The following is a 71,292-nucleotide window of genomic DNA, read 5'->3' as shown; positions in this document are numbered from 1 at the left end:
CTGACAACCCCTTGACAGGTAAGTCTACAACTAAACTAGTGCAAGCACATGCAAGAACAGATATTTGCAATGATTTTTCCATACTCCAGCTGCACTTCAATGGAACCAGATATGGGCAGAATTATCCATGTGCCATGTCGCTCTTCTGTATTTACATGGAGCTTGGCATGCTGCACGATTTTCCTCTCTTTGAATACCTCAGGACAAAAAGTTTGGTTTGAAGAGGAGGTTTTTGATAAATATTTGGGTGACATTCCTTAAACTTCATAAGCTTTTTATGACAAGCCTGCCCACCAGGGCTCACCTTGGTTCAGTTCACTGCTGGGACTCAGTGACTGATGTTACACAGATTTTCCACCTGCAGTTAATCTGACACAATTCTGTAGATGCACCCTCAGAACACAGAGCTACAGTGGATTAAACAAGAAGTAAATGGCATTTGTGTGTGTGTCAACTGCATTTGGTGTGACTTTAAGCCAGGCCAAACATGGTTTTAACAAGAACACAGGCTCCCCCAGGCAAACAGATCTCTTGCATTAGCACATCTGGTCATCTGGATCTTTCGAAGTAAAGATAATAATTTATTTAAAGGATCTTTATCCATTGTTAATGACAGTGCTTGTGCAAGTGGCTTGACTGGTAAGAACTGAGGCAGAAGGCTTCTGGGAACAGATGAAGGGTGAGCCAGAAGAAGGTGAAAAAGCAAAATGATCAGTGAGAGTGTATAGTTAAAAATAAAAGGTGTAAATCTAAAAACTATTGAAAACTTTATGTAACTACTGAAATATTTGACATGAAAGCTTAGGCTGGGAATTAAAGGTTTCCTTCCTTTTTCCAGCAACATTTAGTAGGAGGCTGATGACAGCTCAGAACTTCAGCAAGACAGTATCAGAAACAGAAATAATCTCCACTCCTGAAGTCTTTAAACATTTGTGATAGAAAGTACCTGCTTTATTTGCCTGACTATAATATAACTTTTTCACTTTCACAGTTGATATCTTCCACAGTTACATAATGCTTTGAACAGCTTTTAGGTTTACACTGTGTATTTTTAACTTCACATTCTCACTCCTGAGCAGACACCTTACTCGGGGGATGAACCAAACTGCAGCTCTGCAGCGATGCCAACAAACATCAGCCCAGTGAAGCAGCTCGTCTCACAGAGCCATGATTCAGCCACATCCCCAACAGCCTCATGGTTAAAGCACCCACCCAAGCAGCTGGAGGTCCAGAACAATCCAAATCTAAATTTCCTTTTTGTCATACAAACACTTACTGTGCCCTATTTGCCAGCTTCTGCACAGCCTAACCCTAACCTGGACATCCCAGGGTCTGTGGGATGCACCTGGATGAGGCAGGGATGCCATGGGGCAGTGGCTTTGGCACAGTCCAGCTTTAGTGCTATCTTCCTGATTTGATTCTGTAACTTGGCATTAAACTATATTAGCTGCAAAGTGGAGATGCAGGTCTTTCCCACACTGAGTGCTCTGAACACTGGGCTTCCAAAACATGCCTGGTTTTTGCACCCTTTTGTCCCAGAGAATTCTTAGAGCTTTCTCTTGTTCCTGCATTTGACATCAGATGAAATTTTTGCAGGGCTCTAAGTTTGAGGGCAAGAGCAGAAGGCTCTGAGCCAAACCCTGGTTCTGCCGTGGTCCAGCCCAGCCAGGGCTGTGGAAAGTGCCCTGAGCAGAGTGGCTCTGGCCACACACAGAAACCAGAGAAGGCCATCTACAAACCTAAACACAAAAAAGTACTCACTAAGTGAATTTAAACACCTCCTCCAGCAGCAGCCACTGACCGGGATTTGTGTATTTTTGTTACAGCCAAATCCTACACTGGGTACTTATGGATAATAGTGTTGGAAATGAGCTCAGGATGGGAAGAGACAGTTTCCAGAAGGAAAAATCTCTGTGGTCAGGCTGCTTCAAGGCATGAGGCCACTTGGACAGTGAGCTATGTCTCCCAGACTCTTCCTTATGGAAAACTGGGTGAAGGAGCAGCTAAGGCTCTCCACCTTAACCCCACACTTAAGGTGAAGGTACTGAGATACTCAATTCCAAGTCTATTATCTGAGAGCCTTTACATGTGGAAAGATAAAAACTTAAATGTGCTATTTAGCATTTTATTTTACTGATATGTTAAAAAAAAAAGGCACCTTTTGCCTACATTTAAACTGTAAATTAAAACTTTTTTATCTTTACTTGGCAGGGAATGCTGTTAGTTGAATGACAGTTTAAAAAAGGTTTCCAGTTTGAATTTTGCTTAGTTCTGCAGGCTGGGTACGATTGGAATTACAGTATTATGTTGTGTTATGACACAACTTGATGATGACTTGCTTGGAAGTGTTAGCAACATAACTAGTTCACTATAAAAATGCAAACCTGATTCTATTTACTTCATTACTCAAAAATAAAGGGAGAAGTTTCATTAGAATTTAACTATACATAAGTCTGCTAAAACCTTTTCAAAGTACACAGAGAGTTTAATTCTCTTTCCAAAATGACTAAGAGCTCCTACAGAAGAGCCCTCTTATGACTACCTAGGAAGAACATTACATCCATAGTGGAAAAGAACATCACTTCTTAAAGAGGTAATTCATCATGCCACCTGCTACCATGTCCCCATGCTTCATAACTTATTTTTATTGACCAAGGACAATGCAGGGAAAGAAAAATGCAGTAGAGATGTATTAAACATTTAAAAAGTCTAATAAAATAGAAAAAAATCTTCCCATTAAACAGTTATTGATAACTTCTCCTCTTGGAGGACAGCATGATGCAGGGAACACCATTACTTTACTCCAGGGATAATGCAGAAGGCAGCCATCTGATGCTGTAAGTCAGACCCTCCTCAAGCACTTGCTGAGGAAATAGATGGGCCTGTTTGCTAGAGAGTGAAATCACTGACTGAACTTTCTTTTCCCTCTCTCTGGCGGAAGTTGCCAGCACACCCAAGGGAAGGTCTGGTGCCAGCTCTAAGGGGGCACTTCTGGATGCCTGCTTGGGTAATCCTGCCTTGGCTGCAGCAATGGTACGAGAGGCATCTGGAGACAGGGCAGCAGAGAGGCCAACAAACAGCAAGGCTTTCTGCATGTTTTATAGAGCTGCCAGGCTTCTCACACAATGAATCATGTCCAGGTACAGGTGTGTCTGAGGGCCAAAATCCCAACAGCAGGTGTGAGAAGAGGGATTTACAAGCCATCAGAAGGTCATGATGCCCAGACTCGTGGCTAAGCAGTGGGACTGGCCCAAAGATGCCTGTGCAAGTGTTCAGGTTCCTGTCCAGCCTCACTGGAACCAACACTGCCCTTTCTGCTATGTGTTCCCAGCTGGCCCCTGAGGCCCCTTGGCCAGCTGCCTTCCCACCCTCTGTGCAGAGCATTTGCCACAGCTGAGCCTCTCTTGATCCAGGGCCACAAAGTCTCCTACGGCTTCTCGAGTCCAATGTTGGATTTCTGAGCCTTTCCACAGGCTCCCTTGTAAGGCTGTCTCTAAGTATGGCCTTTATATCTTGCCATACTGCTGCAAAGAATAATATTGGTTATAATTTGGCTTTACACTTACCAGATTATCTGACCTTTTAGAAATAGACTTTTTATATAAGTACAGCCAGCAGTTTAAAAAATATCAGCGTAGTCTGGTGACTCAAGTGGTTGGTTCAAAGCACACTGGGCAGAGCCAGTCTCTCTGTACCACATTGTGGCTTTGCCATCTTATTATTGCCTCATTTGGGTCTCTCATCCAGGCCTGATTTCCAAGGCTAGATTGAGAAGATCATTTTTAGTCTCAGTCTTACAGCACTAAATAATATTGACATGGAGTTGACTGAGTTAAAATCAAAAATATGACAGTGGTTCTTGTTCCTTGGTGATCTATATATCTGTGGAGGATTATGATGGCCATTGCTTCCAACTAAGTACAACTCAAAAAAGTACAACCTTACAGATATGCCATGAGTATTTCCTTGCTTCTTTAATGGTGATTAGAGGGAACATAATTTAATTGATGTAACAGTGGTTTAATGGAATTATGTAATCTCAGTAGATACATAGCTTGAATAAAACACTTTAGGATTCTTCTTTTATTGTGTATTTCCTCATCCCTTTGTTATCATTCCACTGAAGAGTAAATATAATTATCAAATTTATGCCTAATGCCACTGGGTATAAATCTAAATAAGTGCTTTCAACTCCACCCAAGTATAAAGAACAAAAAGGGGAAAAAACCCGAATCAGTATTGCCTCAGTTTTGCCAGTATAGAAGTCTTTCAACTTGTACTGCTAAAATTAAACTAGTTGTGAAATAGCATAAACTTATATATATATATACCTATATATATAATATATATTTATCCTATTTCACAACTATATATATAATATATATATTTTATATATATATATATACATATATATATTTTTATATATATACACACATATATATATATATATATATATATAGCTAAAATTAAACTTAGTTGTGAAAAAGCATGCCTGGAAGGTAAGCATTGGAGCTACACTGCAAACCCCTTTAAATGTTTCATTAACTACAAGAACTTTAATAATACTCTAATAGATATATAAAAATACTTTTTTCCCTCAAAAATAATAAATATAAAAATACATACTGCAATCAGGTAATGAAGATTTGAATATATGTAATTCAGGACAACCTAAAGTGCTCTGGCTCGTTGTTTTCTCAAGTTTTAAAAGAATCAATTATTTCAAAAATGCATGTATCATCTTCCCTGGCAAACATGGAGCTAAAAAATCTTTGAAAATAAAGAACCTCCTCGGGAAAGGAAGTTCTCAGAAGTGTTTTTACCTAGAGCAGGACAGGTTGCTCTGTCCTTTGATTCCTGGAGAAGATGCTCCCAGTGCCCTGCCCTGCATCACCCTGCTGCATGATGAGCGTGCTAGCCTGCCCTGGGACCTCAGAGCTGGCTACACACCCGGGCTTCTCCACCCTTACTACTTAGAACATGTTATTGCTAATGCTCCAGTTCCTGACAAATAGCTCCTGTAGTAACAGGAATTGCGCATTTAATAGGCTGTGGGTTTTTCTGTCTTAACAACTTGTAAATCTGCCTCCTCCTCCTCCCCCGTCAATAAACTCTCTCTCCCCGAGACACAAAGTAGTGACCAGAACAAGTGCGTGGCTAGCTCACTGAAAGGCTCATGCAGTGACACCTCTGTGCTCCTGGGGAGGCATTCGCTTCCTCCGAAACGAAGTAAATGAAAACCGGGCATGAACGGTGCGCCAGCCTGGTGATGAAGGCGACCCTGCAGGCGTCCTTCTCCCTTCTGAAGAAACACCTTGCTGGGGTGAGTAGAAGAGGTGAAAGAGAAGAGAACTGTAATTTCCTTTATTCCAAACCCGAGTTGCAGAGAGTTTAACCCCAGACAGCCGCGCCAGGAGCGGCAGGTGTTCCCTGCCTGTCCATCCCGGCACCTGGGCTGCGCCCGCAGCGGGTTTTAGGGTGCCCAGGTTCAGGGTTCTGCCGTCCCCGAGGGTTCCCCGCCGCCGGCTGCCCCGGCCTCTCCCGTACCCCCCACAACAGCTTCGGTGCCACCGGCGGCGCGGGAGCCCCGAGGGAGTCCCGGGGAGCGGGGCCGGGCCGGGGAGCGCGGCCGCCGCCTCAGGAGAGGGCGTGCGGGACGGGCGGCAGTTCCCGCCGCAGCGGCTGCCCCGGCCCGGCCCGGCCCCGCTCCCCGAGGATCCTCCGGAGCTCCTCCGGAGCTCCCCCGGGGCTCTCCTGAGGCTCCCCCGGGGCGCTCCCGGAGCTGCCCCGCGCCCTCAGCCCCGGGCCCGGCGGAGGCGCCTGCGCGCTGCGGCCGCTCGGTGCCGGCCCCGCTGGCGCCGCCCGCAGCTCCCGCGGCTCCTCTGCCTATTTTAGTCACAGCCGCGGCTCCGTGCCCGCCGCGGGACGCGGGGCCGCCGGCGGCGACGGGCGGCAGCCCCAGCCCGTCCCGTCCGGGCTGCCCGGAAACTTTCCCGGAGCGCGGGGCAGGTAAGCGGTGAGGGCAGGGCGGGGGCCGAGCCGGACCGAGCCGGGGCGGGCAGAAGCCTCGGCGCTGCCTCCGCCCGCCCCCCGCCGGCGCTGTCCAGCCCGGCAGCGCTCGGAGCGCCGCCCGCGCTGCCCGGGGCCAGCGGGGCCGAGCGGGGCCGGGGGCGCCTCAGGCACCGCCGCGCTCCGGGACGGCCGCGCCGGGGCAGGGGCGGCGGCGAGGCGGCGATGCCGGGAGGGCTGCCCGCCCGCCCCGGGATTCGAGCAGGGTTACCAGGGGTCGCTGTCCCGGGAGGGAAGCCCTCCCTCCCTGCGTGCCCGGCGCGGGTAACCGGAGCTCCCGAGCCAGCCCTGGCTGAAGTTGGAGAGCTCTGTCCCCTCTGGAGAGGAGCGGGCTCGCTGCCCAGCGCTGCTCCTGGCCGGGGCTCGCTCTGCAGTGGGACCCTCCGCTGTGTGTCCCATGTCAGGGTTTGTCCCGTAGGACAGCGGGGTTTCTGATTCTGCCCGGGTGCTGCCGCTCGTTGACAGAAGAGCTGGCTCGGGAGTATCTACTTGTCACAAAACCACCTCGGGATCCGGGGAATTTTTCCTGCGGCTGGGGGTTTGCCTCGTAGCCTGGCGTTATTTGAGTCTTCTCCCTCTCCATCAACTAATGGTAAGAGCAGATGAACCCTGAAATCGCATTTGCAGTTGCTCCTTTCCGAAGATAGAACGAGCGACACAAAGCACTTCCCCAAACTACAGTTTCTTTTTGCCAAACATATTCTTCCAAACTCTAATATTTTATCACATATTCTTCATCTGTTCTATAAATCTTTGTGTACCTTTAGACTGTCAATCACTTTATGGGCAAATATTTTATGTAGCAGATCTATTGTAATACTGAATCACGGACTACCTGATAGTGTTACAGAGATGTCATTGATGAAACCTGGGTTCCAGAGCTAGGGCTTCTTGCTAACTTTGTTGTTTGATGGGAATATGATTGTACACATACAAGTTTAAATGTCTTCATTGACCACAGCAAAACAAGTGATTGTTTCCACTTCTGCAGAACTGGTCCTGTTCAGGCTTTCCACAAAATTCTGTGTGGTGCCAAATAATAAAGTGGCTTAAAATGTCAAGGTTTAAAGAAATGTCTTGCCTGCAAAATAGTAAGTACAGTGCAAGTCCTCTAGTGAAACAAGAAAATGGTAACTGTGGCCAGTTGTGGTTCTTGACAAAAACTTTGCCTTCACAGACATCTTAAAGCTCTTATGACACAAGTTGAAAACAGATAGTTTATTAAGGATTCAAGAAAAGTATTAACTGAAGGTACATTTGATCTTTTTATTAAGGGTGTGGGTTCTTCAGAGTGGAGATTTTATTTTGTCCTTTGAGTGTGTTCCCCTACTTTGCAAAGAAGAGCTCTGGTCAGAGTCTCCAGATGATGACAGACAACCTGTGTTTGTGTGTTTGGGCTCATGGCACATCCCTGTAAGCCAGCTGTACGTGCAGGTATGGGGTGGTGAGCCAAGCTCTTCTTTGGGAAATGAAGTCCATGTCAGGTGGTTGGTTTAATGGGAATACATTCCCAGTGAAAGGCACTCCTGCACCACACAAACTCATCTGAGCGGAATTCTGCAGAGTTCAGCTGCAGTTCATTAACCCACTTTTAAAGCACTTGTGAAATGTGCCTTGTGGCTGCTTTTCCACTATTAATTTAAAAGTTGAACTGGAGAGAAGCTTGAACTTGTACTTTCTTTTGTGTCTGTTTTCTGAAACACCAGAAGACAGACAACCTCAATTGTTTTTTGGTAATGCCATTCAATATTCAAGAGCCTTGCTCAAATTTATTCAAGTGCTGGTGATCTTAAAAAAAAAGTCTGATTGCCAATCTGTATTGTAGGAGCAAAAGGGCTTAAAAAACGAGAGAGGGAATTCTACTTCTTAATTTGGTGGGAGTACCACATCTACTTATGGTTCATTAATTCTGATTCAAATTGAAAGAAAGATATATTTTATTTTTCATTTCAGACACTGTCTAGGTTATAAAATAGACAGCATCTTCAACATTGGCTTGCAACCACAGAGAGTTGCATTGTGTATTTTACAGTGATAAATGAGGAATTGTTGAAATACTGGAAGTTGTGTATAGTTAGCTGATCTTTAAATAATTAAAGCTTAAATAATACCAGTTTCACTGTATGCAGTGCTCCTAATGAGCCTCAGACTGTTCTTTCTCTATTATTGTGGGGTTTCTTCTTGTCTCAAGGCCTCCCTCTGCCTAGCTTTTTTCCACTTCCTAGAATGAATGAGTGGTAGGAATTTAAGCAAATTGTAGGCAGAATCAGGCTTTCCCAGCTGCACCCAAACAAGCTCAGTGAGTGGAAAGTCCCATAAACATCTCCTGTTGAAGAGCTGTGCTTTGGAGACAGCAGCTCTGCATCTGCTGCACCAGGGAGATGCAAACAGGCCCAGCTTGGTGAGGAGGACGAGCAGTCACTGTCCTGGTGTCATTTGGTGGGGTGTGTGTGTGGAGTGCTGACCTCAGTGCAGTGGTGGCATTGGGGTGTCTCCACCCCTGTGCCTTTGATTTAGCCCTTGGGAAAAACAATTGCCAACCTTTATGTGAAGAAATTCAACTCAAGAAAGTTTAAGTAGAATAACAGTTAGTTTGTCATGGGGTGAAAAATAGATTTTGAGGTTTTTAGAATGGAGCTTCCCAGGATGGAGGAATTTGGGTGTGCCTTGTCCTTTTTCCTTCTTCTTCCTAGCCTCCATCTTCTGGGTGATGTTGGCATTTTTAGATTGGTTTAGAGTAGAAACTCACTGTCTAACATAGGTGATAGGTATTGGGAAGTTATGGTAAATAATGTAGACGTAGTTTTTAGTATAAAAAGATAACACGGCCTCTGAGGCAGACAGTGTGCCTCAAGCCAACCTGCCAGACAGACCTCAGTGGTCAGAGAAAGAATGTTATAGATGAGAAATAATAAACTGTGGAGGCGAAGGGAGACGACCCATCCTTTGATCAGCATCGAACTCCAATTTATTGATCCAACATGCACATTTTATAACCTGTTAATTAAGTTCATACATATTGCAAAACCCGAGCTCATCATTGGCTACAGATTACACACCAACCCCTCCTTTTGTTTTCAATACCTGTGGTTTGTTATTGAAACCAAGACTTGTTTTTCTCATCCCGTTATGAAAGTTCTCAAGGCCTCCATGTTTGTCACTTTGCTTTCCCATACTATCCAACGACAAGGTATTTACTTGTTATTAAAAAACAAGCCTGAGAACTCTGCTGTTTACAGAAACGTGCCTGAGAATTTTGTTGTTTACAGGAACAGGCTTGAGAATTTGCTGCTTACAGCTGCCTTTTACTTTTCAATCAGCTGTATATGATTATGGCATGTCTGAACAAAACTCTATAAGCCATGTCTGAGCAAAATTCTCCAACAATAAACAACCTTGAGAACGAGAACAGAAGAATCCTGACTCCTCCATTGGCTGCTGGGCTGGGAAAAAGAGTCTTGTACATATCTCAGTCGCTCTGAGAGTGATTTGTACATATCTCAGAGGCATGTACGTATCTCAGAGTCCCTCTGAGCAGCAGAGATTCTGAGACCTGGGAAGTCCTGCTTGGCTGTGGTCGTGTCTCAGAGCTGCCCTGAAGGCAGTGAAGCACCACTGGTGGCTGCACATGCCCCAGCTGCCTGTTTTGCAGCTCTGAGCATTCCCAGAAGGAAGGATTACTGTCTGGGGGGTATCACATCACATGGATGATCTCATGTGGCAGGTCCAGTTTGGGAACTGCAGCCCAGGCAGGCTGGAAGGGCTGGGCAGAGTGTGGTCTGACTGCTCTTCCTAAGGCCTGAGACACTTCACCTTCCATGTGACAGCCTCTGTCAGAGCCTGATCCTGTGGGTGAGGCAGCAATGTGACATGAATGGGACACGGGATGCCTGCCCCAACCAAGGGAGTGCCAATCCATCTTCTCTCCTCCCTTGAGCCTGCTCCCAGTGACTCATTTTGACTCCTGTGGGTGGGTCACTTGCTGCCCTTCTTGTTGCAGCTGTGGTGCTGTGCAGGAGGGACACAGAACTGCTCTGCAGTCCCTCTTCACTCTGCCATCAGTGTTGGGAAGCACGCAAGTTTGACAAGAAAGTCTCACAGAGATGTATGCTTGGCAGAAAGATTTTTGAATGTAGAATCTGAAGAAGGAATAGAAATGAAAGCAAGTTTTGATATAGAAGAAAAGAATTGCTGAGCCAGTCTTACTGGATAACCAAGGAGGGAATGGTTATGTTAGTTAGAAGGGGTTTTTTGTGACTTAGAGCAAAGGATAAACCCACCTCAAACAGAATAATTTTTTGCCAAGCAGAAAGCACAGGCAAACAAGCCTGCCGATGCTGCAAGTAGAAAACAGGTTTCAAAATTTTCCACTGCAATAAAACTGAAAAACAACTTCTAGCTTAAACTACAATGTACTAACTTTTAGTGATCGGAGAATAGAAACATGAATATGGCAATTATAGCACTTATGATAGGCTATAGATAAAAGGTACAGGATAGATTGGTTCTTCTGTATTAAGATGCTCAGCAAAGAAAAGTATATAATGCATTGTAACCAAAAGGGTCTCCAGGCCTGCCTGCAGCTGGAGCTGACAGCTGTACCACAGGCTCTGTCACCCATGACCCTGGACTTGGATGGAATAAACTGCATTTTGAAGAGCCACCTGGAGTCCCACATCTCTCTTTCAGACTCTTACTCGTGAGGACACTCACCCAGGGAGTGGGATCCTGAGGCTTGGTTGCTCAGGTTGCAGACAGGCTCCAAGGTAAAGCATTCACATCCCTTTCTTTGAAAACCATTCACAGGAAGGGATGCTGGCTCCACACAGATGAAGATTTCATCTATAATGTCTACAGGAGGAATAATTTCAGAGATATATCTGTCTTCAGTGTTTTCTGTTGTCTAAAGTAGCTCTTAGTTGGTATCTGAGATAGGCTTCTGGATTTCTCTGGGATGGCCAGCTCCAAAACTTTCTAGGTATAAACAACTTTTTATATCAAGTAACTCAAGACAAAAGTCCAGGAAACATTGCTGCGATCATCTAATGTGATTCCCTGTAGCATAAAAAATAGAATTGTAGTAAATAATCTTTTTAATAGTATACCCAGACTTATTTTAGGGACCAGACAGCATCTTAACTTCTTTAATTCCTAGCAAAGGAAATCTTTAAAGCCATCCTACTAGTTAATTACCTTTGCTATGTATGCTTGTGTGTCTTTGAAATCAGAATATTTCTAGTTTTATAGTGACTGGTTATCTTGATACTGTTGTCTTTTAGATTGGGTAGTCCTTTTCTTCCTCACCTTCCTGCCACCTTCCTGCAGGCTGCATTTTGTTGGTGAAACCTTGTGTTTTCCAGTATTGTAATTACAGCTTTCTCTAGGATATAGTCTCAAGAAGTTTAAGGTAATGTAGCTTGTGTTGTTAGTTGCTGCCCTGATTGCTGCATGAATGTTCTCAGCCTGAGGTGTGTCCAGGGACAGTGGATCACTGAAAATAGCAGGTTTACCTGCCCATGCTTGCCTGGAGGCACATAGCCTCTACATGCAGAGCTCCTCTGTGCCCTGAGTTAGATGCTGCAAAGCAATTGAGAGTTTGGCTCTCTTGGTCCCTGGGGTGTCTGGCCCCACTGCAGAAGGACAGTAGCTTGGGGAAAGCATGCAGCACAAACAGGGATTGGCAGTGATAGGTGTCAGTAGGAGCCACAGAGAGGATTCCAGGGATGTAGGGCAGTGGAAGGAGGGGGTATCTCAATTGCCATATGCCTTTACATTGCATGTGAAACTACTTGATGAAATTAAGGAGCAGTTTCTTTTTATAATCTAAATTTGTTAGACCAGATGTAATTTGTGAGCCTAGAGAGGGTGCTCAGAGCTCATCCCTGTGGAAGTGGGGATGTCTGGGCCAGGAGGATCCCCCCTGGCTGGAGGGACTGCCTTGGCCCCGGTGGAGTTGCTGGAATGTTGAGCCAGGCTGTGACTCCCAGCTCATGTATAAACATACACACCGGGGTGTGCTAAACCCATCATAATCTCATTTTGTGCTAAGAAGTGCACATGCTGTAAAGGAAAATCTTTACTTTTGCTTCCAAATCTGTAGCAAACAATTCAGCCAGGCTGGTTACATGATTAGCATGTACAGCTCTATGGCCTGTCCACATGTGCAGTGTGAAAGTGCTGAGGGCTTTCTTTCAGAGTACTTGGCATAAGGCAACTGAAGAATGGACTATTCAAACTCTGAATAGCTTTACTTTTGACTTAATTTAAAAAGATCTGCTGGTGGCCTCAGGGCATTTAGGGTTTCTTTTTTGCAGGAATTACTGTGATCCAGACACAGTAACTAACACTCGGAGCTTCTCAGAGTTCAATTTGAATCATCAGTGACAAAAATGGGGTAAAGCACATGGTTCTCAAGCAAATTAAAAAGGTACATAATAGGTAACTCTTTGTGTGAACACTGCAGTGTAGGGGGGAAACACCCATTTGAGGAGAGGAAGGTTGTAATGTGCATTTGTACAATGCAAACTCTTTCTGTTTTGACTGGTTCAATGTACTGTTTATATGAAATTTTAGGTTGCCAGCGGGTATTTATTTGGTAGCATATAAGTGAAATACTTCATTTTCTGCTTTGAAACTCCAGCAAACTCTGTGATTTCACCACTTTCTGATGGCAACTCAGTCCTCTCAGCACTGCTGCTTGTTTTAAAGAAGTCCATGCCAGTGTATATTGCTCACACCTCTAGCCTGCGCTGGTTTTTCGCATCACTTCATCTGCTCCTGCTGGAGAAGGTGGGATGTGGTGGGGCAGGACACTCTGAAGCATGTCAGTAATTCAGGCTGTGTTGGCAGGGCACATCTCCTTCCCCAGCTGGAGGACTCATCGTGCATGAAGCTCAGGTTTTGGCAGCCTGCAGATGTCAATGTGTGTCACTGTGATCGTGGCAGGGATGTGCTGTGCACGCTGCTCCTTCCCCATGGGCAGGGCATGGAGCAGAAAGTGCTCAGTGTTTGCTTGGCAAGACACAGTTCTTCAGCTTTAGCAGCCGAGGCTCGTGTTTTAAATGCATTTTCCTGCTTGCTGGATCATCACCACCAGATGAACTTGTAGCAAGCGCTGTTCAGCACAGCCAGGGCAATCGAAGCAGGACATCCAACAAAGCAGGAGGCCAAAGCACCTCAGTGACAGCATGGTGTCCCCTCCAGGTGCTCACAAATGTGATGCTGTGTGCTGTGCAGGGTGACTCAGTTGGTATCACAGCTGCTTGGTTTTTTGGTTTGGGGGATATTTCTCGTCCACAACCTCACTTGCAGTAGATGAATGGCTTAATTAGCGTGTTCTGAAACCTTCAAGAGTTTAAATTTTGGACTTGCAGGAACTATAAAGAAAAATGTAAAAGGCCTCATCTAGCACTAAATACCCTTCAAAACTGGAAATTTTACTAAACTTATACCTGTTATTGTCCCTGCTCTATTTACAATTGCCAATGACTTTTAGCTCCCAAACATTAGAATAATTTCTTATTTGAGAAGAGCTGCATCCTGTCTTTCTGCCTGCAAGCATGCCTGCTCTTCAGCATAGCTCTGAGAAATGAGTCCCATTTAGGAGTGGGTTTTGTCAGTATTTCCAGAGGGTTTGGTTTTTCCTGCACACCTTGTGTAGCTCAGGAGAGTGTTGAGTTGCTAAGGCTGTGCTCTGGGCTAGCACTGGCCTCTCTCCTTTGCCCTTCCTCTTGCCTGGAAGGAGAGAGGCCCTCTCCAGTCAGGGAGATGCTGCAGCACAGTAAAAGTTCTCATTGTGTAGAACTAATTGAATAAGTGGGAATTTTCCACACAGTTGTTTTGGAAGATAGGTCCAATTCTGAAAATGAACAAACGCAGAACAGTTTTCTCAGGACTTTGTTTTTGTGTGTGATGAGCCTATATCCATGTCCTAATGGTACGCTGTTCTTTCCAAATTATTTTGGCCCATCTTGTCATGAATAAATGCTTTACAGAAATGCTGTGAGCTGTAGTGTGGGCAGACTGAGAAAGGAATAAGTGAATTAAAAATTGTGCATACATTCTGTGAAATTACTATTGTGTTGCGTCACATTATTGTAATGTGTGACATTACACAATGAAAAGATGTTGGTAATGTAAAGCAAATTACTGCTTCACCGTGGTTTTGTTTATGGCATTCATACAGTTTCCAATGTAACTCCTCAGTCATGGTTCCCTTCAAAACACTGATTTTTACTGTTTTCTTTTAGAAATTAGGGTCTTCAGTAAAACTGCTTAGAGCAAAATGTTGGCAGGAGAGTAGAAGTATTAGCAATAATCCAAAATCACTATTATCAGTGATTCTGTTTTAAACAAACAATCGGTCAAACAAAAAAACTTCTGCCACTGATTTCTGACTGTGTAATGGAAATGCTGAGTGGATTCAGAACACAAGGTCTGGGAACTGCATGTTCCAGTTTTATTTTCTTTTGATTCACAAATCTTACCCCATGATCACAGAAGCACCACTTAAAATTCCTCCTGACCTTACCATACCCAGGTGACTTCTTTATAACTGATGCATCTTCCATCTCCCAGTCTCCAAGGGATAAATCCAACATCTGAGGGGAATCCTGTACCAGAAGAGAGTATTTGGATAAAGAAACAAACGGCAAAGGTTTTAGTTGTAAACTACCTTATTCTTGTAATGCTGACTTTTATGCTTACAGGAGGATTTTGAGCATTGTAATTTGGAGAGATTCTGTCCTCTTTAGCTCTGGTATTTTTATGGGCCAGTGACTTTCCTATCACCACTCCCAGAGAGGGAGAGTCTCCTCCTAACTTGTTCTTCTGAGCTCTGCTGCTCAGTTGTGTGGGATTTTATGTCTCTATTTGGCACCAGTGTTATTCAATCATAGAATTAATGTTGGGGTTTGAATAAACTTCAAAGAAGTAATGCTGTGGTGGCTAGGAAATATGATACAAATTTTCTTTATTAATTTCTTAGAGCTGTCACTGTAAAAGAAGCACCACTGAAAGCCCTGATGAATGATGCTGCATGCCTCACTGCAACAGCAGTGCTTTTAAAGTATTGACTTCTGTGGCTCTTGTGAGGAGAAAAAAAACCAAACTACTTTAATATTCTAGAGAATCTGATAATTTTGATAACAAGACAGTTCTTAGTTTCCTTGCCATTCTGCCAGGAGAAGAACCAGACAGTAAGGCTTGGGAAGGTTGCAATACTGATTACACCACTAATATATTCTGGTTTTGCAATTTCTACCGTGTATAATCTCACACTGAGGTATGTATTTTTATTTTTAAAGACAGATATGGAAAGCTGGTTTTGATTTTTTGTTTTTAGATTTATTCTGGAGTTTCTTTCATACTTCTTGGTTCTGTGTTTTCCTTTGAAAACTCTTAGGAATACATCACCATATGAAAATGAATACCATGTTTCACATTTTAAAGTGTTGAACAATAAAATTATGTGGCCCGTGGCATGAAATTCTATGATGTAGAACTTTGAATGTTGTAAAATTGCTTTGTAAATGTCCCTGGAGTCATATTTTGCAGGACTACTTACTTCATGTTCTAAAAGTATAATCTGTATCAGGATGCCTTTAAGCCTTGTAGTCTTCCCTATATATGACAGGCTTTTTTGCCTGTTATCCTTGGAGTAGAAAAGACCCTGTGACACTTGGGTTTCCCTTCTTGTGGGTTTGGGGATGGAGTTTGCTGTCCCCAGGGACAGAGAGCAGAGATTTGAGAGAATGCTCAACCCATTAATGAGAATGATTTGACCAAAATCCAGAGAGAGATGCAGGAGGAGAGCAAGGAAGAAGAGTTCACTGTCTCTTCTTGTTAAAGAGCTGGGTAGGACATTTAAAAGGCTCTCAGGGAGCTGGACCAACAAATCCTTGTCAGCAGTGAGGCTGTGCAAAGGCTTGTCACAGGATGTTGTGGATGCAACACACAGCTTTACATGGATTCAGTGGCAGTTCAGTGATTGCTGCTCAGATCACAGATACAGAAAACCTGATCTTCAGCTGAGTGAATATTAAAGTTTGATCCTGGAATCACAGAGCTTCAAGGGTAATTGGATTGTAATGCAGTCTGTGGTTTAGGCAATAAAACTTTGATAAAATTTAATTGATGAAAATAATTTTATAAGTAATTCATCTCTTCTTCACTTGTCCAGATCAGATGAAGCTACAGATGACATGACCAAAGTCAAAACAATGCATGAACTGATGAGAAACAGCACTCAGAACTTCAGCTTCCTCGTTGCTGGAAACCCTAAGTGCAACTTTACTACCAAGAGACCCTGATGTTATGTGATCACTGAGCACAGTTTGTAAGAATGGAAAACCAAAGGAAAACCAAAACTAGTAGCATCTCATAAATAAAAGATTTCAAGATTCAGCTGAATCAAAAAACTATTCCAGCCATGGGAGAAAATGCAAGTTTTTGGGAAAGTCTGATATATGCACATCCTACATGTACCAGCTGGAAGCAAGAGGCAGAGGGATCTATCTACCACCTAGCCAGTATTTTCTTTGTCGTGGGCTTCATGGGTGGAAGTGGATTCTTTGGGCTCCTCTACGTCTTCAGCTTGCTTGGACTGGGCTTTCTCTGCTCTTCTGTTTGGGCTTGGCTGGATGTGTGTGCTGCTGATATATTCTCCTGGAATTTTGTACTGTTTGCCATTTGCTTTGTCCAGTTTGTTTATGTTACCTACCAAGTGCGGAGTGTTGCCTTTGACAGGGAATTCCAGGAACTCTACAGTGCTCTCTTCCAGCCTCTGGGGATTTCCTTGACTGTGTACAGGAAGATTGTCCTGTGCTGTGATGCAGAAGTGGTTACCCTGGAGAAGGAGCATTGTTATGCCATGCAGGGCAAAACACCTATTGACAAACTGTCCTTGCTTGTGTCAGGCAGGTTGGTATTGCTTTGTTCAGGCTTTCTGCAAATATCTTTATTTTTCTCCCCTTATTGAAAATGAAAGAAAGAAAGGAAAAAGCCTGGTTTGTGTATTGTTTGTTTATTTTCCAGTACAATAGATTAAATATTAATGCAAGTAATATAAATATTAATAGGTTAAATACACTTGTCTAGGATAGTACTAGCATAAAAACACAAGGCACAGAATCTGAAATAGCATAAAGAAAAGATTTTTTTCAGGCTGCTGTATCATATCATTTAACAGGTTAGGCAGATAAAGGGAATAAATATGGATTTTTAGTGTTCAGGTTATTCCTTGCTGTCTATCTACTGCCTAGCTGATGAGCACAGCATCTGGCCTATTTTTCTTTACTAGTATCATGTGAAATGGGACAAAAAGTTAGTTACAAAACTGAGATAAACTGTTTAATAGAGATCTTGACTTTGATATAGATTGCATTCAGTTGCTTTCAAGGGAGTGGGAGAAGGGTATCAATAAGGAAGAGAAAAAGACTTAAAAGTTCCCTTTCATTACAAGAGGATGTAGCTGAGCCTCATCAAGACGTGCAGACCTGGGTCTACAGTTACTGTATACTGTGGCCTGTGTTAGACCCTGAGGCAGCAAATCCACCTGCTTGTACTCCCTGTTTCCAGGACAGGCTTCTGCCAGCCTTGCTGATGCTGTCCTGGAGGGAAACAGCAGCTTTTGTACTGTATGCAAGGCTGGTGCAGTCCCAGACTGCCCCAAGAGTAGCTGGGACACCCAGAGGTGATGGACATGGACTGTCCTTGATGGGTGGGTGCTTTCTGCTGCATGGACACATGGAACCTGTGGGCAGCTTGACACTCAGCTGATTTAGGACTACCTGCAGTGAACAATAAGGATTGTCAGCAGTTTTCCAGAACCCTGGTTCACAGAGTTCTTGGGAGCTCTCAAAGAAGTACATCATGGAAGTTGCTTTGGGTCTTACCAAAGGAGAGGCATCCATCCTTCTACATGCCCAGCCAGTTAGGGATCACCCAGAGTTCCTGCTGCCCTTCACCATGTGGTACAGCGCTGCTTGTGTGCCTTCAAATGTATATGTTATTTTAAAAGTAGAAGGAAAGGAAGTTCTTCTTTGGCATCTTCAGAAGGCCACAGCTTTTACACAGAGATCCCACAATGCCAGGCTGTTCTGGCTCCAGACATGGTCCTGTGGCCATGCAATTCCTGTTTAACACGGAGAGAGGCCTACCTAACACATGCCAGGGGGCACTCCTGCTTCCCACTCCCAATTTTTCCACTTTGTTCTCTCTAAAATGAGTATTTGCCAAAACTAGAAGTAAATCCCACAGTTTTCAGGAGAAGCAGGTAAATGCTGTTATGGGCATTGGTCTTTCACCTCTTCAGTGCATGGTGGCCTTTTAATGGCAAAGCTTGTGCATCACTGCACAGACCTACCACAGAGAGAATAATGTGGTTTGAAAAAGGCCTGGAAAGATTTCCCTTTCAGTTGCATGATTATCTTGTATTGTCTTTCAACTGGCTTGAGCAAGTTGGGTTCAAAAATATAATTAGGATAATTATAATTGGCCATTGATTGCTTTTTCATGCTTTCAAAGCCATATTTGAATTCCTCGGACAATAGAAATAGCACAATCTTGTGGTAGTCATTGCTGATGTACAGGTAGTGCTAACAAATTAACACATCTTATCTTGGTAGGATCAGAGTGACAGTTGATGGGGAGTTTCTGCATTATATTTTTCCTCTTCAATTTCTGGACTCTCCTGAATGGGATTCACTGAGGCCCACAGAAGAGGGAATTTTCCAGGTAAAAGTTAAGGGGTTTGGGAAGTCCTCTTTTTCTGTTAGAATGTGCCTTGTTACAACAAACAGGGGTTTTCTAAAAACCAGTCTGGGAGGTTAATCTGGGAGGTAGGCTCTGTTGGCATTCTCTGCTGCGCTGATATTCAGCCCTGAGAAGCCAGGTTTCCTCAGGGTGGGAAGAAGCTGGTGCTGAAGAGGTTTCCCAGTGGGAGAGGAGCCAGGGGAGGACGTGCCTGGGCCACAGCTTGGCACGGGTCACAGCACAGGACACGGTGTCAGCTGCGTTGTCCCCGCGCTGCTGTCACTCGCCTGACACGCTGGCTCCCGTCCCTCTGGATCTGATGTCTGCTGTCACGAGAACAAATGGCATTTGTTGAGAGCTTTCTTTAGACCTGCCTTTTCAGCTGAGGCTGCCAAGAGTGGAGCAGGGAATGCAAGGCTGAATCAGGGGCATCCATGTGGCACTGAACAAGGCATGCCATGTGGGCACAGGCATATTGCCAGTGAGGTTAACTAGATGTGATCACTTACTCCATAGCCAGTCACCTTTCTCATTTGTCTTTTGCATGCGGTAACCTCCCACACAGAATCACAGAATAATGAGATTGGAAGAGACCTCTAAGATTGATTTAACCGAGCCAGAGACCTCCCAGGGCTCTCTGGCTCGGTTAAAAGTCTCTAATTGCAGTAGACAGGTTCTACTGGGAGAGGGGGTGCCTTCTGAGCAAGGGCAGCACTGCCTTGTCACCTGGCTGTTCAATTCCCTCTTCCCCAGGTAACGCTCACAGCAGAGACAGACTGTCGGTACGTGGCCTGGAGGAGAAAGAAGCTCTACCTGCTGTTCGCCAAGCACCGCTTCATCTCCCGCCTCTTCTCCATCCTGATCGGGAGCGACATCGCCGAGAAGCTGTACGCACTCAACGACCGGGTGCACGTGGGCCAGGGCTTCAGGTACGACATCCGCCTGCCCAACTTCTACCACGTGGCGCTGCCGGAGCCGCCCCCGGTGCTGCCGCCGCCGCGCCCGCACCGCCTGCAGCGGGGCTCGCCGCGCCGCCCGCCCGCCGCGCCCGCCAACTGCGGCTCCTTCCTCGCCCCCTCCTAGGCAGGGACACCCTGCCCCAGGCACTCCTCACAGCGCTGGAGGGAAACGGGAGCTGGCGGAGCAGAGGGGCAGAGAGACGGAAGCAGACGAAGCCAAATTTGACTGACAAGTGCCATTAACTGTTATAAGTAGAAAAGCTGTCCATTTTTTTAAAAGGTTGCAGAGTTCACAGGTTGGGCTAGTTGCTGCCAGGGTGGAGTTCTAACCTTTTGTTATTGTAATCACCTGTCGTTGTCATTAACTACCCGTCGTTGATGGTTAAGAATTCCCCCTTTTGTCGAGTGGTACCCTGCTGCTTCCTGGAGGATGGCACCCAGACGGAAGGTGAAGAGGAGGAGACCTCGGAGTTGGCATGGAAATGACATCCAGCATGCAGCCAGCATGCTACGGGAGAAGCCCCTCACCAAACCTAACCAAAAACCCCTAAAAACAACGAGCCAACACAAAATTGACGAATCAAAATGATGACTAGACGTGAGGAACAGAATCCAGTATCTGCTAAGATCCTTTTTCCCCTCACCCTAACGACAAAAGATGTCGGCTAGATAGAGCACCTCGAATGTTGAATGGGAAAGAGGGGAGTCTCTTGATGCTCTCATGAGGATTGGAACCGCAGCTCTGCCCACAGACCAGTGGACAAAGCTGCACTCTTCCTCCTCCTTGGGGTCACTCCTGGGAGCAGCAGCTGAGTGAGCATGGACCCCTCGGTTCTCCTCTGCCTGAGAAAGGTCTCCTGCTCATGTTTGGTGTTTATTTCATTAACTGGAGTAGGTTGATTTCTTTATCTCAAGCCAGCGGGTTGGCTTCTGCATTTTGACTGTCTGTGCAATATGTTTATTTTCTGTTGATACTCCTTCATCTCTTTTGGAGTAGAACAAATCATAACAGTACGAGGTCTTATTGCAATTGTGCTGGCCTCTCTGGTGGCATGTTGTTTTTTTGTATTGTTTTGTTTTTAAAGCAAGCCCATGGAATTTGTAACTATAATTTCCTCAAAAGATTTTGTCACAATGAAGTATGGTCAGAATAGTCAATGAAAACAACTAAGTCATCTTCAAAATATACCAACTGGTTTATAATGTTCTTTTTTATGCCATGTGAACATTCTCTCAATTTACATGAATAATGTTGCAGAAAAAAACACTAAGGAACGATTGCATTGAGTTTGTTTCTTAAAGAAATGAAAGATATTGAAATGCACAGCAAGATGGTTAAAAACCCAAACAAAACAACAAATTGTGTCCCATGAGTAATTGGTTTCTCTCTGACTGTCCTCAAGAGGTAATACGTGAAAACAAATACAAGTGTCATTGCTGGCATTAGAAAAATGCAAAGAGCTGTGACTGCTGCAAACACAGCTTAGGGAAATGTTGTGTAGCATTTCTGATGGAATGTGATGCTATAGGACCTGGGGTTCTGCAGTGTCAGCGCCCTTTGTGACATGTACAATAAATAACGTTAATCAATCTACTGCCAAACCATTGGAGTTTATTTTATAATATTCCTTTTAACTATGTTGGGAAGAGACTAAAACAGCTGCAGCAATAAATACAATTTTTAACTGACACGTTGTTTAGCTTCCAGAGTCACTTTTCTGTGCCTATGAAACTCTTGATTCCAAACATGTTCTCTCCCTAATTCTGTGGTGGTTTAAAGGAATAAGGGAGCCTCAGATTGCACTTCAGTAGGAGGGAGTTCGTTCCGACCCTCGGGGTCACTGTGCCTTTGAAGAGAAGTGTCCAAATGTCTTTGCTAACTCACCTTCCTGCTGCTCTGCTTGATGCCTGCCAGTAATCAAAAAGTAAGAAGCATTACTATTTTATGAGAATGGATTGCTGCTTGATATGTCTGGAAGTAGATAATATTTTTAATATTTTAAAATTGCTGGCTTGTTTGGTAGGATGACAACCCCTGTGTGCTTCTCTATGTGTGGGTATACATGTAAGTTCAGATCTTGTGAGTTGTTTCTGGAGGACTTAAAATGATGATACAATCTTACACTTGAAGGATACTCATGCTGTATGTATAAAAAAGCCATTAGGAGTGACGTGAAACACGACCTGTTTGAAGGACATTTAGTGCACAGCAGATAAGATTGTACAAGTTTTGCTTTTAGCTTTATGTTGCTTCCTCTGAGAGGAAAACCAGCCAAACATAAATACCCCAGAATGCAATGTGATAATCCCCAAATCATTCTCATAACCCTTCCAGGCAATGTATTCTGTTTGTACTGTTTAATGCATGAAGTCCCTGAGACACAGAGCTACTTTGTCTTGGCCGAAAGAGAATTGGAAAAAATGCAAACCGTTCACTGATGGCTTTTAATGACCTGTTCAGATGATAACTAAGGCCCAAAGTGCCAGAGGCTGGCAGCATGTAGTAAGGATGTACATCTGTGTAACAGTCTACAAACATAAAAATATTTTAAATGTATAAAAGAGATCCTATTCTAGACTTAGGTGTAATAGAAATAATTTATTAGTGTTCTCCTTGGTTTTCTTGGATATTTTGGTTTGACCTATTTATTAAAGAAAAGTTGTTTTTACTAAATTCTGACCCTGCTGAAGTTAATTAGCTTGATCATCTTCACCTTAAAATAAGAAAAGGAGTCTTACCCAGTTTCTATGTCAAGATTATGTATTCTATTTAAGCTGTACCATACTGCTTAGAAAGATACTGGGGAATGATGGGTGCTTCATGACATACTTTGATAATTTTTTTTTTTTTGTGACTGTTGTATGCCTTGGTTTCTGTCACACTTTCCAAACACAATCCTCTGTGATGCTTTTCTCTGCTGGAATTGGTTACTGTCAGAAATCTCTACCAGGACACGTCTGAGTCAATATGTGAACACACTCTTAGCTAATCTTGTTTAGGTTTTGCTACTGTGCTTTCTGAGCTTTGAGTAATTTTTTAAAAATTGTTTCTAGTTTTCCAGCATCTGTTTGAGACATGACTAGCAGAATATTTGAGCTGGAAAAATCAGCTGTAAAATAGATGTCTACAATAATATAAGTACACACAAAAGGGCTGGAAGCAAGACAGAAGTTCTCTCTACCTCTGTTTTTATTTTAATCTGGACAGTACTTCTAAAACATACAGTGAAATATGCTCTGGAATGCGACTCATAAAGCAGTGTTTTGGGAGGGCTGTATAGTCTCCCTAAATGAAGACATGCTCAGGATGATGACAGTGAAATTAGACAAGTTTTGTGAACTCATAAACACCCAGTCATTAGAGAGTTGAGGTTGCTCAGCCTGGAGAAGGCTCCAGGTGACATTTTATTGCTGCCTTTCAGTACTTAAAGGGTCTGAAAGAAAGATGAGGACAGACTTTTTACAGCAGAGCCTCTTGTGATAGGACAAGGGGTAGTGGCTTTAAATTCATTAATATATTTAAGGATATATTTAGATATAAGGAGGAATTTTATTATTATTATGAGTGTGATGAAACACTGAAACAGGCTGTCCAGAGAGGTGGTGGATGCATGGTCCTTGGAAACATTCAAATTGGATGGAACTCTGGGCAACTTGATCTATTTGAAGATATCCTCACTTATTCAAGGGGATTGGGCAAGATGGCCTTTAAAGGTCCCTTCCAACCCAGACCATTCTATGATTCTAGGATTATTTATAGCTTAATAAATATTTTCAGCTAGATGAAGTTCTGACTTGAGCATCATCCAATTTATGCCCGTGTTACAGCTCAGAAATAATTTAGTGACATGACCAGATTCCTTCATAATTGGTTTAAACAAGTGGGTACTTGAGTCCCTGCTGCTATCAGCGAGTCCTTTTCTTGATCCTGCAGTGATTCCCCTTCACTCACATTTTACATTTTTACCAGTTTCATGACCTTCTGTGGAGTTATGCCTACATTTATATGCTGCTATAGGTAAGAGTGGCAGAACCTGTGCACGTGATGATGTGGTCATTCACATTTGTGCACATGATGTGGTCATTCATCAGTTGATTTTTATAAATTTTTGTAATTATGTGGACATCATGTTGGAATTGCCCTCACAGCCTGCAGAAGGGTTCATATTTGTATAAGGTAAGAAACTATGGCCTAGGACAGTCCAAAACAGAGGGGGAGGAGGAGCAGAGGAAGAGACAACAAAATTTCATACAAATTTTATCCAAGAGAGGTTTGTTTCAAATTGGACTTCTGGCTAATTAGTTTGTTGGGTGCAGCAATATGTAGTTAGAGCTTCAAAGTAAGTCTTGCCTACTAAGGAGAATGGGATTGACCCTGCAATTCTTTCATTGTGTAGTACTTTTTAACTACTAATAGTGTAAGTACAGGTAACAGGTTCCATCTACAGAAACTATGGAATAACCAGAGGATACAGCCCAATGTGCTGTTGTAGCTAATACACTATGCAAGGCAAATTTAAAGTGCTTAAAGAAACAGGTTATTTTATTCAGCTGCCTGTGATAAGAGAGGCTGTGCTTTGTGGCTGAGGAGGAGCCATCCAGGATCTGTTTTCAGGAACTATTTTCCTTGCAACAAAGCAAATTATACACATAGAGATATGAGCTCTCCTAAGATTAAACTGGGGAAGCTGAATACATGCTTGGATGATATTGCACAGATTTTCCATACCACAAAAAAGACATATGCTTGTAGTAATTAAAAAATATGTTGATGCTACATTTTCAGGAAAAAAAGTGCTCTACAGATTTTGCTTATTGTGAGTGATAAATATAAGATATATTTGGTCTCGGTGTACATGAAGTATTAAAACACAATATTGTGTTGCTCATATGAGCTGATATTGCAAACCATGTGTTGAAAGTGAAACAAATCTGCAGCTCTGTATATAGAAGAAAACTATTTGAATAGGAAAGAAAAAATTAATATCTATTTGCTGAATTCAGACATGATCAGAGTAATATTTTTCTTTCTATTCCTGTAATAATTGAATGCATATTTTTCCTCCCTAACTGTTACTGCAGAATAGGTTTTTTTAACTATACAACAAAATCAATACTATATTATACTGATTTGTTAATCCCTGTTGAAAATGCTTACCTTATTTACATTAATATTCATTAAAACATAATAAGTTCAGGGCTTGTAAGGAAAAACACCCTTTCTTTCTGTCTAATTCAGATTAACTTTCCTTTCTTTTAGACCTTTTTATCCCATCAGTTTCAACTTGCTGTAATTCTGCTTCTGTGGGAATGAAAAGATGCATTGAACTTGACATGTAAATGAAGCCACCTCATGGTGATGAATCAAACCATGTAGGTGGAGCTTCATCAGCAGGAGTGTGTAGGAGAAAGGCAGCACAAGCATGTCATCACTCAGCTCTAGATTTTTGGGGTTGTGTCCCAAACCATGGCTGGCAATGCCCTCCTAGAGGGTCATGTGGCAGAGGGTTCTGCCAGCAAAAGGTTTGGACCCAAACCATCTTTCTGCAAGCTACAGATGTTGTTAAACCTTGCTCTGGAGTGGGAAAAAAAATGGGACTTTCCAAAAACCTTGTGAGAGCAGAGGGATTTTATAGCAGTTATTCTTCTGCTGTGGATTCACAGGCAGTATTTCTTAAGTTGTCAGTTGAACTGCAGCTCCTAATTTGAGGCATCAGTGGTGTATTGTAGGAACAGGACTCTTTCACTACCTGAGTGGGATTTTGAAGACAAATGATGATAAAAGATAAATGACCAAGAACTAAGACATCAAAGTCATATAAATAATCAACTGCAATAAAATAATGGTGATAAATAACTAGTGGTGATAAATAAACTATTTTAGCAGTGAATCCCATACTTTTCATTGTATCCACTAGTGACTCTCCACCTAAACTTGTCTAAATCTGGGGGATATAATAATTTTCTGGGAGTAAAAGGGACATTAGGCCAAGAAAGACACTGAGGCAAAATCCCATCTAATGGATAAATGCTCTAACCATGTAACTGTACAGAAGTGGGCAGCACCATCCCCTTCTACAGAAACTGCCCCTCAGGCAAGCATCAAAGCATCTCAGGTCAGTGAAAGGAGGGGAGCAGGTTCCTGCCCCCAGGCAGGGATTCTGTGGGGTGATCCCAAGCAGCCTGCAGGAGTCTGGGCTCAGTGGGGATGAGGCACACACGTCTCTTTAATATTTCCCTGTGTGGGTTTTAGGATAAATGCAGGACAATCCAGATACCCAATGCTGCACTTGGACTTCCTGTGTCCAGCTGTAGGACAGGAGTGTGATACTGGCAGGTAAGATTTGGGATGAGTTTAAAACGCATTAGATATGAACCTATACCTTCCCATATGTGCTCTCTCACACTGAGTGAGTAAAAAACAGCTTAATCCATAACAAAAGTGAGGCAAGCCAGTTCACATCTGCCAGGATACCCAAGGCTGGGTACCAGCAGTTCCTACAGAACAGCTGTTGTGCAGGAATTCCTTCCTGCTGTGCTTTGGTCATCTCACTCTCTCACACTGAAATCTTTAAAGCTTTTATGGAATCCACTTGTAGTAGCTATTCCATTTTACTAAGAGAGAAAATATCCCAAGTACTTATTTTGAATATGAAGCAAAACTGTCCTGTTTTCATTTACAGAAAAGTTGAGTCCTCTCAAATGATACTTTCAAGCAGATCTCACTAGTGAGGGGAATGAAGTGCTTCTTAAAAACAGTCAGTTATCCAGCACTCTGCTCTATTTATCACTGGGTCTCCATTTTATTGTTTAATTACAGCTTTTAAAAAATACAGTGTTCTTACAGGGAATATGTTCATTATTTAAAGAATTAATGAGTAAGTACTCATAGAAAAAATACAGGAAATACTGCTACATAAAATATTTTTACATTGGTTTTAATTTTACAAACTGTTAGTATCTTTTTGTTAACTATATTGATTGCCATTTTAGTTCCAAAAGTGCTTTTTACAGTGATCTATGTACTTCAGCTACATGCAAAAGCAATAATCACATATAAATGTATGTATATTGCAGTCTGTATCCCTGCTTTTTCACCCTATATAGTAGGGTTTTGTTAGTTGATTTTTTCTTTACAGAACGAAGAATTATAATAAACATCATTCAGCAGACTGGTCTTATTTATTCATTGGAATTAGAAGAAAATATATTAAAAAAAGAAATCTGTGTTTGTCTTTACTCTTAAAGATCAGGGTAGCCAGGAGCAGTTGATAGTCCTTTACAATATGCACAGTTTATTAAATTTAAACAAGTTATCTCTTTCCATTTCAAAGTTCTTCTGAGCTAATATGGTTCTCTTTTCTTTCCCCTCACTGTGGAGTATCTTCACTATCAAATCATCTATGCTTTCTCTGTCACTTGTTAAAGTAATTCCTTTACACTCATGTTCAGCCTCCCCCTATTTCTCTTTTGCATTGTTCCTTAAGTTTTTATGTTAGGTTTTTTATTTTATTTTTTTAGTTATGTCTGTCTAGAGATATTAAACACTTGTTATTTAGTTCTTTTTCATATCTTTATGTAAAATTCTAAATCCTTATCAATAATTTCTAAAATTCCTAGAAAATGGTTGATAGTGATACCAATATGCAACACCCTGAAGGTTCAATCTTAGCCTTTGCTTCTCAAAACCAGCCACAGTAGATATTAAAATGCACAGCTAAAAAAGGATCAACGCTGTAGCAAAACATAATTTGTCACTGTACCAACACCCAAAAGCATGCATACATTTGTACTCTGACAATATTTGTGGTTCTTTTGGTCTATACAGACACAGGCTCACACAAATTCATAGGGATCTCTGCAGAGACAATGTTGAGAGCTGCAGCTGAATTGCATTCACTTCAGGATTAGTGCAGACTTCTCTCCATGATTGTTTTGAACTTTATTTGTGCGTGGAAGTTGTCCAAAAAAGGAACAGAAAAATCACAGCCAGCTCACCCAGTGCTGCCAAATCTGCTGTAGTGAGGACCCCTAAAAATGGGCTGTCCCCCAGGGAGGGGACAGATGCAATGCAAAAGCACGGCTCCAACTTGTTTTCCAATTTCACCTCACGTTAACAGAGAGCAAAGTGTCAATAACTATCTGAGCTCCAGGCAATGTGGTCAGACTCCATATTTGGTATTCCTCTACTTGCAGAAAGGAGCAAAGCCCCTGGGACAGGCTCCCATTATTCCCCAATGCCATTAGCAAACTGTCCTGGCAGGGCAGTGACAAGTGTGCCATGGCTCTGCTTTAGGAAATCCAACCTGGTTTATATCAGCTCTCCTGTTTTTTGGGGGGAACCATGTGATTTAGGTAGAGCTGGAGCAAGCACGGCAGGCCCTTCTATCAAGTCCCAGAAAAATCACAAGCAGTTCATAGAAACTGTTCACTGTGCAATTTCAAATAATGAACATACAAAATAAAGTGTCAGCAGGGAGCTGCTCGTGCATAATTTGGGAACAGGGATAATTGTTCAGTGTGATTGAATAAATTGTTTACAGCACACAGTTTAGGTAACTTTAATGGCAAACAATTTTGCTCTGTCCTTATACCTCAGGATCATGTACCCTTTAGATAAACATCTACATCAACCATCTGTTAAACTTTGAATACTTTGACTATTTTAGAAAATGGTTGGCTTCTGGCTCTAAGCTGGCCACAATCAGTTACTATACTATTAGTCAGATACCTGGAAGCCCTGGGATGTGGTGTTTCATATCTTGGATTCAAACAAGAATTGTATTAACAGGAGACACACTTCCTGCAGGTCTTGCATTGGAAGAATTGCCTGACTATACATCAGAAAGTGTCTGTCAGAGGGGCTGAGGTAAACATGCACTGGAATGCACATGCTCCTGTTAAATAAACCTCCAGAATACTTAAGAGCTGAGAGAGTATTTGTCATTCACAATCTCTTCCATACAAACTTCCTTCCCATAAAACATAATTCTTGAGGATGCTTTCAGGAAAAAGACAAATAAATAAATTTTCTGGAGAAAATGTGTGTGATTTTTCAGTTATACAGCACAAAATTTCAGCAGGTGGGATGAGATTTGCTGGTGTATTTCATCCCACTCCAGACAGTAGTCAAATACACCCAGGATGAATTGCTTTCTAAAAGAGCCCACTTACAGACCCTATGGAGGGAATTTAAAAGATTAGTTTAGAGTAGATGCTGAGTACGCTTCCTGAAACTATAAATGGAAACATTTCATAGATCTTGCCATTGTCTGAAAATAGCCCTGTCAGCCTGGCACATCTGGGATCCTGAATACAAAGCATTTGTTCTCTTTAGTGAAAACTTTGCCTAAAAAAGGCTGTGACATTGGGCTCTCATTTGGAAGAGGCACGGTGCTTGCAGTGTCACAAAAAGTTTCTTCCTCATCTGCTTAATAAAGTTTTCCTTTAAGTTTATCTAAACTAAACTGAGAGACAGGAGGGGAAGGTTCAGGTCTCAGCTGTACCTCTGAACTCCTGCCTGCCCTCTTCTGAGGTCCAACACCTTCCTGCATTATCAGCAGGATGACATTTTCCCTGGAATACAGAGGAAAAGGCAGGCACCAAGAGATTAAAGTACACTCTTGAGGATCACAAAGCTGGCTGCTGGAGATAAGGAACAAGACTAAGCAATTTGCAACACCCATGTGACATTTTCTACTGTGGACTATTATTGTGAAAATAACTGTATGATTGGAGAAAGTACTTAAACTATCAAGAATCTAATAGCAGAAGAAGGGGAAGAAGGCTGCATCAATGAATAGCCAACAAAATGCATCAATTCAACACAAATCTCCAAAAATTGGTCTGTCTATCCAAAGCAAATTCCTCATTGTGTGTAAATGCAAACAGTTTTTATTTCTTACCTCTGCCAGATTATTTTGTATTTGCAGACTTCAAAGGACCTGCAGCTTGTTGACAAAGATAGGTTAAAACAGTCTTTATAGTAATTTAGCAGTAGGACATAAATTTAATTAAACCAGCCCACTCTCCTACAGTACATGAGACCTTATTTTAAGGGGATAAATTCTACTTAGTACTTTTTACTTAGAGAATGTTTGTTATCTGTATAAGTATAGGTAATGTTATCTAATATTATCTGTAAAACTAAAGGCTAATAATCTATTATATTAATGCCAGTGTTTTCTCTGTTAGGGAAGTTTTTCTTCCATGCACAGGTGCACACCACAGCCCAAAACTAGAGTCTGTCAGAGCCATGTCTGTGTGCTCCACCTACTTATGGTCCTCCTGGAGAGACAGGATATAGGGGCATCTCTTTGCTCCTCTCCCATTTCCCTCTTCCTGCTGACAGCTGTACTGGTGGATGCCACCACCTCCATGTAATCTTGGTTTTTACTGCCCTGCTGCAGAGGGGAAATGGCATTTAATCATGAATATACATGAAGATCCCAAGAGACTAGCTGCAATCAGGACAAAGCTCTACACTGTCACATGGCCGCAAATATTATTAGTTTGTTGCCAAGCTTTTTTAACAAACTTTTTTTTTCTTTTTGCATTGGGCTCAGCACACCCTGTTTACCACCAGGGCTTCCCCAAAATTAGAGAATACCTAGGGGGAAATGAGAGAGGGACAAAGACTATAGAAGACACAACCAGTAGAACAAACTGTGCTTCTCCAACACATGATATTCAGTAACATGCTAGAAAAGGCTTACACATCAGTTTGGATTGGGGTAGAAACTCTCTGACAGGCTGCTTTGTGCAGCTTTTGGAAGCTCCCTGGCTTTGCTCCAGCAAGCGTAGCTGAATCCTATCAATCTCAAGCACATGCTAGATGCTATCACTCATGACCATTCCTGTAGCCATGCTACCTGACTCGTTCTTCTACCCTTTTTCCAGTTCATTCACTCAGCATAACTCAGGAAAGAGAAGGTACATCCATAAAAATGGCTGGCCAGTCAGAGGAAATGTAGTGCCAAATCAAGTCACTCATAATTATTTCATAATATATTTTTGAAAATCAGATCTTACACAAGGCAACAGGATTCATAAAACCCCTGTTCACATGGCACACATTCCTGAAGAGATCCGGATCTCTTGTCCAAGGTGCAAAACCGAGAATAACTGTGACAAAGGCAGGGTCTCCTTGGGCACATGTGATGTGTACGTGTATAAACTGTTCCTTCAAAAACAAGTTGGGATCCTGTATGTTTCCCAAAAATATTTAAGAATAATGCTGACCATATGCTCTTGGCTGCTGAAAACCCTACTTTGTATCTAGCTCATCAATGTATTGAAATGATTTTTCTGCCTTGGCAGTCCTCATTTATCAGGTTTTGAGATGGGCTGGAATGCCTTTCACCACTGAATGCCACTCCTCAGCCTCCTGGGGATGAAGGCACGCTCGGTGACTGCTTTGCCCATCCTGTCACACTGGTACAGGACACGGGCAGAGTCGGTGCCAACATGCGGGAACAGACACGTCCTGCTTTGGAATCATGCCGTTTCTGGGAGCTGCCACACGAGCAAACTTGGTGACATTCCTTAAACATCACGCTCGTGACCAGACAACCACAGCAGGTGCCGAGTTGAGAAGAAAACAGTTTTATAAAGGCTGTTGAGGCTCCTTGACACACCATGTAGGGGCAACGCTGCTTGCCCCAGGTTTAGGGGAGAGTTCAGCTCTTCTAATTTTAACCACACAACAGCTGGGCGGGCTGCCCGGCCGCGGGGCTCTGGCTGCACCTCAGCGCGGCGGCTCTCCGCACCTGCTTCACGCGCCTCGGTTGAGCACTGCTCGGCAGCCACAGCCCCGGCCCGGGCGGGGGTGCCCGGGGCGATGCTCTGAGGGTTGTGGGGGCCGGGGCGATGCTCTGAGGGTCGCGGGGGCCGCGGCCACTCCCGCCCCTCACGGCGCGCCCTCAGCCCCGGGCCCGGCGGAGGCGCCTGCGCGCTGCGGCCGCTCGGTGCCGGCCCCGCTGGCGCCGCCCGCAGCTCCCGCGGCTCCTCTGCCTATTTTAGTCACAGCCGCGGCTCCGTGCCCGCTGCGGGACCGCCAGCGGTGACGAGCGGCAGCCCCGGGCTGTGGCCGTCCTTCCCGGGCGGCCGGGAAAGTTTTCCGTGGGGCAGGTGAGGGGCGCTCCTGCCGGGCGCCGGCGGCACCGCGGGTGGGGGGCGGCGGGAGCCGGCATCGGAGCGTCCCGGGGCCGGGGGTGCCGCTCCACCGGCGGCGGCAGGAGGGGTGGGCGCCGGGCCCCGCTGTGGAGCCGCCCGGCCAGCGGGGAGAACGCGCGGTCCCGTCCCTGGTGCCTCGTTGCCTTCGGTCGCTCTCCTGTGCCCTGCCCACGGGGAGGAGGGACGGGTTGCAGCTTTCAAAGTGGCCCTTTTGGGGGGAAACGGACCAGTTGCTCGACTCTTTTCAATTTTTAAAAATTATTTTCACGATTGTTTGGTACGAAGGGTGGGTTTGGCGTTCGCGCGTCGTGGGCTGAAGTGAAGCTGCGGAGCGCAGAGCGGGGCTGGGTGCCGGCATCTGCGGGCGGCCCCTGGGCTCGGGGGTGCTCCCCTGGGTTCGGGCGGCCTCTTAATTCCCTTCATTAGGGTTTGTGGGTTTTCCTTGGAGAAGAATTAAGAGTGAACTTAGATTCGTTTCACAGGCAAGCAGCTGTCACCCAGCTCGGTTGGCTTTTCACCTCTGCATCCGTGGGCGCTGCCGGCTGAGGGCACAGCGAGCCCCAAGGCGCTCACAGCCCCGGGTCCGCTCCGTGCGGGGCTGCGCTGCCGCGGGGGAAGGTGCTCTCACTGTGTGGATGCTTTGTTGACTATGAAGAATGAACACGTTGTTAAATTTTCCCTTGATTAAAGTGACTGAAGAGAGTAACAAATTTCTGTAGTTGCTGACGCGTTTAATTGAATGTGACTTGCTGCAAGGAGCATATTGAGCACACTTTCTTATACCGCTTTCCTGTTCGTACCTACTGCATTGTAAAAGAGTAAATTGGTAACTTAAACTGTAATTAACTCAGCTATGCTACCTCTAGTAGCATAGCTGAGTTTGTCTAGTAGTAGTTTGTCTTCTTAGAAGAATTATTGCCTAAAATATCTACGCAGCTTCTGTGCTGTAAGTCCATAGAAAAGTAGTTTAAAGTTCTGCTGGTATAATTAAATTATTTTTTTAATGACTGTGAAGTTATTGAAACGTACTCAAAGTTATAGAAAACATACTCAAGTTATAGAAGCATACTCGTATAACTGTAAAGTTATAGAAACATACTCAAGTATTTACTCAAGTATATAGAAACATACTGAAAGATTTAAGAAGCTCACTTGAATGATGTTGACCAGTAAAGCTGCGGGATATGAATAACCTCAATAAAGTGGGTTGTGACACAAGTGGGACACTCAGCCCTGTCCCACTATCAGCTTGGCTGACTGGTTCTCATAGTAGAACCAAATGCTTTACAATTTTCTGCCATGTCTGTCTTCTGTGAATGTTGTTTAGGTATCCATAAAATTCACACTGTTTTCAAAGCCATCTTGGTGTCCAAATATTTGTAGACTAAGTCTCTTGTATAAGGCTTTTCAGACGTGTGGTCTATTGTATAAAGCTGTTGTTGAGTATAGCAAAATCCTAGAGTAAGCCCACCTTGTTTATATTCTGAGAATTTGTGTTTTCTGACCTAAGATCATCATGTGTTACTTTAACTTTCTGTCAAGTTCATGCACAAAAACAATTAACAAGCCTTTTTTTAAACTACACTAGTTTCTGTTAGGTTCTATATTAAAGAGTCAATGGGTTTTTCTTTTTATTTTTATATCCTCTTTTTTCCTCCTGTTTGAAACAACAAATCAGCTTGAGTTCTCAGTCATCTGAATTTTCAAATTCTTGTTTGGTAAATCTAACTCCATATGATGGATATATACTGGATATTTAAAAATGCTCTTTTAATGATTTGCCTTATGCCCCATAAAGCTTTCATTTCAGTGAATGCTGTTTTAACCCAACTTTCCAAAATGTTTTGACTATGTTAGTTGTTTTTTTAATTCCTGATATTAATACATGTCTTTGCATTGAAGATTTAAGCATGTAACTAAATAGTCTTGTGCTATATTAGTCCTTGGTAAACATAATTAAAGTTTTAAAGGCCTGAATCTGTACTTCCAAATTAATATTTGGCTTTCTGAGGTCACATAAGGTAAAAAATGATAATTGCTTGCTCTTTTGTGGAACTGCAGACTTTCCCCTAATTTTCCAGTATTATTTTGCAACAGTAGGTGCTAAGATTAAAGAATTGATCTAAAAATTACAGTGATGTTGTTTTTTGACATTTTGAATATTTGTCTTTCTGGGGTTGCCTGTAGACAAGCACTTTAGGTCGCAGCTTGTAGCTCTGCCTGTCTGCCTTCTCTCCTGATCCCCAGAGCAATCTCCTTAGTTGAAATTCAGAGCCCGTGTCTAAGTCTGTCCTTGTGTCATTTTGCAGATAGCATCAATCTATTTCTGTCAGCTGTTCAATACCACCATGATGGAGTTTTGTTTCTGCTGTTTCCAGTATGTCAGGGGAGCTGTGATTATTGTTTGTGAGTAGCAAGTGAAGTTCAAAAGTATTCATGTAAAGACAAAGCTTATAAAAAAGCTGGGCATGGGCAGGTTTAGGTTCCTGGGCTCTAATTTAGGCAGTCTGGTAGGTAAGCCTGACCTTTAAAAGTGTTAAATGTCCTCTTACAACTGTGGACACTTTAAATTATTTGATCAACACTTGGAGAAACTCCTTCCCATTATTTCAGTTTATGGCTGGTGATTTGTTGCATCAGTGTCTGGGAGAGCAAGGGGAGCAGTGTTTTGGCTGGGCTGTGAGGAGAATGAGATTGTCAGGTGCTGTATATTTAATTTGGATCATTGGTTTTGCAGTCTTCTAATGTGTGATGCTTCAGAGCTGAGCTGAAAGGGTCAGGTAGCCTCTATTCCCACAGTGGAGCAGTACAAAATTTCGCTAATAAAAAATATCAAGCATCTGGAAGGCTGCCTTGATCTGTAACCAGATGTAGCTGAAACTATTTCTTGCAGCCTCTTTTGATGTTGAGCTTAGAGATTTATGCCTGGTTCTGTATCTGTGTGTGAGTTGGTTGTCTCTACTTGTTCTGTTGGCATTTTAAGTGGTGCCTTTACTGGCACATGACTGGGCAGTGAAAGGCTGAATATAGGTAGAAACTCTGATTATTTTTTTTTAAACAGCTGATTATTTTTTTTAAGAGATTTAGAGATCTGCTGTTCTAGTGTAAGGAGTTCATATTGTTTGGAAACAACAGGAGCAGCAGATGAGCTGTGTGTAAGATGAGCACAGACATAGTTATCCAGTTAGCAATTCCCTCCTGTTTATGAGCCAGTTAAAATGCCAGTCCTGCAGCCTCTTGTGGGCTTTGGCTCACTGTGTGAGAGGCTTTGTCAGGACACTGAAACTGCTCTAATGACTCTCTTGATGAACTCGTGTGCAAGAGTTGAAAGAAAGTAGGAGTGTGTTTGGGTAGGCCTGATGTTTGCTAACAGTTACGTGTAGAGTTTATGACAAATCCCCACATTTTAATCTTTGGATAACTAATGTAGAAATGAAAAGAGGAAAGTGATATCTTAAGAAACAAGTGAATTGTGTATTTTGGATTAGATATTTAGGATTAGTTAATTTTTTTCCTTGAAAATCATTTCAAACCAGATATAGATACACTGCATCCATCTGTGCTGGTGTTTGATCCTGCAGGATGCCTCTGCACATTCTGTAGCATCCCTTGGCTGTGACAGGCTCTGGGCATAGGAGATGACCTGTAAGAGAGGGTTGAGGATTTTTTTCTTACTGCTGCTTTCAGAAGGGGTCTAAAACACTGATTAATTTTGAAAACTGTCCAGCTTGCTTATGCCCTGTATACAATTTGATCACAAGAAAACAATAAAAGGAAGGGATGAAGCAACTCAAATTTATTTCACAGGCCAAGAAACACTCTCAGTTACCAGAGATGCTTCAGAGTGCATCCAAGTCTGCTGGAAATTGAGTGTATTAACTGTGACCCAAGATTGTCTGCTGAGCAGATGAATGACATGGCAGTTAGTGATGACACACATCAGGGACGTGCCCTGTCTCTACAGAATTTAATCAAATGCAAATCCTGCTGTATTGTATTTTATGGGGCTTGTTGGCTCAGTGGTGAAGTGCATGTAGCTCATTAATGAGACTCGAGCCCACCTCCATGTAATTTCTACTGCTGTGGCAGTGAGAGGCCATACAAGCCTTGCTGGAAGCAGGGTTCTCCTGTGTTTGGCAGCAGACATCTCTAGGAGCAGTCGTGTTCCTTCAGCTGAGCCCTGCTCTGGGTTCAGAACACCTTCTGTAGAGCTTGTAGCACTGACTGAAGCTACCCAGAGAGACCAGTTTTAATATTCTAAAGATAGTGCCCCAAAATCTTCCAGTTTCTCCCTGTAGTTTGTTTTTAATAGTGATTTTTTGTTTTGTATTGGGATTTGCCCACAGATATTTTTCCATTTCATTGGGGCAAAAGGTATAGGTGTTATATTTATTATTACAACGACAAAAACATCCTATGTGTGTTTAGATTAGAAATATTTTTTAGCTGTCTCAGTTTCTCCAGTAGTCCCACACACAGACAAGGGTCTTGCAAGCTTTTTCAGACTGTGTAGACTAAGTGATCTCCCTAAAAGACTGGCAGCAGATGTAGCAGCCTCTCTGTTTTGGTAGCTATGATTTAAGTGAAAGAGCACTACTGAACTATAGACCTAGCTTGCCATTTTAAAGCATTTTTTATATTTTTTTTTCCATGAATGCTAATGGAAAATATATCTTGGGAAGGGAGAGAATAACCCTAAAATCCAAATGTGTGTCTAGTGTGTTTCAGTTTAATGCATAGTGAATGTTTTTCCTCTCCTTGCAGGAGTCTCCAGGATGAATACTACAGCAATGAGCCCACTCACTGTTACTCCACTAGGTTTTGTTCCAGACTTAAAAAATTCCACCCTTGATCCTCTCAATGAGACTGCCTGTGAAAACTGGAAAGAGATTCATCATCTTGTTTTCCACGTGGCAAACATTTGCTTTGCAGTTGGGCTGGTTATTCCAACCACTTTGAACCTTCATATGATTCTCCTGCGAGGCCTGCTCACCATAGGTAGGAGAATTGTTCTGGAGACAGGAATGTGATACAGATGGCTGGGATTGACCATTATGGAGCTGGTCCCTGCAGCTTATAGTGAAATTACTGCCTCTATTAGTGGCCATTGTGCTCTGATGAAGGTGGTTTTGGTCTAAGACTAGATCTGTTTTGATCTTATTATACCTTTTTTTAGAAAGATTATATTACTCTTGGCTCTTAAAACTTTCTAGAACTGCAATTTGCAATTTCAAACCTATGAAGATGTCAGCTTGAAAACAAGTGGTCATCATTTATGTCAGATGTAACTGGATGTTTAAAATCCACTTATTTCAAATCAGTTATGGCTGGTCATTAGGACCTTTATTTTAGATTTCAAGTAGTTACTGGGAGTGTGTATTGGCAGGTGCACCGATTTAGTGTCTGAGGTAGGTGAGCTTTTTCTTGAGGGGCTTGCTGTGAGCCCGAGTGTTCTTTTAATGTGGGTTTAAGCCTGTGCCACTTGTGGGTCACCGGCATTATTTCTATTGCTGCTTTAGAAGTGCAGCCTTTCCATGGGGAGTGTATTCTGTGTTCTGATATCAGTTGTGTTTCTTCTGCCACTGTAGGAATCTTGTGACACCAGAATTTGACTTGAGAGGAAAACCTAAATTTGGCATGCTTGAGACTGAGTGAATGTGGTTCAATTTGTAACATTGCAGTCTCACAGCTATTTCAAAGCCTCTGTACCTTGTGTGGGACAAGATCCTTGTGATCAAAGCAGGAATAGTGACTCATTGCAGTGTAAGAAGGATAAATCCCATCCAACAAGAGCATGCTCAAGTATTTTTAAGTGAGTGCTTATTGGCATTATAGTGTGGGTCAATTTTATGATAGAACTGTTTGAATTTACAACACTCTTGCATTTTCTATTTTATAGTCATGGTAGGGTAACTTCTTAAAACACACTGCACTGGTGACCAAGGATCTGAGCATTGCAAGGCTTTTTGTCTTGGCTTTAAAAGCAAAAGGAGCTCTGCACTTGCTGGGCCTGCCATTTTGATCTGTAGGTCCTGTAGTATTTTGAGCAGATAGGGAATCAGAGTTTTGCAAGCTGGGCTGGCAGCAGGGAGCAGATTTACTCAGGGGGCAGAATGAGTAATGAGGCCTGGTTCCTGGGGACCTGTTCCCTTTGTTTGGCCCTGTCCCACCCCTGTGCTGCTCTCTGCAATATTGCTGCTCTTCAGTACATCCAGACTTCATATCCTCCTCTGCTAGCAGTCTAACTATTAAGCAGATCAAGAGTCACTATATTTTGATTTTTCTACTCCATATGTAAGTGCTGCCTCATCAGTTAACAACCCAGACAGACTAGACAGTACTGAGTTCATTAAGTCAAGGTCATTTTCAGGGAGAAGGGGGGTAAGAACACCCATTTAGCACTGTCTCTTTTTTGTCTTTGCAGGAAGCTTAAGGGAAAATATAACTGTGATCTCTCCAGCCATCTCTGTTGGATGGGAGGCTCACAGTTATCTATGAGAGGCTCACAATACATAATCCAATAATACAATATTTGATAAATATTGTCTTTGTAGGCTGAAAATGGAATCCCTATTCATACACGATGCCTTGTCTTTTAAAGCAAGTGTCATTGTCATTCAAAGTAAGGCAACTCAAAAAAGAGTAAGCATTTGGAAATTTTGTCTTTGATGTTACACAGGAGAATTCAAGTTCCTGATGTGACCTTGTCACATAAGCAAAAAAAGTTTCTTTTAATTTTCAAAAATATCTGCATATGACTTTAGGAAGTTTTACGCAACTCTCCCTTGCTAATTAGATGTGAATGTTAACTTCTAGGCCTTTTTTTGTCTAATTAATGCAATACAATTTTTTGTGAGCTGCCTGGTTTTCCCCCATCTCTTTTCTACTTCATTTCAGTAACAAATCATCATGGACTGCACCTTTCTGTTTGCCCCTCCTGATCTGAATTACTGGGATTTCAATCAGTATTGCAGTCCAATGTAAAAGGCTGCAGTCTGTCCACCTGCCCTCAGTGCCTGTTTGCAGCATTGCAGTGATTAGCTATTGTGGCATGCCTTCATCCAGAGAGCTTAGCTGTATTCAAGTTTGTAGAATAGATTGCTTTTCAGTGTAATTGCACTCAGTGGATGTATTCTTGATGGTTTTCTAGGAATGTTTGTTATTTGGTGAAATCTAACTTCCTCTTTTTTTGTTAATTTTTACAGGATGTGCATTATTCATCATTTGGGCTACACTCTATCGTTGTGCCTTGGACATAATGATCTGGAATTCTGTGTTTTTGGTTGTCAACCTTTTGCATTTCATATACCTTGTGTATAAAAGGAGACCGGTATGTATAACAGATAAATTTCACCAGCACTCTAGGAAGATGCAAGAAAAGGGAGTTTTGCCCATTTTTTGCTGGACAAACCAATGGATTAGTCCACATTTTCAGCAGAATGCTTTTGTGTTTGGTCCAAAATCACACTCTGGACACATTCTGGGAGTGTGCAACAACTTGTACCAAAAAAACCCGATAAAACAAAACCTAACTGGAAATAAGCTCTTCACCAATTCAACACTGCCTGTGCAAGAAAGCAGCCAGGAAATTAGCTGGCAAGGCAGCATGAAGCTTGACTTCTGTCTTGCCTAGCAGGTAGCTTAAAACAAACTAGACTGATAGGTTACTAGACAATTGCAGATGTGTAGTAAATATTTCTAGTTCAAATTGCTCTTGAAGGGTTGTCTTACTACTTAAAGGGTAACTTCCTCTTTAGTTACTAAATTTAATTACTAATGCTACTTTTTCAGCCTATTCAATTGATTTATGTCACCACTGAGATGCAACACCTGTGAAACTGCATTGTACTTCTGCTAGGTGGCCATGGCCATGCTGTCCAGCACACACACAAAATAGCAGTTCTGATAAGGAAGATAGATAAAGGAGAAGCCAGTGAGGCCAGACTCCACCTACTCTGTAGCTGTCCACTATTAAATATCCCATGCAGGAACTCTGGTTTCTAATATGGGATTAATTTATTTGCAGTCTTTTCCCTCAACCAAATTAGCATGCTCTACTTCCCTTCAAACCCCCACCAATTAAGCCTTTTTAATAAATCATGAGGCTTCTAATCTTTTGTCAAATGGGACAGGAAATCGCCGCCAAAGTCAGAAATTATTGCAAAATGGAGTGCTCAGCTGAGAGAAACCCATTTCCCTGGGAAACCTTTCATTTTACCTGTATTTTAAAAGTGAATTGTGCCATCCTTAATAGGTAATGGTCCTTGAGTTTGTACCTCTCCAACTCTTTCCAAAAATGTAAATAAAATGTTATTGGTGAGTGAAAAAGCATCCTGGGAAGGATGATGTGCTGGTTTGGGCTTGAGTGAAAAAAGCAACCAAACAAAATTCACCCTGCAATGTGTAAATCAATACTGAATGAAGAAGGAAATACATTATTTTGTAATTACAGTTGTCTACTAAAAGCTGTGTTTGCACAGATTGGGGTACTTTGTGCATTATGGTATAGGTTTCATCCTATTGAAGAGGCAGCTATTTTCACTAAATGCTCTAAAAAATTTCTTAGCAGAATAATTTGTAGGAGTTAGGTCAAATGATAGAAGTGATTGAAGTACTCTGTGGGTGGATACAAAAAGAAGGATTTTTGTGAGAATATGAACCTCAACTGATAAACTCAGTCACCAAAGTTGGTAAAAAATTGCATCTTAGAGGGGGAGGCCTGGAGCACCTTCCTTTAACTTTGCTTTCTCTCTCTGTAGCCCTTGCCCAGTGTCAGAGTAACCACAGCAGGACTGGGGTGTTTGGCTCTCCCATAAACTCTGCACTGCTCACTCTGGCAGGCAACCACAGCGTGTAAAAGGAGGCTAAAGGTTAAATTGCATCTGTCTACAACAAGCTGATAAATTGAGTACATGTGTTAAAAAAGGAAGAGGCTCTACCTACAGCCGTGTTCCTCCAATATGGAACACAGGTTCACACAAAGATTACCATCAGCTGTGCTGTGACTTGAGAAACTTAAAAGCTTAGCCAAAAATTAGATCTGATAGACTAGCCAGGTGGTGCTGTTCCTTTGCATATTAAGGCTTCATTTCAGTAGTCTTCTTTCCATTGAGAAATTACACTATTTATGAACACTGCATGAAAAATATTATGTTATTTTAATTGCTGTAATACATAATACTTTCAGTAATTATTAAAAATATATGAATATTTGATGCAAACTATGATCAACAAGCATACTTGAAGTGATGCCTGATAGTCACACAAGTCTTTTTAGCTGTCTAATATGTTTATTATAAACCCCAAGGCTGTTTTAAGTGTTTTTCCTACAGGAGGACAAAGAATAGGGGAAAAAATTAAAGGAGCTCTTAGGAATTAATTTTTGAATGAGATTTTCTCTCTGCAGCTATTGTATTGCCCATCTCAATCAGTTTTGGTAATTCTCACAAAAGATTTTTCCAAGGAAAGAAGGGAATGGCAGAATAATTACAAGTTAGTCATATTACAAAATGAATAATTGATACGTTCAGTTGTTAAATATTTATTTTATTAAATGGAGCATGCAAAATCACAGTGAGTTTCTTTTCTGACCAGAAGATTATTTCAGTGGTTTTGATTCCTTGGAGCTTTACAAATTTGACTTTTTTAGTCGGAGTGGAAGCTGATTCTAATCAGTCTGGCTCGGAGTTCTGGCAGCATCCCAGAATATTTCAGCCCCTGCTGAAGAAAACATTACACCTACCCATATGGCTTGTTTGGAATATGACCCACGAGCATGAGTGGAGGAGCATCAGCTGTGCTTGGGAAGGGGAATGCTCTGTTACAGGGAGCCCATCTGAAGCACAGCTCCAGCCTGCAATCTGATCAGTCTTTAAGAAAGTGCCTACACCTGCTTTCCCCTCAAAGTATTACACACTAGAGGAAGATCAGGAAACATGAACCATGTGCTAGTTAAGGAATTGGATTAACACTCCAGAGCCAAAATTTGCCCTCATGACTGTGTGCCTGGTTTTGGGTTCAGGAGTCTTGGGAGCTACATAAATTCCTTTTTCAGATGGAAATGTATTTCCTTAAGTTGCAGTATGGAAAGGTGCAAATTACATTGGTACAGCTGTTAAAAATGTAGGAGTTCCTGGAGAGCATGATGGTAAATCAGTCATCTGGCTTTGTGGGTATATGGAACATATTTTGAAATCAAACAGCTCAGGACTTAACATAATACAGTTTCTCTTGTGTGTTTGTTTTTAATCCTTGCTTTGTCTGTGTAGATGTCCTCTGAGGGATTAACAATTATGGCATAAGGAACATGCAGGAAACTCAAAACCTGGGTTTCATATGAGTGTAGTTGCTTGTGGAATATTTAACTAGTAATTGATTCAGTGTGAAACCAGTGTAACTTTAGGTCAGGTGATGCACTGCGTGTAGTAAGTCCGTGAGCCCTGATGTCACACAGCCACAAGAGCTCATGTCACTACAAGGCCATTCCTGATAATCTTGGAATAATTGTGGTGACTGACAGAAGTGAGTGAGGAACAGAGGAAGCAAATGTTGCTCCTTTCCTCAATAAGGGCAAGAAGGAGAAAACAGGGACCTGCAGGATGGTCAGTCTCAACTTGATCTCTGAAAAGAAGGAATAGATAGTCCTGGAGAACATTTCTATGCACATGGAGCACCAGGAGGTAATCAGGAGTGGTCAACAAGGGTTTACCAAAGGGAAGCCACACTTAACCAGCCTGATAATAGATAGATAAGAAACTGATTGAATGGTCACCTCCAGAGGGTAATGGCCAAAGGTTCAGATGGACATCAGTGACAAGTGATGTCCCGTTTGGGTCTGTATTGGGACCAGTGCTATTTGCTGTCTTCATTAATGGCATAGACAAAGGGATTGAGTGCACTCTCAAGTCTACAGATGTCACCAAGTGGAGTTGTTTGACACACCTGAAGGATGGGATACCATCCAGAGGGACTTGGACAAGCTTGAGAAGTGGGCTAATGGAAATCTCATGAAATGTAACATGACCAAGTGTAAGGTGCTGCACAAGGTTGGGGCTACCCCCAATATCAACACAGGCTGAGGGATGGACAGATGAGGACAGAGAAGGACTTGGGTGTGGATGAGAGGCTGGACTTGACCTGGCAATGTGCATTCACAGCCACAGAAACCCAATTGTATCCTGAACTGCATCAAAAGCAGCATAGCCACCAGAGTGAGGGAAGTGACTGCTCTGATGAGATCCCATCAGAGTGGGAGAGCTCTGAGGTCCCGAGCACAGAGATACAAGAGGTGCTCTGTGAGGAAAGGCTGAGAGAATTTGGGTTGTTCAGCCTGGAAAAGGGAAGGCTTTGGGATGGCCAGTTTGTGGCCTTCCCTGCTGGAAGGGAAATGACAGGAAGGATGGAGAGGGACATTTTACAAGGCCCTGTAGTGATAGGATAAGGGGGAATGGTTTCAAACTGATAGTAGGTTTAGATTGGATATTAGGAAGAAAATCTTTACTAGGTGGGGGATGAGGCACTGGAACAGGTTGCCCAGAGAAGCTGTACATGCACAGTCCCTAGAAGTGTTCAAGGTCAAGTTGAAGCTCTGATGCTGCCTGGTCTCGTGGAAGATATCCCTGCCCATGGCAGAGGGGTTGGGACCTTTAAGGTCCCTTCCAACCCAAGCCATATTTATGATAACCTTCCACGATGAAATGACTGGCCATATATGAGAATGGTGAGAATGACTGACTGGGAATGGTGAATATCCTCAACCCTAATTTCAGCAGGGTTTTCAGCCCTGTCTTGTATAAAATCCTGATAGAGAATCTGTTGAAGTGTGGCCTGGAAGAGGACACAGTGAGATGGATTGAAACCTGGCTGAATGGCAGGGTGAGTGTGGTAATCAGAGGTAGGAAGTCCAGTTGGAGCTGGGTGCTACACATACATTAGCGTGTGGTGTGTAACCTCGAGCCAGTGCTGGTCCCAGCGCTGTTTGACATCTTCGTTCATGGTCTGGGTGGTGGGGCGTATGTGGACCCTGATAACACAAAACTGTGAGGAGTGGCTGATAGGCCAGAGGCTTGGGAAACCATCTTGAGGGGCCTCAGCAGGCTGGAGAAATGGACCAACAGGAACCTCAAGGAGTTCAACGGAAAGCGTGGAGAACTGCACCAGGGGAGGAATAACCATGCATCAGCACATGCCATGGACTGACCAGCTGGAAAGCAGCTTTGTGGAAAAGGACCTGCAGGTCCTGGGGGAAGAGCTGAATATGAGTCAGAAACTTGCCTCTGTCTCTTCTTTTCTGACATTCTTCCTTGGTTGTTTTTCCTTATTCTCTCTTCTATGTATATTTTATTTTTTTTCATTATCTGATGCTTATTGTTCTAATTTGTCTTCCTCATGGTAAACGAATGCAGGCTGTATTCCTGTATTCATGCAGCCTGAATGCAGGCTGTATTCCTGCTTTCAGGAAGGCTGTAATGTCTCATCCCTCCCTTCATTCAAGGAAGGCTTCCAGGCTTAGGATTTCAGCCAACATCCTTTCCCTCACTGCAGCTGCCTGAGTTTGGGTGGGCTCTTAGATGTGGGATGTTCAGCTGGCAGTGGTTTTTGGGTTTTTTTGTCCTCCCTCATCACATGTGGTTTCAATATAATTGGTTTGTTTTTCAGGGCTTGCTTTTCTACTGCAAGTAAGCCAAAAAGCTCAGGGATGAGAGGGGCTCCCAGGAGGGCCTGAGGGATAGCCACAGTGATGTGTGCATGCAGTGTGAAAGACAAACTAACTTTTTTTTTTAAAGCTTAATTCTTGCCCAAGTCCTTCCTATTCACTATTGCATCAACAGACATGTCAGAAGGCTCCTTGTGTGTGATTTAATGTGGCACTTGGATGGGACAGCATTCTAAAGCACCAGTGTGCCAAAGTGGCTCATTTTAGATAAGGTTTTGGTCACCCTATCACAGGCAGTGTTTGTGGATAGACATCAACATTGACCACTTCTTTCCTTGCTTAAGCATAATGAAGCCAAAGATGTCCCTCAAGCTAAATCATGTGTGCAGTCTTACTCATTTTTAACTAATGCATCTGTGTTTATTGATCTCTCTTGTTTTTCCAATCTAGATCAAGATAGAGAAGGAGCTTAGCAGCCTCTACAAGAGAATGTTTGAACCTCTCCATGTGCCTCCAGAGCTTTTCCAAAGACTAACTGGACAATTCTGCAACATTCAGACTTTGAAGACAGGTCAAGCCTATGCAGCAGAAGATAAAACATCAGTTGATGATAGGCTAAGCATCCTGCTGAAGGGGAAGTAGGTTCTATAAAAGCTTGGGGACAAGCTTTTATATGTATGCTTTGTGTCATGGCTAAATAAATTAGAAAATTATTGAGGTTGCAGTTGTTTGTAGTATGTTATGGTCTATAGTCAAATAATCTATACTTACAGTCTGTTTTGTGACACCATTTTCAGGTGGCAGTGATATCTCTTACTGGGAGCATATTGTGTATCCACAATGTGCTTATGTGTGCAGCTGTATGAATTTTAGTGGGAATTATATTTGTGTAATACCAAAGGCAGTGTCTCATGCAAAATGTACAAGAGATTTGTTTGAGTCTTAGATATCCTACTTGTCCATTCTCAGGTTTTAAGGTTAAAAAATATAGTGCATGAGGGAAGAAGTAGTATGTCTCCAGCAGGATTTAAAACAGCTGGCCTTTGGAATTGATTCATTGCAGTTGCACGTGCAAGTAGAGAGGGGCAGGTGCACTGCCCAGAGGCAGACAGAATCCAGGTGAGAGAGGGTAAAACATGCCCATGGCCAAGCTGTAATCTTGAAACTTCTGCTGAATTCTGGCCAGTATTTTAGCCAGTTTCTGTGTACAGCAGCAGCAATGTCAGGCTTCGTTGCTTTTCTTACTCATTACCACGAAGCTGCTTACCTAAGGGAAGCCTGATTCTGGTCTGGCTGTGTAACATGACCTTTCTGATATTGAATAACAATGTTTTGTGGATACATGCCATGTTCATCAATTCTCTATTTGTCTGGCAGCCTGTTGTGCTTGGAATCAGTTAGGCAGAAAACAGGGTAGCTCTGGGAGTGATATTCCAGAAGATGAATGTATTTATTCCTGCTCCTAATGCATTACTGTTGTTAGTAGTCCTACCCAATTTTTGATTAAATTAATCAGCCTCCATGAGTTTAAAATGTTGTTTCATCCATTTTTATTTCCAGAATGAAGGTGTCTTATCGAGGGCATTTTCTGCATAATATTTACCCCTGTGCCTTTATAGATTCTCCTGAATTTCGATCAACGCAGATGAACCGGGGTGAGAAATTCCAGGTACATTTTGTTTTAAATGTCACTGGACATGAGCTAGTGAGACCATAAAAAAAATAGAGTATAAATTTGATCAACAGTGAACTGTTTGAATTGCATAATTTTGCTATCCTTCTAGTATAGCTCTTTGGAAATGGACCATGTCAAGAATAACTTTTAAATGCTGCTAAACAGTACTATAATGGTGTGTATTGAGCAGTCTGGCTTTTGCTATTTTCTCTTTTACTGTTTCCAAGTTTGTTTTGTATTAAGAGATTGTTCAGGACAAATAATTTAAGAGGCAGTTTTGATAGGAAAAGATAATATGGACAGGTTTCATCAGTGGTTCAAAAAAAGAAAAGGGAAGAAGAGGTACTGTAATAATGAAAGTCTAGAAGTTCTGGCACTAGTAATTAGAAATTGGTATTTATAAAAGTGTATGAATACTTCTGTCATTTTGCAATTTGTTAAAGCAACATAAGCTGAAAATTATCTCAGTATTTTGAATAAAAATATTCATATGGGGAACAATAAGGGTATATTTCTCTAGCAGTGTAATTATGCTGGTATATTAAATATATTTTATTGTAGTTTGGGGAGGTGGAATACTTTTAGAGAAGGGTGTTTCTTTCCCATAGAAATGGCTATTTTGCTACCTCTTACTTGATGTTTAGCTAGGTGTGTGTAATAATGACCAGACTGTGACTGACTGGTGCATCCACACTGATACTGTGGCAGAGGGGAGGGAGGCAGAGCAGTGCAGACTCTAAAATCAGCGATTGGTGTCATATGTTCCAGTCAAACACTGGGCTCAGTGCCAGGGGAGAGACTTGCCCCGATGCACTCACCCCGCAGCAGTGGGGCCTCCCAGAGCCCTCCTGGCACAGCCCCTTCCTCTGGGAGCAGCTGAGTAGGAATCGGTCCCTCCCAAGGGAAAAGGGTCATGCTTAGCTCCTGCCTGCTTTAGGAGTTAATCTGTGTGTCCTTTACTCGTGGGTTCTGCTTGTCACTGCCCTGTGAACACCAGCAGACTTGCAGGAGCACACGGATTCAGTCTTAAGGACCCCATCTGCTGGCAATGCTGGTGAATTCTTCCTCAGCCTCTGGGCTTATATTACAGTCCATGGAGTTGAAAGTCCATGGATATATGACAGAATTTCATTGTTTCTAGGACTTTATTTAATGGATTTTTAAAATTTTTAAAGAATGTAATGTTATCTTGTAAAAGCAGAGAGCTCCTGATTTTGATTTATTCATAGATGCCTGACTCCCCCTTGCAAAACCTGCCCCTGGCTATGACCAGTGTGGGTTTTGGTGCGGCATTGCCCTCTGCTGGCACAGGGGGATGAACCTGCCAAGTCCATCCTCCCATGAGAGGGGACAAAATCCCCTGTAACTGCCCAGAACTGGATTACCAATAACTGAGCAAAAGAGCCTTGGCTCAGCTGCTACTGGGTTGTACTTGTGGCATCACAGGGCTGACAGTTATGAGAGAAAATGGATTTTTTTTTTTTAATTACTAAAAACTCTTTGATGGAGACTTTTAGGTGACACCAGTTGTTCCTGTTTGGTGACAGTGACGTAAAATAAAACTGAGCTACATATAGGCCTACTGCAAGTGCTTGTCATCACTGTAGGACTGACTTCACAAATAAATTTCCTCTTACATAAGTGTTTTTAGGTTTGGGAACTCATGAAAGATTTTCCCCTGTTATTGTCCCACAAGTTTTCTGTAAAACAAACTGGATACACATATCAGTTAAAAATATAATGATAATAAATTGCTGAGAATATTTACATTTGTAAATATCACATTCATAACAAAGAGATAACAAAAAGCTTTATGGCTTTAAGAGTTATTTTAACTGGAGTCACAAATAAAATGTAATCACTTGTTTTAAAGCCTGTTTAAGCGTGCTCATCTTAAAACATTTTTAAATGTGCTAATTCTGAGCATGTATTTTTTTCCAGGTTACCATTATTGCAGATGATAACTGCAAGTTCCTGTGCTGGTCCAGGGAAAGGCTGACTTTCTTTCTGGAGTCTGAGCCATTTCTGTATGAGATCTTTAAGTACCTTATTGGCAAAGATATTACAAATAAACTTTATTCATTGAATGACCCAACCTTAAATGACAAGGTAAGCAACTTCAAGTTTTGTTTGGAAATTTTCCTCCCACATACAAATGTGGTTTTACTTCAATTTTGAATGCTCTTAAAGCACCTTATTTTAACTTGTTGCCATCAGCTGCTTAATGCTCACTTTTCCCTTTTAGTGCCAAGGTGTGAGTCAGTGCAACATTTCTGTCAGAAGCAATATTTAGCAAAGTTAGCACAGTAATGTACAAGAAAAATGAGTAACTGAGATTCAGAACTGATCAGCTTGTGAAAATATTTCTGCCTAACAATTAGACATGATGTGAGTAGCTAAAAAGGTGCTTCTCCCTGGGTATCCCTTCTCACTAACAAATTAGTGTCTTTGTAAAAAGAAGCTTCAGAGTTTTTCCCTTTAAAAAAAATTTCTTACTGGGGGCAAATAATTATGTAGTACTGATTGCTAGGAAGAACAATTTCAACATGTCTTTGAGGGTTGCAAATGCAAAAAAAAAAAGCAAATATTATGTTGGTGTGATGCAGTTAGTGGAAGGAATAATGAAATACATATAAAATATAAATAAATATAATTAAAATATAATTTTTATCTTTATAAATATATAAAACATTAAGTGGTCTGGGTGTACTCATATTCATGAATATGAATTACCTTGCTTTAGTTTCATTTTGCCTCCTTACTTATTCCTTATCATAATTTTGAAGAATTAGAAAATCCAACAACTTTTCCCCCCTCTTTTGACTTAACATCTGCACACTTCAACTTCAGTTTGTGCTGTCTTTGTTTTTAGTTGCAAAAGGCACATAAATTTAAGATTATTATAGTTGGTTTATTATAGTAAATTTTGAAAATGTATGTTGTAGAAATTGAGTGAGCATTTGGGAAACTTGTAGTATCTTATTATTCTTCCTAAAATAAAAATCCTGTCGCATGAGCTCTTCCTACATAACTTGGCAAGAGAATTGGTAAATAAATTCTTCATTTTCCCATTGCCATATACATTGTATATATGTACATATATATTATATTTGAAAGCTTCACTTTCACATATAAATATTATTGGTGTCTTTGATGTCTTTTAACTGTTGTCAATCTCATCAGAAAATGTTGGGGTTGACTTGTGTACGTAGGGGACTACAAAAATCAATTGAGTATTGATTTATTCCTATTCAATATGGTAGTAAGAAGGTAAAACTATCAAATAATTTTTGTTGGAAAACAGAAAAGTGTATTTTATTTATTAAAAAAGTATATTTATTTTTAAGTATATTTATTTTTAAAGTATATTTATTTTAAAAAATGTATTCTATTTTATTAAATATATTATTAAAATATAATTTATTTTGTAAGAAAACTTGTGATTTTTTCCTGCCTAAGGAGACTTTCACTAGTATTGGAAAAATTGTCATTCCATTCTGCATGAAATAGGATACTAGTTCCTGACTTGTCAAATTCTATAATGGAGTTATCCATTATAGTTTTGTCATTGATTGCTACCTTTCACATACACCTAAAATAGCATTCTGGCTTGCAGTGATACCTTACAAGGTACAATGTATGGCTTCATATAAATGTTATAGTATAAAGGCTTCTCGGGAAGGCTACTCAAAGCAAAATGGAAGCTCCTCAGACCATTTGACAGGGAGAGGATAATGCTCACCTGATGCACTTAGTCTGCAGTAGGATCAAGAGCCAAATGGTCATCTACTGGGAAGGAGGGACATTCACCACTTTTCTAACATAATGATATGGAAAGCCAGGAAAATAACCATGCTTCTGTTAAGGCATAAATTGCCTCTATATATAGCATGCTGTTTTGTTTAGCAAGGAGGATCAGCTTCATCATAAAGACTACATTTAATTGCAGAGCATTATATTTAAATAATGAATTACCAGATAATAAACCCCAAGCTTCCTGTAAGAAAATACATGAAAATTTCAGTACAAAAGCGATTTGAGATTGAATAATTAATGTGCAGTTTCATACTTGTCAATGTTCCAGTTCCAGTATATTACTGGCATTTTCTATTGTCATTTAAATTGATTTACACTGCATAGTCTTCTCCTATAACAATTTTCTTGTGTAATCACGGCTGAGACTGGAGCATCTATCACAAGGGAAGTAGTAATTTTCCATTTTTATTTTAATTTGCTTGATATCTTTTTTTCAAGTAATCATTTTTTTCTTTTTTAGGCTTCAAAGAAGATTGACCGGCAGCCCAGCCTCTGCTCTCAGCTCTCGGTGATGCAGATGAGGAACAGCATGGCCAGCACCAGTGACAGCGAGGACGGCCTGCAGATGTTCCTTCGTGGGACTTCCTCTGCATCCTCTCTTCGTGAGTGCTCAGGATAGTTTGTGCCAGTTTTGAATATGGCTCAGGCTGACCATTAGAGACACTGCAGAACTCCTGTTGCCCTCTGTGGGAGCACACTGCAGCTTTTTGGTGCCGCTGTATCAGCTGAATTAAGGGACTTAACTATAGGGCAGTCAGGTGCATGAGGTTTTGTGTTCTAAGTGCAGATACCTCATGTACATACTGGGAAAAGACCACAACATGTGTAGTAATAACCTTTGGCATGATCTGGAATGCTTATAGTAATGGGGCAAAACTGAAGGTACAGTGCCAGTCACAGTAGTATGTCCTTTGTTCTGTCACTGGTGCTTGTAGAAACTAAAAACCCAAACAAAACATTTTCCTTCAGCATCTCAGTGTCCTGCTTTTCCTCCTGAGATAGTTTGTATTGGCAGAGTCTGGAGGAATGTGGTATACCACCAATACTTTGATGTTACCTGGAAAATCTCCAAGTATCCTTGTAGGTTCTCCTCTGCTGTGCTTTGTATGACAGGAGTGGTAGAGAACAGATGAAGTGAGAGAAGAAACCATGTCTGACCTGTTTACTTCTATTCTTTTAATTAATTTCTTTATGAAAACATTCTAAATTATTCTTTCTAGGTTTTTGCTGTCATGTGTTTTTAGATCATCTAACTCTAAACATTAACATTAGCCTGAATTCTGAAAGCAGTGTTTAATTTAAAAAGCCACAGAGGACTCTCTATTTTCTCATTTGGCATAAGCTGTTAGTTTAACAGCATTTAAAAGGATCATATAGGATTATTTCTTTTGATTTTGGAAATATTATTTTTAGTGAACTGAATTCAAATATATGAGAGAAAAACCACTGTTATTGTTATTTGTTATATGTTGTTATGGTTAAAGTCTCTGCTAAGAAGAGGAAATATTTTCAAATATTTGCATCTTTCTGTTTAATTATCTGTTTTCCATTGTGTTCCTCACAGTTCTCATCCAGTAACACCTTCAGACCTGGAGGGCCTGTCTGGTTTTACTCCTTAACATTGGTGTAGTCTGTATGCCCAGATAGATGGAAGAAAAAGCCCTACTAATGCTTCACCCTACTAGAACATCAAGGGTGACACCTGGGATGTAGTTGGATGAAAATTCCAGTGTTGGTTTCTTTTTCTCCTCTGTTTGCTGCAAGGACATTCAGAGGTAGTTGAGGTAGTGAGAGACCTCTGGACATTACCAGGTCCAGCCTCATGTCCAAAGCAAGATCAGCTACAGCAGGGCCATGTCCAGTGAAGATGTGAATATTTCCAAGCTGGAAGATTTTCCAGCCTCCCTGGGCAACCTGCTCCAGGAACTTACCACCCTCACAGTGAAAAAATTTCCCTTATTGCAACTCATGCTTGTTTTCCTTCTTTTTTTTAGTGCATGCCTCTGAGAAGAGTCTGGCTCTCTCTTCCATTAGGTAGCCAAAGACAAGAGTCAGAAGCCCTGGGAGCCTTCTGTTCCTAAGGCAGAACACACCCAGCTCCTGCAGCCTCTCCATCACTGCTCCAGCCTCTGGAGTTGCACTCTGCTGCTCTTGCTCCAGCATGTCCATGTCTTTCTTGTACAGGGAGGCACAAAACTGGCGCAGCACTCCAGATCCTGGCTCACAATTGCCAGCTAGAGAGAATTAATCTCTTCCATTGACCTGCTGGCTATGCTCTTGCTTGTAGTGTTCAATACATGCTGCTAATGTGGCCCAATATAGGGATGGGCCTATATTCACTGCAGGGGCACTCTGCTGACTCCTGTTCCATTTTGTGTCCACCACAGTTTGTTTCTGCAAAGCTGCTTTCCAGCCAGCTGGTGCCTAGCCTGTAATGCTGTGTAGGTGTGTCATGACCTGGGTTCAGGGATTTGTCTTTCATGAATTTGTCATTTTTGTCAGTTCTTTTCTCTTTTTCCAATGGCCTGTCCAGACTCACTGCTCTACCCTTTGGCCTGTCAGCACTTTCCCTCATTACCTGGCTCCTGTCTGTGAATTTGGCAGGAGTGCATTCCATCCCATCAACCAGGTCATTCATCTCTTCAATATTACAGGCCTTGGCTTTGGCCCCTGAGAACACTGCTGGTAACCAACCACCTGACAGCTGGATTTTGTCCTGCTGTTCACCATCCTGTGAACTTGGCAGTACAGCACATTTTCCATTGAAGCCATAGTCCATCTGTCCAGTCTGTTTCCCATTTTTCTGGAAGGACCCAGTGACAGACTGTGGAGGGCTGTGCTACCATCCATGTAAACAGCATCCATTGTACTCCATTCATACACAGAGGCCATAATCCCACCACCAAAGGTGGAAGGTGGCCAGAGTGGTCAGATGCAATCAGCATCCATGATGGCTTCTGCAGTCACCTTCCCATTCCTTGCTTGGGCATGGCTTCCAGGAAGACAAGCTCCATAATCTTCCTGGGAAATGAATTTAGACAATGAGGCCTGGGTGTTCCATCTTCCCCTTCATTAAAATGGCTGTGATGTTGGCATTTCCATTTGTCTCCCCCGACTTCAATCACTTTTCCAAGATGATAGAGGGGGCCTTGCAATTGTATCAGCAATGCTTGGCACCCTTGGATGCAGCCCATGTTGTTCCACAATCTTGCGTTCACCCTTTAGACTTGAGGTGTTCCTAATTCAGTCCGGGTTTCCTGTCAGTCAAACATCACTCTGCCTCTGGATACAGAGCCCCAACAGGCCTCAGGACAAACCTCTAAAGGAAAAAACTCAAAACAAAAAAGTTCCTGAACATCTCAGACTTTTTTGTGTTCCTGTGTCCTGTGCATCACTGAACTCTTGCCTCGCAGCTACCCTGGTCTTTCTTTTGTTGCTGATTTATTTGTAGATGCCTTTCTTGTTGCCCTTCACTAGATCCAGGTCTAGCTGAGGTTTGGCTTCCCTCATTTCATCACCACGTGCTTGGGCCATGGTTCTGTGTTTCCTCCAAGGAGCTCATACCCTCTTACACTTTGTGTGTGTCTGTTTGAGATCTGTCAGAACTTTCTGTTCATCTCTGGCAGCCTTCTACCACGCTTGCTCAGCTTTTTGTGCACCGGAACGGCCTGTCCTTGTGTTTTGAGGAAGGTGTCCTTGAAGATCAACCATCTGTCCTTAGGTCCCTTTGCAGGCCTTGTCCCATGAGCTCCTGCCAAGTAAAACCCTGAGCAAGCCACAGTTCCCTGTCCTGTAAGGTTGTAATTCAGCTATTTGTCTTGCCACTCAGTATCTTAAACTCCACCAGCTCCTGCAGCCCAGATTGCCAGCAGCCTTCAGCTCCCTGATGAGTTCTCCCTTGTTCATCAGTGACAGGTCCAGCAGAGCGCCTTCCCTAGCTGACTCATCCATCACGAAGGAATTGCCTGCTACCTTCAGGGATCTCCTGGACTGCCTGCTCCCACCTTGATACCAGGGTGGCTAAAACTCCCCAGGAGCACCAAGGCCTGTGATCCAGTTGTTGAAAGAAGGCTCCCTTCTCCTTGCTCTTCTTGATCAGGCAGCCTGTAGAGATTCCTGCTGAGAAGTCTCCTGTGCTGGTCTGTTCTCTGATCTTTGCCTTTAAACCCTCGAGTGGCTTTTCACCTGTTCCACACACAGCAAAGCTCCATGAATTGAAGCCACTCCTTTGCATAGAGAGCCTTTGGGTGAACTTGCACACTCAGAAATTGTAAAACTGTGTTTGTGTGATTAGTTAAAGTGTCTCTTTCAGGCTTAACAGCAAAACTCTTACACCAGTATTTCAGCTTTGGGAGAAAGTACTTGAAATGTGTGACAAGTTGAGCTGTAATTGTATAAATCTCCAAGATGCACTTGTGCTTAGCACATTCTTGATAAATACACTTTTCTCTGTTGTACTTTTCCTTGGTTTGTGTACCTTTTTTTGGTATACAGGATGTGCTTTACCCAAGAGAAGGGGTTTATGTGTCTTATGTTCAGAAATTCCTAAGCCCAGCTGAGGCAGCAGCCTCCCAAGTCCAATGCTTTCCTTTACTTTTGGGGAGGCAGAGGGATTGCCCCTACAGCAGTGCAGCACACACCTTGGGAAGCATTGTTATTTATTTCTTCTTTGTATTTTGATTGTGAAATTTCTGACTTCTGTAAAAGGTTTGTTCATCTCCTTGAACTGTAATGCCTTAATATCTGTTTTTGCCGAGATAGCTTGTTAGTTATTCCTGGGTACTGTCATTTGCAATGATGGAGTTGGTGCCAAGGTGAGCTCTGCTTGAAGATTTGTATTCAGTGTGGATTGTGGCCATGTATGCCCTTTTTTCAGATCACAGGGAAAACTGAAAAAAATATCTGCCATTTGCCTTGTCACTGGTATGTTTTCAAAAATCTTCTGCTGGGTGCTCTCAGTGCAACAGCTGGGGTATTTTTTTTGTCTGTTTTTTTAAGATTTACTATAAGGTACATGCTGAGGCTTCCAGTTCCAGTGCTGTTCCCTGGATCCTCCTTCTACAGGCATACATTTGTTGATTTAGAACAAGCAAACACAATCCAAAATCCTCAAAAGATTTTGTGAGAAACATATGGAAATGTCAATTTATTTTTATTTTTATAAAATTAGAATAAAAAATGAATGAAGGGAACTTATCTGTACAGGAACTCTGTAGGAATACTGTTTTGTCATTGCTAGGTGATTGTTGTGTGGACAAAGCCTCCCACTACAAATATAACTTTGACTACTATAATCCAAATAAGTTTTCTTCTCCCAATTTCCACATTCTTGAAAAAATGAGCATTTATATTTTTGTATAATCCCATCTTTTAAAATTATGCATTTATCAGTGCTATAAATTATAAGCTTTGACTCATTTTCTTGAGAAATTAATATTAATCCTATTTCAAAGTGTTTAGGAATAAAAGGGTTAAAATTACTAATTAGTAGGTCCCAAGCTACAATTACTAATAAAAGTATGTTTTTCATTTAATTAATTAAGAAACCAAACTAACTGTTTGCTTTTATATTAAGGAAATAACCAACAAGAGTTCTATAATGCTTACGGAGTGAGTCGTTTGCAGCATGATGTTTTCTGTTGATAACATCACATTAACTCAGCAGGCATCCTCAAAAAGGTATTAAAGTGGGGTTTGTGTATCATGTGACACTTGTGCTTGACATCCATGGTCCACCTGTATGTAATTCATTAGAAAGTGAAATAGAGGTATCTCTTTTTCCAGAATTTGAGTTAACCAAAATAGTTTATCCTGATCACAAGCCTAGTTTCACCTGAATGTCAGTCCTTTAAATAATATTTAGGTATTAGTTTCTATTTTGTAATTCTCTTGCTTGACAGCCACTCACAAATTTATTAGAGGTACAGTTCTCTTCTTCTGTGGTACTTGTTTTAGACATCTCAGATTTGCTGGTGTATGCATCTGTATTTGCTAACTTCTAAGCTGAGCAGGAATGTAAAAGGTTTTGGTTTGGTAATGCTTTTAGTGGTATTATCAAATTATATGCTCCCTGCTTGTGGTTAAAAACAGGATTGGATTTCACAGGAATTTTAATATATATTTTGGTTTAGGCCCTCAAGTAGGGGCAACAAAATGTAGTGAAAGGAAGATCTGACTCAGTCACTTGAACATCTGTCCAACACTGGATAATGGCATCAGTAGACAAAATTTTGTATTTGGAGCAAATAAGAGCATCTTTGAAACAAACAGGCTGAGAGAATTAGACCTTATATTGGATCCTGTTGTACAAACTTATGGCTGCTTACTTCTGTTTTCTGGAGAGAATTAAGTGGCTTTAAGCAGAAGAAAACCATTTTAAAAATAACAATAAACTACACTGAAACAAAGAGCTACAAAAAACAAAAGAAGCTGGAACTGTAACTCAGCATTTTCAGGCACCCTTTTACCTTTAGGTATCTCCCAGAAAAGCCAATTTCATATCCAAATGTACCCACAGACGCTGGGTGTGGCACATTCACCAATTAATTGATCTAGTTATCCTTTGCTTAGGCCATAAAACACATCTGTCTGGGAAGAAATGGTTCATAATTTCTGTGTCTAAAAATGTGCTTGAGTAACGCTGTATTGTGGCAGTTTAAGTAATTTTTGAATCTCAAAAGAAAACATTAATACATTTTTAACATAAAGAGTTCTGAAGCTCTTTATGTTAAAATTCCAATTCCAAACAGTCTCTTTGTCAATGTGACTTTAAAATGCATTAGTGTCATAACTTGCTGGTGTAGCCTGTGTCTGTATATTGTTCTCTGTGTGTATCACATACAGTGTAAATGTGATCCAGTTCAGTGTAAATGAGTCTTTGCTCATAAGTGAGCTTCCTTAACACAGCACTTTACTGTATATCTGATAAACATTTCTTAAAAATAAGAGTGTGTTACAGCTATCAGTATTTTTTTCAAGAATATTTAAATTTTTAGCTTGTATGCCAGCAGTCTGTTCGCATGGCCCTTATCTCTTGTTGTTTTCTTCTCAAATGGGATTTCAGAGATTTCCATAATCTTTTTGGTCATCATATACTGGCTGTTTGCAACCTCATACTGTTGTGGTGTCTAAGTCTACAAGAGGGTACTGAGAAAAATACATGTCCATGTGTAGATTCAATTTCAGAATGAACAATGGAAAACAGAACTGTTCAGCTGATGACTTAAAGGAGTTCTCTGGTTTGACCCTCATACTGAAAATTTAACTGTAACAGAGGTAGTTTGCAGTGGTAACTTGCACAAAAACTCCATTTGATGTCTTAACAGGGATAGCTGTGGTGTGAGCCCTGCTCTGGCAGACAAGTTGCTGCCTTTCTGAAAGGTGTTTTTTTTTTGCAGTGAAATCACTGTCAGTTGAAAGTTATGTGGCCTTTGCCTGTAAATTTTGTTTTCTCTGTGGTTGTTTATGGGAGTATAAATCTGTATAAGTTTTACATTATCATGCTGTGTAAAACTTATGAGGATGTGTCAGAGGAGGTTTAGGTCAGCTTTTAGGATGAGGCTCTTCACCCAGGGGGTGGTTGGGTAGGCTCCCCAGGGGAGCGGTCACAGCACTGGGCTTGGAAGAGTTCTAGAGTGTCTCAGTGTCTGGACAATGCTCTCAGGCACATGGTGTGACTCTTGGGGTGTCCTGTGCAGGACCATGAGCTGCACTTGATCCCCATGAGTCCCTTCCAACTCAGCCCATTCAATGACCTTGTGCTTTAAAGGCAGTTGTGGCTTTGAAGCTGTGCCCATCCAAAGTTTGCCCAGTGCACTGAGGAGCCTTCCCTGCAGCCAGGCCAGGTGCAGATGCACACACCCTTTGTACCTGGGGCAGCCACTGTGTTACTGCAGCTGAATGGAGATGAGTCAGTGAGTGAGTGTAAGGATGAGAAAATGGTCTCTGGGGAACAAGCAGTGGGCACCCCCTGCAGGTGGGGTTTGCACTGAACCTGGGGAGATGTTTCTACACCTGCTGTGGCTGTGGTTAGCAGCAGGCATTGCTGGTTTGTAGCAGTGTGGCTGTTCCATGTCTAGAATTTCCTGGTGCTTATGGCCAGATAACAAAGAAACCTTCACTGAGAAATCTTCTCATGAAGCAACTAGGGCAGGATCATCAGATTGTGTCCACTTTGTCACAAACAGGTCTATGTAGCAGGTGTGTGTTGTTAAATTAACTGGCAATTTCTTTGTACCTGTGGCAGGCCCAGGCCGTACATCTCCCTACCTGAGAACTTCAGCAAAGATGAAGCCCATCGAGGAGAGTGTTGAAGATGATGTCTTTGAAGCACCATCTGCTGATAAGCTCGAGCTCCAGCGGCTGCCTTAAACAGTTGTGTCCTCAGGTGGATCAGAGCTTGCACAGAGCTCCAGTGCAACAGGAGGGAGCTGAATTTGGGAGCAATCTGAAAGCTAAGCCCACCTCTCCATGTTTGAATTTACTGCAGCATATCCCAATGGTTTCTAGATGGAAATGTCATGTTTTATTTTACTTCTAAATAAAATAAAATAAATAAAAATGTGTGTGGTTTTTTTTTTTTTTGTTGCTTCTTTATGGTTGCTTTATTTCTACTTTGACTTTTGCCATTATAAATTTAGTATTGTGTTGCTGACTAGCTGGAAATTTCTACATTTACCTGGTGGAGAATATCCCGTTTTATTTACCTATGTTCCTTTGAAGCCTATATCTTAGTGTTTTCAGTGGGAGATTTTGAAACTGTTTCCAAAGCTGTGTTGCTGTTACCAGCCATCATTGTTGTGTCAGTCTCATGTGAAAAACACACTCAGTCTTCTGCCTCAATTTTTTTTAAGGTATTTGCCATTAGTGTTTCCCAATCTCACTCTTGACTCCACAATTGTAGTAATGACTTCAATTTTAGTTTTTATTGACCAAAGATTTGAACTTAAGGCTGCCTTTTCAACCTTAACTTTTTCTTCTTTAGGCAACTGTATTATACTGAGCTTCATGATTTTCCTTAGCCTTATCCAAATGACACTTGATATAGGAAGTTCTGTTCAAACCCCAAAATGGGGTAGCTGCAAGTTTAGTAAAGCCCAGTCTCATAAAGGGAGGCATTGGGAAGTTTTTATAGAAGGTATTTGTAGCAGTCCTGCCTGTGATATGTGTGGACATGTAGATGGTAGCTGTACTAATTAGCTTTGACAACTCTTTAAAATCACGGAGCAAATAGTAGATTTTAAATAATATAACAAAAAATAGTTACTACTTCTTTTATTGAATTGCACAAAACTGATACATGGAATAATAGATGTTTGGTGTCAGCTCCCTAGCAATTAGAAGTGTCATAGTCCGGGGGTTTTTTGTTTACATAATTCCCTATTGTTCCTAAAATTTATCTTGACAGAGCTTCTTTGAATAAGCCTGCATTCAAGTTATACAACCCACTTCTTCCCTCCTTAAAACCTCATGCAATACCAAAACACACATTAGGGATTGGAAGTTTTACTTGTGTTGTCAGCATTCCTGCTTCTGGGGATTTAAATCTAGTGTGCAAGATGACATCATTGTGTCTCGTGCTTCTGACAGTTTTGCATTATTACAAATGGCACACAGACCTGAGACATTTACAAATAGATGCAGAATATCTTTAGACCACACAGGTGCAAAAGGCAGCCCAGTGACTCCTGGTGGAGGTGACAGAACAGTCTGAGAGCATCCTTAGGTCAGTGCCTCAGGGACAGTGGCCACATCTCTGGGGCTGCCCCTTGGCTACTGGGGGAGTAAGAGGGGAAATGGGAACTATTTTACTTTTGAGGAGATACAGAGAGTAATGTCCTTGTCCTCATGTCATTTTCCCAAATTTCTGCTGAGGTTCAAACTCCTTTTAAAGAGGAAAACTAAGCTGGTGGAATTGAACTCATACAGTCTAGCAATAAGAAGAGGATGCAGAGTGCCTAAAGTAAAAATAGCAATTCCTGTATCTCCTTCTCCAGCTGAACAATTTCTTGTGTTTAGTTACCAAATCAATCAATATGCAATGCCTGGAGAGACTGCATCTCCTGAATGATCATAGAATTTGTCTTAATAAGCAGAGAGGGCCTGAGCTCTGGGCACCCACTGTGCACCCCTGGCTCAGGCTGTGAACCCTTGTCTGGTGCCTGGGAGCACAAACCAAGTTATCACCAAAGCTCTGGATGCTACAGCAGTAACACTGCAAATAATGATAAATAACGATGTCAGTTTACCAAAAGTAATACATTTTATTACCTGAAAATTCTTAACTGAAAACTTTTAAATTACTGATAAATGGGTAAAATGAATAGGAAACAAGATTACTTGATAAATACAACTTGCAGAGACCGTCTGCTTCTGTCCCTCTGTTTCAAATAGAGTTGTTCTCAGACAACAGACGTTAAGACAGACTCTGAACAGATTTTCCATATTGAATGAGGTACCCCTTTTCATTGCTGTTGCAGAAGGTAAGAAAGAGCATCGTGTAATCATTTGGAGTTAAAGGAGGGCTTGTGTAGAGGGGTAGAAGATGTACTGTAAAGACAGGGTTCGTTCATTTCAAAGTAAAACTAATTTCAATTAGTAAATCAAACATAAAACAACATGTATTTTTAAATCAGAACACCCTGTTCTGTTGGTCTTAACTGTAACTAAGTACAGTGAACTATAGTAGCAGACTGTTGGCTTTGCTAACCATAATACCTGTGGGGTAAAAATGAAATGTACTTCACCAATTTTGGTTTTTTTTAAATTTCTTTTTAGAATTCTGTGATTTCAGTGAATTTGTGTATATAAAAATGCATCTTGAGTACCACATGTGTCAGGGAGACTGAACTAAAAGATACCAATTATCTCTATCAAGAGCTGTATTAGAGATACAGTTAAGGCTCTGTCCTATTCTCATAGCAAAGCACCATTTGTCTCAATCTTCAATTTTGTGGAATGAACTTCATGTGGAGCTGATTGAGCTATAACTCTCATGCTCTCAGGTGGGAGCCTGCGTGCTCCTACCCCAGGAGGTAAATCTGTATTGGAGGAACTGGTCAAAGCTGGAAAAAAAATTAATTTGAGCATTTAGAGAGGATTCAGAAAATGAGCTGTAGCCCAGCACTTGGTAAGTCACAGGTGTAGTGGCAGAGCTGGTGAACCTCTGCACCTTAATTAAAGAAACATGGTAGCCATGATCCACATGATGCTTCTACGGGCTGAAAAACAGCTCTCTGGTTCTAGTCCATAATATGAATGTATTTTAGATAACCCTTGATTTGAATCAGTCATTTTTCAAACAAGCCAAATGTATTTAAATTCAAAAAATATGTGTTAACTAGTATGCAAATACTAATTTTCTTTTTCCTATACTATTTCCCTTTAAGAAATGAGGACAACAGAATTATAATCTCCTTATGGAAAATAGGCTACTTTACTTGATACATGCATTAGTAAGCAAAACAAAGATTTATCAAAAGAAGTTATTTGTTTTTTTAAAAATAGCAATACTGATACAATTAAAAGGCAAGGGCTTCATTCTTCAGCAAATTTTTGGCATCTAGGCAGAGCCTAATTGCAAAAGTACAGACTTGGAAAGTATCTCTGCAGATGGAAGGCAGCAATTTTTAGAGCAACATTGTGCATGACAGGCTATCACATACACATTCACAAATCGTTTGGATGGAGTTTTGGGAAGTCAGTTTGTAAAGACCTTTAATTTTAACCTTATTACTGGAATTACAGCAACAGTTACTTTAATTATTTTCTCAGAAATGTTGCAGTAAGTGCTTCTGAGTAAAATGCTGGCTTTGCATCTCTGATGCCATATTGGTCACAGCTGCTCCTGCTCAAAGGGGAATGGGTTTTCAGTACTTAAGGGATTAATAAGGGAAGACAACCATCCTAGTTAATTAGCCCTGACATGTAAACTTCCTGAGAGCATGCTGATGATAATATGAAAGTCATTAGAGGGTGCAGAGATGCAATACAAAGCAAAAGTTGTGGGATCACTCAGTATTGATTGCAATATGGTCTCTGCACTGCTTTTTCAGTAAGGAGAGAGAGCAATATGGAGGGGCTCAACAACACTGCAAAAGTTGATGAGCTCTTTTTGGGCCATTTAACAAGACAAAATGCTTTTCAGTTGATAAAGTTATTATGACTACAGGTAGAACAAAGTATTTTCAATGAACTTAAATATTAGCTGGATTTTAGTTCACAATAATATTTACTTAGCATTTAATGCACATAAGTTCCAAACCCAAGTTACAGCGGTGCCATGTCATGCCTGTGTGTTTGCTAAATACCTCTAGAAGTCTTGAGAGCTTTTTTTTTCCCCCAGACGACTCTTTAAGACCCCTAAGTCAGAGATGAAGTAGATATCAGTACCCCTTTGCACAGGGATGAGTGCCAGCATTACCAAAACCTCCAGTATTACACCTACTGTAGCTGAATACTGCGCAGTCACTGCAATTTACCGTGCTTGAATTACTCCTTAGCTTTCTCCTGGGGGATTAATATCTGTTACAGCCACATCCTGATTTCCTGTGCAAAGTGCTTTTGGGATAACAACTCCCTGTCATCCTTCATAGCAAAGAACAGATCAAAGGCAGTGCCTCTTGACATGCATCCACTTGTGCGCTATTCCGTCAACACTCTTGTGTTCACTGTCACTCAGTGCTCCATCCTGTTCCAGAAAACTAAGGAACTTAATAATAGTATAGACATTGTCTGCCAAAATACTGTGAAGAAATATGAATCTTCTAAGCTTTAAAATGCCTGTTCTTCTGCAGGTTTTTTTTCCAAATAATTTCCCTGATCACACCACACTCTGGAGTTTTACCTTGTAAATTTTTTTATCTTTCAGTGTATTTGGGCTTCTCTCCAAATCTTTATGAAAAACTTTTTCTATAAAAACATTTTGTGGCCAAAAATGTCCAGAGTTTCATGACTCATGTGTGCAAGTGCTTTGTTAGGCTTTCAGGGACACTTTATGAGGACTACAATTTAGAAAACCAAACAGCCATCTATGTTTTTCTCTGCATTTCCTCATTGTTTAATTTTTCAAAAGCTGCCATAGGTCCACAAAGAGACAAGAGAGGAAGGAATCCTTTTCAAAAGGCTGCAAATTTCACCTTCCAGTCAAGTCCACAACCTGGTTCATGAGGCTACTTCTCCATGCAGGTGTGCTCAGGAAAGCTGGCAGTGGCACTGTTCTTTGGCTGGGTTGCTGAATTAAGTCTTAGAAAGGGCAGGTAACACCCACTGCTGGCTAAACCGGACTTGTCCTGACCTCTGAGGGCTTTGGGATGAGTGTGGGGCATGAGGCATGCAGTCACTTTCAGGGGAGAGAGAAAGAAACCTGCTCAGAGACAGGACTTCAGAAGCATCTTTTTAAGTATAAGTAAATGTTAAGGTCACAGCATTACTGCTTTGTGGACATTTCCCCATCACACCTCCACCATCTCCCTTGCCTGCAGCACATCACTGGCCTGTGCCAAAGCACTGTCAGGACTGAGCTCTGAGGTGCACTGGGGCAACAGGCTTGTATCTCAGCAGTGGGGTTGTACTAAAATCAGTGGCAATTGGGAAATCCAGGTGGAGATGGCTGGCTCATTTGGCTGGGTGTTAGAAAAGAGGAGTGAGAGCAGGATAAAATCAGCATACAGGTGAGTAAGAGACAATCTCTGCTTTCTTGGAGCTGAGTGAGATTGTTCTCTGCGGTTGGGAGAATCCACTGAGATGCATTTCTGGGATGTGCTTAAGCTGCTGCAGCGGTGCATGTGGTTGTCACCTGCCATCTGAGGAGAGGTAAGTGGTCTTGAGTGCAGGGCAAAGAGTCTGCAGGCTCCCTGCACCTTATATCTCCACAGGGGTTTGTTCTTCTGAGAATGAAGGCAGGTTTAGCCTTATGTTCCAGCTGGTATTTCATCTCTGTAAGCATATGGAGGAATGACACATTTTTGTCCAAAATACAATGGTGCTTGTGGTGAGGATGCGAAACTGGAATTGCTCTTCTGGAAATCCCATAGAGAAATGATGCTCATACAAGCATTGTGGGGATTACTTGGCTCCCTGTGTCTTTCCTGCTGCCTTCCTTATTTCCTTCTTTGAACACATCTGGCAGTAGAGACAGTTATCAAAGGAAACTTCATTATGTTAATTTGCAGCTTTTATGCGCTCACCACCAAACTATACAATTAGCAACAGGAAAAAAAAAGACTCGTACTGACATAAATTATCATTTTATTTGGAGGAATAAGTGCCTAACAGATTACTGCTTCTTTGATTTTGAGTGTATTGAACAGAAAATGTTTTTTTATGTGCACGGGATATGCTGTAAAACATCCTACAGACGTGAAAGTTTAAATACAAATCCTTACTTAAATGTCAAAGGGGAAATCATAGCACTTATATAGAAAACAAAAGTAGAGTTTGTTAAAAAGTTGTGGGTTTATTTTGGGAGAAAAAAGATTCCTCTCCTGGTATGTCTTGGACATCCTTTAATTGTTTAAACCTACTACTACAAGCTGAAGAGGGTGGTGTTGTGCTGTGTTGAGTTGCAATTTCTGTTTCCCCCAATTCTGTGATGGTTCTGTGCCAACTCCTCCCTCCTTCCCAGGTATTGTCAGTTACCCCAACTCCACCCTGGTTGTCTTGGTGACCAAATGCCTCCTCCCCCAACCCCTCCTGGTGCCCTGCCACTCGCTCTTCACTCCCTCCTTTATTTCTAGAAACTTCCAGCCGGAGAGCTGAATGATTGGCTCAGGGACCAGGGCCCCTCCTTTGAATTGGTGTTTTCCTCATGCCGGTCCCCTGGATCCCCCTCCCCACAGTGTCCCCATTGGTCCAGAGACTGACTCCTCCCTTGCACCCTCACCCTTTAAAACCTGCTGTAATCTTGCCCTTCTTGTCGTCTTCTGCTGGGTTCCCTGGGTTTGGTTAGAGCTGGGATTCACCGCAGTTGGAGTTTGCCCTCTTATTCCGCTGGTTGCAGCTCTTGGTCAGCCTCGTCCTGCACCAGGACATGTCCCCAGCTGTAACGCTGGGGATGGCCTGAGGTGCTTGTGAGGAATGAAATCCTGGAGATGAGAGCTCTTTTTCAGAGTTGCTGTTAATGAAGTTGATAAGGTCTTGATTTGAAGTGTTGGTCTGTTGTTGGACATTGAATTTTAGAGTTCTAGGACTTGCCTTTAGTTGCTGTTGATAAATGTTGCTATTTTACCCTGTATTTGTATCTCTCCTCATCATACTCTGTATTTGTACCCTGTGTTAGTCTGTTGTTGAACCTGGAAGATTAGAATTCTAAGACTTGCCTTTTGTTTCCGCTGTTAGATGTTACTATTTTACCTTGTATTTGTATCTGTCCCGGTCGTACTCTGTATTTGTTCCCCTTTCCATCTCGCCCTGGATTTGTATCCATTCCCGTGGGAACCACTTCCCTGCTCCCAGGAGGCCTTGCACCCGGACTGAATTCAAATGAGAGGCTGTGGGAACTATATGAACCCTCTCAAAACAACAAACCAGCACATAAACTTTGACTTTAACCCACCAGAACCACACTCAGTCACCCACTCCTGACCAGAGCCGGATCCTGTCCTGGGATAGTACCTGGCTTGGATAGTACCCAGCTTAGAGGATACCCCTGGACTACGAGCCAATATAGTCTTCATAAGGACTCTGGTGAGGACAGAAGCCCCAGCTGTGCCGAAAGACAAAGCTGCACTCCTCATCCTCAGCGTTGTCCAGTGGGAGCAGTGGCGGTGTGCCGACCCCTCGGGTTGCCCACCCAGAGCTGTCTTTAATAAAGGCCTTTCTGAAGGAGCTGCTCTCCTGTTTGTCACAGTGCTGACCCGAAGCCCCGCCATCGGGTTAAGTGCCGCTGTGCTGGCCGTCCAGCCTGAGCCCTGCAGGGTGGGACAAGTGAAAGGCCAAGGAAGTACACTTCTAATGTGTGATTCCTGGAGAAATTGAGGTTCTTAACACTGCAGCAAATGTTTGCTGCTTTTGCTGCCTTTTCCTAGAAAAGGCAATCTGAAATTTTGCAGGTGAAGAAACAACAGGCAAATAAAAGCCCCTAAAATAATCTGTGATAGCATATCAGTAACAAAATGAGTGGTGTTTGTTTTCATGTTTTGTTTTAGTGGGCTGGGAAATGTTTTCTTTGTAGAACAATCAACGCTTTGGGTTCAGCAATTTAGTTTGTATCCTAAATGACACATGAACACACAGGTAGTATCTCTCTGTGGGTTATTGCCACAAAATTTTTCTGTGACATTCATTTAAATCAGGCAGCTGGAGCTAATCCAACTTTATTAGAGTGGAGTTTGTCCACAAGTTGTTTCCATTGCATTCAGCTCAAACCAGCTTCTTTTTACATTGACTATCTTAATGGATGGAGCCTGCTTTTAAATTGTACCTCCGTTCATCACAAGTCTCTCAGAAAACTAATAGCTTTCTAAAGTTGCCTTAAAAATGGAAGGAGCACAGAGAGCTGGATTGCTGCCTTTTCTCTGCTCAGCTACCTCACCAGGGTCGGGGAAGGTGAGGTTGGGAGGCTGTATTGTGGCCAAGCCTGTCCCTGAACTGCCTCTGGAGTGCACTCAGCCAGCACAAGGGCTTCTTCAGCCCAGCCCGGCGGCACCAATGCAGATGAGCTCTGGTTGGCTCTCAGTCAGGGTAACAGAAATGAGCTGTGTGCCAGAGCACCCTGCAATTTGTGCTGTTTTGCTTATCAGAGGAGAAATCTTAAGAATTGCTCATTTTGGAAGACAAGAATGCAGACAAACAGCAGCCTCTGCTGGGGAGAAACTTCCTGTGCTTTTTGCAAGTGCTGTCAGGATCAGTGGGGAAGCCAGAAGGAAAAAAAAAAAAATCCCAAAACCAACTTAATTGGAAAGACATGGATTTGGCAGAGGCTGTGGTAGTGTATGCAAGCTTCAGGCTTGGGGATGAGCCAGATGAGCTTAGAGTGTGTCTTTTGGTGCCAAAGTAAGCAAAAGAGGCAACACTGCTCTAGGCTGGGGTGCTTAAGCTGTGATCACAAACCTTTGGGGGAAACTACTGAGGTGAACAGAATTGTGCCGATAGGTGGCAGCTCTGTGAGCTGCCCCTGCACAGCTTTCCCAGACAGATGTTCCTGTTCTGATTCTTGTCTTCCTCTTGGAGATGCTTTCTCTGCCTCTCTGAGATAGGTGCAGCAGAGCCTGCTGAGGAAAGACAGGGAGAAAAAATCAATTGTGCACTAGCAAAATCATGTCATGGAAAGAATGATCACTCTGGTGTTTGTGTCTTGAGGCAGCTGGTCTGAGTTCTGCTCTTGTCCAGCACCATGTTTATCACGCTATACAGTGCATTGAGAAGCACTAAAAAGTGCTGACTGCTGAAATTAATGGAAATCCCCAATAGAGTAAATCTGAATGAAAGGGGAATGCTGTATATAAATATTATGGGAAATATTTTAATGGCTCCTGCAGTGAGGAAAAAATGATTCTTCTTTTCCAAAGGGAGAAATGTTTTGGGAGAATTTCCACAGTCATCTGGCATTCCAAGCACTTCAGTTTGGAAAATCAAAGCTTCTTATATGCTTTCTTACTCTCCTTTTGTTCTGCTTACCAGCTCTGTTGACTGAATGATATGTACATCAGCTGTAATGCATTAATTCCCAAGCCCAGCTCTGGGCTTTACTGTGAAAAGAAAATGATAACATCTACTGAGCTGTTATTAGAGAATTTTGGCATCTGCAGTATGGCTCTTGTAGAGTGAGTGCTACCCTCATGGCCAGGTAAACGGGATATTTCTCATCAAAACCTGACTCATTAGGATTTGTACACTGTGAATTACAGCAGGGAGGCAGGAGATTCTTTTTTGCAGCTGCTGCTGTGGCAGTCTAAGGCATTCAATATTCCAGCTATCTCTGCTCTTCCCTGATAGCTCCTACCCCTTCAGAATGGGACAAGGAAAGATAAAACCCCTTCTGCTGGTCTTGTCTGGCCCAACCCAGGGCTCCCCTCTTGTAAGGTCACAGAGGTCAGTGCTCACCTATGCCTGACCTGTTTAAAACCTGTTTAGGTTTAGTGGTTTGGGGTCTTTTCGCTCTCCTTTGGACCTGGAGAACAACTGTGTGTTAATCCCTTTGAGCCAGCCTTCTCTGTAAAAGGAAATTGCTGAAAGAGAGACATTTTATGCTTTCAGCCCACCCCCACAGCTGTGGTTTTTGCATTTATTGCTTGTACCAGGAGCTGTCACCTTATGGTGTGTGGTACCTTCAAGCGGAGAAGCAGCTCCAGCTGGATCCTTGGCACTGATGCCAGAACAGAGCAAATTCCCCCAGTTTTTGTTTTACGTTGTTTTGATGTCTATCTTTTCAAACAAACAATAGTCACAGGGCAATTGCACTTTTTCTCTGAGGCCTGGGAGATCTTACCTGTACATTTCATGTTAGAGCTAGTATTTGACATGTACAGAGCTGTCTAACCAACAACAGCAAAATTACACATTGGATTAAAAATAAAGATGCAAACAAGGCAGCTGAGCAGACCTGAAATTTCACAAGGCAAGTACCTTGCTATGTAATCTGGAGAAATAAAGCAATGCACAGTAGAGAGTCTTGTTTTATTAACTGCTTTCCTGAGAACTTCAGTAAAGCAAGTGATGACCAGAGAATGAAGTGCAGGAGCAGGGATTTCCAGACCTATGGTCTCCTCACCATGTCACTGCAGGTGTGGCTCACCAAACCCACTTTTTCAGAAGGGATTGGCATGTTCTGGAAGCTGCTGAAGCTGCACTTAAAACATTTCAATCCTTTTCAGGGAAGCAGGGGCTTGTCCTCGCTGCTGACCTGTGACCTGGCTGCCAAGGCCTTGCTGAGAGCCACTGAATAGCAGACAGAGATGAGATGGAGTAATTACAGTGCATGAATGGGGAAAATAAAGATGGACCCCTTTCTTCTTTTATCTCAAACAGAGGAGCTAATTTAGGGAACCTTTCCAACAAAGGCTCACAGTGACCCAAATCCTTCCCCCTTTGACTCGCTGGGGACAAAGCCAGGCTCAGAAGCAGTGGGTTAGATGGACACTTTGGAGGCACGGGGTGATGAGTGTGGCTGGACCCTGGCACGGGCCTGGGAAGCTCAGCTGGGGCTCAGGGTGACCCCAGGAGCCCCTGAGGCTCCTGGGACCTGCCAGAGTCTCTCTGCAGCGAGAGGAAACCAAATGAGAGAGACTCTTGACCTTCTTTATTCTTCTACCAGCCCTTTCTTCTTGTATCCTGTCACTTCACTGAGGCTTTGTGCTGGTAGTGTTCCAGGAAATGGATGATTTTGTTTTGATTTTGAGTGAGTATAGCATGTCCCTGTGTGACTCATGAGGGTGACAAGGCTTTTCTGGTAACTGCTTGTAGCTCTTAGCTGCAAGCTAATAAATACCTTGTGCTACTGAGGGCCTCAGGATCTGCACTGATTGGTGCTTTTCCTTCCATTGCCTTCCCTGCTCCTGTGGTGTCTGTGTCTTGCTGCAGTGCTTCAAATCCATGTAAAAAGAGGCAGGTGGGCTGTTTTCGCTGAAAAAATTCACCTGAAAATCAGCCCTAATCCCTGCTGTGGAAAACACTGTCAGTGCTGTTGATTTGAAAAACTTCTTGTTTGTAGAGAAAAATACCTGTTTTAAACCACAGAAATAGATCAGCATATTGTCATTCCCAGTCCCAAAAACTACTTGCCAGAGTGCTTAGAAAATGTTCATCCTGCAGAAAAATTGTGAAGAACCCTTGGCCTACCTTTGCCACTTTGTCAGGCTGAAGGGCAGGCAATCATGAGCAGACAAAAGAAGGGAGGTTTTACACCACTACCTGTAGAGATGATGCTGTCTGGTCAAACAGCTAGAACTTCAGCCCCTCCCTTGCAGTTTCTGGGAAGCTATGTGAGGTTTCTAGGAAGAAGATTTTACCTTCCCATTTGTGGTTCATGGCCTTCATCCAGCAGGACTGTGGTGACTCTTGAGCAGAGCACAGCCCCCAGAGGATGCTCTGCAGAGGTGGCTGTTTCTCACCAGTGCTGGCTCAAGGTGAAATACTCTCAGCCTCTCCTGCTTTGGGCAGTGTGCTGACCCAGCTAGACACCAGATGCCCACCAAAGCTGCTCTGTTACCCCTTCTTCAGCTGGACAGAGGGGGGACAATGTAATAAAAGATTCATTCAGGTTGAGATAAGGACAGGGAGAGATCAACCTCCAGTCACTGTGATGGGCAAAACAGACTTGTCTTGGGGAAATTAGCATAATTTATTTCCAATCAAATCAGAGTAGGGTAATGAGAAACAAAATCTAAAAACAACTTCCCCACTTTTTCCCCCCACCCGTTCTTTCTGGGCTTGGTTTTATTCCCAAAACCTCTCTTTCCTGCCAGCAGTGCAGGGGAATGGACATTGTGGATTGTGGTAGCTCATCACAGACAGGATGTCTCTGCTTCTCCTTTCTCCTCAGGGAGAGGACTCCCCACACTCTTCCCCTGCTCCAGAGTGGTGTCCCTCTCATGGAAGACATTCCTTCATAAACTTCTCCAATGAAGTTAGTCCTTCCCATGGGCTGCAGTTGTTCATGAACTGCTCCAGTGTGGGTGCCTTCCATGGGGTGCAGCCCTTCAGGGACAGAATGGTTCAGTGTGGGTCCATCATGGGGCCACAGGCCCTTCCAGAAATCTGCTCCAGTGTGGGATTCTCATGGGGTCACAGCATCCTCTGGGCATCCACCTGCCACCCCATGGACCTCCATGGGCTGGAGGGGCACAGCTGCCCCTGCCCCCACACCCCAAACCTTGCAGCAAACCCAAGATGGGCAGGGGAACAAGGCTGTAGCTTTTAGCATTCAGGTCAGTTCAGGGCCATCACTTCTTCATGAGTCATCAGGAGAAACAGCCCCAATCCCTGGTCTGAAAATGCAGCGTTACTGAAACAGATGGAAGGGCACCTGAGCCTATTGCTGCTCTTTGAAGCCCCCTGATTCACTGTCCCCAGACACCAGGAGCTGCCACTAATCCTATTTTTCCAGATTCTTTGGTCAGAGTGGCTAGCAAACCTTGCCCTCTTTTTTTCCTTTCTTTTCTTTTCTTTCTTTCTTTTTTTTTTTTTTTTTAATCACCTGGTGCTGAAACCATATGTCTGTTCCTGCAGTTCTTCAGCTTTAATTCCCCCTGGCT

General features: G+C 42.4%; 2 protein-coding genes across 4 annotated transcripts; both read left to right on the top strand.

Moving 5' to 3' along the window:
• The first annotated feature begins 5,921 nt into the window (after positions 1–5,921).
• On the top strand, positions 5,922–21,470 carry POPDC3 (popeye domain containing 3). Of its 2 annotated transcripts, none has more exons than XM_063153089.1 (4): positions 5,922–6,009; positions 16,250–16,989; positions 18,696–18,804; positions 19,576–21,470. In XM_063153089.1, the coding sequence occupies exons 2-4, from the start codon at positions 16,499–16,501 to the stop codon at positions 19,903–19,905; spliced, it is 930 nt and encodes a 309-aa protein (XP_063009159.1). In that variant the 5' UTR covers positions 5,922–6,009; positions 16,250–16,498; the 3' UTR covers positions 19,906–21,470. The 2 variants fall into 2 exon arrangements, with proteins under 2 accessions (XP_063009159.1, XP_063009158.1); XM_063153088.1 differs by lacking the exon at positions 5,922–6,009 and adding an exon at positions 6,417–6,661.
• Positions 21,471–31,811: 10,341 nt separating this feature from the next.
• On the top strand, positions 31,812–58,661 carry BVES (blood vessel epicardial substance). 2 transcript variants are annotated; one of them, XM_063153085.1, is made up of 8 exons: positions 31,812–31,910; positions 36,720–36,953; positions 39,161–39,285; positions 45,061–45,248; positions 46,171–46,279; positions 48,227–48,394; positions 50,562–50,703; positions 58,347–58,661. In XM_063153085.1, the coding sequence occupies exons 2-8, from the start codon at positions 36,731–36,733 to the stop codon at positions 58,469–58,471; spliced, it is 1,080 nt and encodes a 359-aa protein (XP_063009155.1). In that variant the 5' UTR covers positions 31,812–31,910; positions 36,720–36,730; the 3' UTR covers positions 58,472–58,661. The 2 variants fall into 2 exon arrangements, with proteins under 2 accessions (XP_063009155.1, XP_063009157.1); XM_063153087.1 differs by lacking the exon at positions 58,347–58,661 and adding an exon at positions 54,011–54,558.
• Positions 58,662–71,292: the final 12,631 nt, after the last annotated feature.

Source organism: Melospiza melodia, chromosome 3, assembly GCF_035770615.1.
Source record: "Melospiza melodia melodia isolate bMelMel2 chromosome 3, bMelMel2.pri, whole genome shotgun sequence".
In the NCBI taxonomy this organism is placed as follows: Eukaryota; Metazoa; Chordata; class Aves; order Passeriformes; family Passerellidae; genus Melospiza; species Melospiza melodia.
Note: the sequence above shows the minus strand (reverse complement) of the source record. Positions and strands in the feature narration are given on the sequence as shown.

Coding starts and splice junctions, on each gene's coding strand:
- BVES (XM_063153085.1), top strand. CDS start 36,731: ATGAATACTACAGCAATGAGCCCACTCACTGTTACTCCACTAGGTTTT. Junction 39,286..45,060: donor TTGTGTATAAAAGGAGACCG/GTATGTATAACA, acceptor TTTCCAATCTAG/ATCAAGATAGAGAAGGAGCT. Junction 46,280..48,226: donor ACCGGGGTGAGAAATTCCAG/GTACATTTTGTT, acceptor ATTTTTTTCCAG/GTTACCATTATTGCAGATGA.
- POPDC3 (XM_063153089.1), top strand. CDS start 16,499: ATGGGAGAAAATGCAAGTTTTTGGGAAAGTCTGATATATGCACATCCT. Junction 16,990..18,695: donor TCCTTGCTTGTGTCAGGCAG/GTTGGTATTGCT, acceptor TTATCTTGGTAG/GATCAGAGTGACAGTTGATG. Junction 18,805..19,575: donor CAGAAGAGGGAATTTTCCAG/GTAAAAGTTAAG, acceptor CCTCTTCCCCAG/GTAACGCTCACAGCAGAGAC.